We start from the raw sequence: 51,391 nt of genomic DNA, 5'->3' as shown, positions 1-51,391 counted from the left end.
ATCCTCTTTTAACCGTCGAAAAGGGTCTTTCTTTGCATCAAGTGATTGATAGATGTACAGGATGAGCATTGTCCATGTAAAACTACTTCAGGACCTTTTTTATATACATCAATTAATGGAAAAATATTCCATTTAAAAGATGCTCAATCTGTAAACCAATACAAATTTTTTTTTGAGATCTTTCATCTCAAATTCATCTTTCAAATAAGTTGCAGCTTTTATGAGCTCTTCAGGAGTAAAAACAAGATTTAAATCATCAACATATACTACAACAACAGCAAATCCGAATATGGTTTTCTTAATAAAAATGCATAGGTAAATCTCATTATTTTCAAACTCTTTTTCTAGGATATATTCACTAAGACGATTATACCATATTCGACCAGATTACTTCAACCCATATAAAAAAATTTTGTAGTTTAATAGAATAAACACTTCTGGGTTTATCATACAAGGCTTCAGGCATTTTAAATCCTTCAAGGATTTTCATATAGATATCTTTATCCAATGATCCATTTAGATATATTGTAACTATATCCATTAAATGCATGTTGTAACTACATCCATTAAATGCATATCTAGAGTTTCTAAAACTACTAAACCAATTAAAAATATGAAAGTGATTGCATCAATAACTAGATAATAAGTTTGCTCATAAAATATGCTAGGTCTTTGTGAGAAACCTTGTGCAACAAGTTATGCTTTATATCGAACAATTTCATTGCTCTCATTTCATTTTCTAATAAAAACCCACTTATTTAGTAAAGTCTGAATTACAATAGAGTTATGAAAGAAAGAATACAACTGGAATGTCCAGATATTGCAATAAGCTAAAGTCAGAAACAAAGCCTAAGTACAGTATAGTCTAAATTACAGTTAAGTCTAAATTACAGTAGAGTTGTGACAACAACAAAGTCAGTTTTCAACACAAATTCTTAGGGATCTAACCAACTTTAATGACAAGAGAAGGAAGAAGGAATTAAGTAACATTAAGGACTCCTAATTAAAAGAAGAATCCTAAAGAAAGACAATAGTTGATGGAGGGAATAAAGGAAGCAAATCACCGCAGAAACAACCTTCTTCTTCTTCTTCTTTTATAGCATTCTTTTCTCTCTATTTTTGTTAATTTTCCAGCAACTATGAACTAAAATTTGACTTTCAGTTTAAAGGCCTTTTTTTCCATTATTGTTTTAGATTGTGAGAAGAGATATTTCCAACTTTATTTATTGACATTCAAGTACTTATTTTGCCTAATTCGGTATATAATCTATTGTTTTCATTCAAGCTTAAAAAAAAATTAGTTTAACTACAATTACGGATTGAAAGAAACTAGAAAGCACATATATGCCATCTCAATACAATTCAATAAGCATGAACATAATTCCCATGCTTGTATAATGATGTATGATGCTCCATTAGTTCTACGACTTGGGTAAGACATTGTTTGGTTTACGACTTGTAATGCAGATTTATAATCAAAGAAAACATCCATTGGCTTAAAAGGGGTCTCAAAGGAAATATTTATCCAAATATGGATTGCTATAAGGTACATAACAAATAATGCCTTTAAAAATTTATTAGCCCATGTTCACATTATGATATTATAACTCGGTGAAAAACCTGTCATAAGAAGCAAGGTCCAAAACATAAAATGCAAAAATTCTTATCTTTTAATAATTAATTCAGAAAGTCTCGCGCGCGCGTGCTTTTATTCTTTTTACACTAAGCTTTTTAATATATTTTGAGCTTATTGGAAGTTATTTTTATGAGTTTGACATGCCTAAGAGACGAGCAAAATTTCAATTTTACTTTTTCAATGTAAAAAATGTAATGCCAACAACAAACAAAAATTAAACTCTTAAACCATTATAACATATCAAGAATGACATTTTTACAATAGTTCCAATTTCCAGGAAAACACATACAGGTAAATGGAAATTTCAAAAAATATTTTTTATACATATTCCACCAAAATTTCGGCAGTCTCCCCTATATCGGGACATCCCAAGTTATCGATAAAATCATATTACACTTCCAATTTCATTTCACAATCTAATCTAATCATCCTGGATCTCAACCTAACACAAGAGGATGAGAGAGATGAATAAATAATTAGTGTCGGCTAATGACATCCTAAATGGATGACCGTGATGAATAAACGATTAGCTTCGGCTAATAGCATCCTATATGAATAGTCGGATTTGGGAGTTATGAGTAGTTTCAAGAATTGATGTGTTTATGTGTACTATGTTTTGTATATAACAAGTATATGAATGAATTACGATTGATTATGCTTTAAACAGAGAACAATGTTAATGCTTTCATCAAACTACTCAATTGCTTATTTTATATTAAATTATAATTCTTGTAAATATTTGTACTGCAGCAGGGGCGTCACACCAACGAGGTGCCTAGGAACCTCGTTACACGGGAACCTACTTTTGCAAAGAATCATGTAGTCACATTTTAAATCACGGTGTATTTTATAGGAACAAAGTGTACTAGTTGTATAACTATTATTGGATACTTTTGTTTAAATGCATGATGTCTATTAGTAGTATAGGAATGCAAACTTGTGATTATGTATGTATATTATGATGTGGACTTGTAATCATGCAACCGTAATATGATGTGTATGTTTATGAACTGCTTTTAATGAAATGTTTATTGATGTTTTGAGTATGGATTGTACCTCGATGATGAATGGAAACTATCATCGAGGTAAAATCCATACGCATAACATCAATTAACATTTCATTAAAAGCAGTTCAAATATTTAAAAGCTGGGTTGTTACACTACCAAGTTCAAAGCACTAACATGCCAAAGAATTTAAAATAGCAAAAAATAGAAAGCGTAAGTGTTGGGCACCTACCTGTTGTAAAAGCTTGACTAGTAGTCTTAGGTTGTTGTTTAGGTCATGTGGCTCCCCCTGCATCAACAAGTATACCACATGATTACTCATGAGCGTTTATTTCTTACAAATCCAAAATCTATACAATGTTTTCTTTAATCATCCCATTCATTCTTACCCTTTTTTTATTAAATTTACATCTTATGTTCACATTACATCCTTTTCAATAGGTTCTTAAATAAGAATGCAAACTAACATCACAATCAATGGAATTACTTATTTAAACATTGTTTTGTGTTTCATCCATAACATTATATAGTTTAGTTTGAGGCATGAATTAATTCCTCCAAAATCTAAGACACAAGGCTATAAGTCCACTGAAGGGAGAAGAACCCAGTTCGAGAAGATGATCAACTGTATAGTAAGGTTTGTCCCAACCCCCTCTCGGTTATTAGCCCATAGCAAGAGTTCTAAAACTCTAACTTAAGCAAGGTCAGCTTCCTTGGATAGCTAATATCCAAGGCTACAATTTCTCTGTAGAGACCTAGTCTAAATTCCCTCATTTTCATGCTCGAATTCCCTCGGGAACATCAAGAGACGTAATATTCACACATTACCAATTTAACTTATCCTTATTCAAAATCAATTCCTTGTCATGCTATATACACTATAATATTACCAAAGACACCTTTTATGAACTAGTTTACCTAATTTATCATCATTTTGAAAGGATTTGTTAACACTAGTATCATTAATTCTCTTCTTTTCCTAGGTTTTCTCAAGGATTTTTCAAAAAAAAATGGAGTTTTCTCCTCTCTTACCTCTCAATCCTCCCCATGGCCACCTGCACCAAAACTTTTTATAGGAAACAATTATCAAATTCCCACTATGTCCTTTCAAATAATAACTTTTATAGTTATCGAATATTATTTCCCCTGTCCCTATATATTTTTATTATTGATTTTCAACATGCGATAACAAAATTCATTAATTTATACCCCAATACCTTTATTTCCTCATAAATCACTTTCATTAAAATTTAATTCACATTTTGAACCTTTTTTATTTTTTGGGCATTTTCGCACTTCTATATTTAAATTTGAACGCTAACCATTTTTCTGAATTTCAAAGGTCTATATCCATACTACAAGTATCAATTCCTTAATTTTTGTATTTTATTTGCTTAATTTTCTTATACACTTCTTTTAGATATTTTATAGAACTTCTGAGTTGTATCGGATTTACATTTCTTAATCAAACATTTACAAGGAATGATTTCGGATCAATTTTTGTATCCTTACCTTTTATATATACATATATTCATGTTCATTTATCAAAATTCACACATCATTCATTTTAAATCCTTTACTTATTTAAAACAATTTCTCCAATTTTGTGCCAAATTTATACCTAGGTTTTACATTCCAATCAAAACAATATTGCTAATCAAGCATTTTTGCTTCAAAATAAAATAACCAAATAGTAGACCTCACATGAATAATCACTCATTTCTCATGTGTTTGAAAGGTTAGTGTTTCACTCGAGTTCATTCCATTGGAAATATCTACCATAAGCATACAAGTCATCTCATTCTCCATCATTTAGATTACATGCATTTCACAAATCATAAGGTCTTTTTCAAGGGTTGTAATGTGGCTTGGTTTAAGGTAGGAAATCTTTGGTAAGATAGCTTAAAAGCTATCGAAACCAATGAAGGTTTTTTTTACTCTTCTAAAACTCCAAACCATCACTAGAAGTTTTTTTTTTATGAATTAAAAATATGAAAGTTAAAAACAATTCTTCAATATGCAATCATAATATCATGTGATTTACATTTTGTTTTTTTTTTAAAAAAAAGTAAAATCTTGTCCCCTGCACCTAACACTTATTTCATGTATTCCCATAGTTGTATAATAATGTATGATGCTCCATTAGTTCTACGGCTTGGGTAAGACATTATTTGGTTTCCAACTTGTAATACATGTTTATAATCAAAGAAAAAGTCTTTCAACTTAAAAGGGGTCTCAAGGGAAAATTTATCCAAAGGTGGGTTGTTAGGCTATATAAGATACATAAAAAAGAATGTCTTAATCATGTTCATATATGCATGTAAAAGTATGGTTGTAATTAGAATCTGAGCAAGTTTAAGAGAAATTAAACTAATGGAAGAAAATCACACATGAAAGAAAAATAGAAATTGAGCACAATTCAACCAATTCTCGGTCATTTCATGATTTTTAACCTTTTCATTTATTATTTTCATGTTAGTGAATATAAAGGTTAAAGTTTTAACAAATTCAAAAGTGTGGAAGAATAAAGAAATAAATGATGATATTTTCCTCTTTTCTTTCTCATGTCCAAAATAAAAACACGAAAACCTTCCATTTTCTCTCTCAAGTTCTTTTTTTCTCTTATCAAAATAAGTTAAAGCACAGATCCTCTCCCTCTTTGATACCATCTACTAAACATAATAAAAAACCCATCCCTAATGCCAATAGAAAGTGTTACAAAATCAAACAAAAAACCACACTTACACCCACTACAAAATCAATCATAAAAGAACACCCTTCCAAGACATTTTTCATGTTATAATTTTGTGTATCCTGCTACAAAAAATATATTGCCTTATATCTTATCTACAATGACATGATTAAAGAGTTGATTTCTTCTCTCAAGTGTAAGAGTGTCGAAGTAATAAATAATTCGGCAAGACCGGGGTCGAACCACAAGGAGGTTAACTATATAAACTACAAATAAAAAAATAGATAATAACAAAAAAGGAGTTGAAGAGACCTTTGAGATGTGATGTTCATATAAGGATTAAACAAGGATAAAATAATTGTCAAGATTAGAGGATCCACTAATGGTATTTCAAACAAGTATAGTATAAACTCTTTTTATTATTCAATTGGAAACCACACACAAAGGAGGTTCCAATCGGATTATAAATTGTTAACATGATTACATTAGTTATCTTATTCGAATAATGCTAATACTTGTAAATGTTATTAGGTATTTATGATTATAACTTATGTTAACAACAGATCAAGTTCTTTTAATAGCACAGGTGTCAGTTATACCATACGGTTGGGTTATGAAAGTGTCAAGTATTTGTTGTACCAAGGGTTATACAACATAAATCTAGATTAATCATTTAACAAGCAAAGTATTAAAAGTGAACAAGATAACAAATACAAAACATGTTAGAAACAAACATTAAAGTCCATGTTGAGTTTATACTATACTAAATTTTACACCATTAGTGTAACCTTTTCACCTTGACATAATAAACTTAGCTAAACATAATGAAAAAGAGAAACATAAATAAACAAGATAAGAACATAAATAAGATATAAGTTAACTAAGTAAAGAAAATGAAATGAAAAGCATAAACAAGATATTAACATAAACAAGACTTAAGCATTACAAAAATATAAAGAGAGAGAGCAAGAACATGATCTTGATCTGAAGACCAAGATGCCTAAATGCATGGAAAATGCCTCCTTTTATAGGCCAAAATTTGGAACAATTGATTTGATGACTATTTGTTGGGTGGCCACATCTTGATTTGGTGACAATCCTTATCTTCTTGTCTAAACAAAACATCATTGCTAACGTTAGAATTTGAATAGATAGTCTTCAAGAAAGTTCTAGAAAATTATCTCAGCTTTCCAACAAAAAAAGAATCGATGCATTTGGACTTCTAGAACTCAAGATATAGACTGAACATTAAACAATATCTGGGTTGCAGGACAGATTCTGACTTCTCTGTTGTTGCTACAATTTGAAATTGAAAACGACCTTTTTAAATCTTGGACTCTCATGAAAGTTTTAGGCCTATGACTTAGCTTTCCATCCATATAGACCAGACCTAAATCCAAGTTCTATAACTCCTGGTATGATCCAATAACCGAATAGTATTCTAGTGTGGACTGAACTAGCATCTCTTTTCTAAGCTTGCCCCTCTATTTGTCTTCTCAATTTTAGTAGTTAAACTCATCAATCAATCCTTTGATTTATGTGATAACCCTATATTTAAGATGAACGTTTACCATAAATTAAAGGTATCTTATAGTATCAGACTTTTTATTATAAAACATGCTTTAGTTAATGAGTTATTGATACTTCAAGTGCAAAATGATGATATAAAACCTTGATAAAAATGCATTTTAAGTACTAATCATACAACTACAAAATCAAGACAATCCCCCCCTTTAATCTCATGCAACTATTGTAAAACAGTGACAAAAGTATGCCTTTTTCCAACCTTCTTCATTGTTGTACATTTTACAAAATATACGTCTTACACCATTTTATTTTGTTTCAAAAACAAGTCAAAATATACCTTTGCAACCCTTTTACCTACTGCAAATCAATCACACAAAAAAGAAACATTTTTTTATCCCTTATTCTTTATTACATAGTAGCCACCAAAATAACAACAATCCTTGCTCCTCACTTACAGCTGCAAAGTGAAGCCAAGAAAACCTCATTCATCCTTTATACCAGCAACAACAAAACCATAAAATACACTCGTTTTAAGTCTTTAAATTTTGCTGCTAAGATAGGATAGAAACCACCTATTAGCATATAGTACGAGGAGATTTGAATGACCAATATTATTATTGAAGAATTAAGGGCTATGATCTTGTAAAGAGAGGAGATCTAGGTCTTTTAATGAAGCCTATAAAACGTAGGCATAATTGAGAGAGAAGGGATTAAAAAAAAAGATGATATACACCAATAAGGCTTAATTTAAAAGTGGTAGAAATTAAGTTAGGCCTAGTCAAAGTAGAGCATTGTTTGGTTTGTGGATAACTTAAGTTAAATACCTTGGTTTTGGGGGTTTTTTTTTTTTTTATCTTGGTGAAAAGATAAGATGTAGACCTCAAACTTTTATGGGCGTCCAAAATGCAGTTATTTTATTTTGAAGTTTAAAACATAGCAGAAATGGGGAAGTCTGAATCAGTCTAGAAGTTTACTACAGCCTAGGCTCTATTTTAGTTTTCAGCCTACATCTGGAGTTATAAAAGTTAGAATAAAGTGAACTTAGATGAGTTAGAAACATGAGAATGAGATACAAAACTATAATGAAAGGCCTAACTCCAAATTGTAGCATTTGATGTTCTAAATACAGCTAAAAGTTAATGAGCCAAGTTAGAAGGAGGAAGAAACACGAGAAAAAAGAAGATATGAAAAGAAATCAAGAAGGAGAGAATATGTTACAGCAGCATCACCAAGATTTGGAATAGTAGACCTTCATTCATGTATCAGTAGCAGTTGCATCAAGCTTAATCCATTTATTTTAGGAAAGAAGGCTTTGAGGTCTAGACCTTCATTCTCATGACAGAAATAACAGCATCCTTTTTTTATAGCAATAATAACCTCATCAACTTATAAACTCATGTTCTTTTTTGGAATAAATATATTTGTTTATGTTTAATCTTGTGTTTCAAAATATATCTATGCATTAGTATGCTTCATTTTATTTGTTTTCTTGATTTTTGATTTCTCTTGAAAACCCAAATGGTAGAGAGTTTAGTTGAGTGTTTATGTGTTGGATTTTTTTTTTCATTTAGTTGAAAAATGAGTTATGGATGAATTTTTCAGTTTAGTCCATTTTTAAAAAAGTTGTTTCATTTCATATTGTGCCTCGCATTTGATATGCATAAGATTTGAATTGCAATCTCTTACTTCAATGTCACGATTTGAATGATGTGAAGTTTGGTGAAACCAAAATTAGTTTCCCTTTATGGCCTGTGTATAGGTATTCTCTCAACAAGCTTTGATTAATTTTTTTTTACTTTTAGGTCAACACATCTATTTTTAGGGATTGACATAGATCTAATATGTTGTTTTCAACTTTAAAACCGGTTTGACGAGGTTTTATCAAGTTGACAATATTTTGGTTTAAGCTTGGTTTTTAACGACTAGGTCGACGAGTCTTTTAGTTTTAGGAACCAATGTAGGCCTAGCATGTTGTTTTTTTACTGAAAATAAAAATAAAATTTATGAGACTCTTGATTCAAAACCCAACTCTAACCCGAACAAACATCGACAAATAATAATTGACTTATGAATAAGCTTAGAAATAATTTAAACAATTAATAGCATGCATAAAATAAATTTAGTTTAAAACTCATAGCTAAGGTTACCTTTTCTCAAAAAATGATATAGTAAGGGTGATGTTTATCTTCTCTTAAACATAACCAACCACCTACTTAGATCTCCAGAACAAGTGCATAGTTTTTTATTCTTAGTCTCTAAAGTAATAGGTGGAGAATCTACATTTTCCAACTTTTCCTTTTTAATTTTGGTGGTCCTATTTATTAATGGAGCGATAGCATGTCAACTACACTAGGGACACCGGAGTTAAGCCTATATGTATGTGTTATCTCTTAATGCATTTACAATAATGTATTATTGAGCATGTGTTTTATTTAATTTTGTTTATTACTTATTTCATTTATTTTAATCTCCTAGATTGATTATGCATGCATGTTATTTCTTGAGTTTTCACACTATAAAATATAATAAAAGCTTTGGATCTGAGCTTATTCTTTTTTAGTATTAGGTAGGAAGATTCAGATGGTGAGTGTGATTTTTGTCTACTGATACTCAATTGGACTTCTGCTCAAATTAGAACGCACCATTTGCATGGGGTATCATGGAGTTACTCATTTACTCATATTACATAAGTTTAACAGGTTGAGTTACCCCATTGGTAATTTAGACAATCTAGGAACCTAAAAAAAGTCTATAAATAAATCAGTTAAGTCAAACCATACATGAGCTTGAACTTATCCACTAGGGTTGGCCCTCGATAAGACGTGAATCATATCATGAAATGAGATATTCATTAGTGCTTATGATGACCTTACTATTTCTCCATCGATTCTTATAGGAAATGTGAGATGTCGGGACATATTAAGATTACCATTGAGGACATGCGGACTAGGTTGAAAAAAGGCCATTATGATAAAGGGGATTGCATACCCAAAAGGTTGCTAAGCTCACTGATCTGATTGAGCGAGAACTGCAAGCCATATCATTAAGGGAAGGGACCTTTAACCAGGGGCAAACTCAAATAAAAATTCCACCTCACCGTAATATACAATCGGTACCACAAATGTTGTCATGGCCTTTTTTTACATTGCCAAACCAGAGGGCATCAAGAATTTCTGAGTCCCAATTCATAATGCATTTCTCATTCATAAGCATGGCGCGAGCACCATAAACCCAGGTTGCTCTAATTATTAACCTCACTACTAAAGAAACCTAAAGGGATAAGATGGAAAAAAAGCTTGATTATGAAAAGTTATCTGGAATTAAAAAAAAATGACTTCGAGTGGTAGAAGGAATCAACCTTTATGACCTAGTAAAAGGAGTTGAAATATGTCTCGTGCTTGATATTATAATACTTATAAAGTTTAAGATGCCTAATTTTATCTAATATGCAAGCACATGGTGTGTCATGTTACACTTACAGGTATATTATAGGAAAATGTTTGAAGTAGTCTATAATGAGAAGCTTTTGATCCACTTTTTATATAAGAGCTTAAGTAGTGTAAAGCTAAGTTGGTATATGCATCTAAACAATAACAAGATCTAAAGGTGGGGGAATTTGCTAGATGCTTTTATAAAGCAGTACAAGTTCAACATGGATGTGACTTCATAATGTTCTAGTTTGCAAAATATGGAAATGGGCGTAAATAATTCATTAGAAAGTATGCCTAAAACTGAAACGAAGCAATGCATAAATCTATCCTCCTCTAATAAAAAAAATGATCATGCCTTTCTCAAATATGTTTAAGGCTCTGTACTTTGAATATTTGGTCAGTAGTTTAGCATAGCATTTCATAGATATTGTTGTTATATGTGAGAGAATTAAGAAGGTGTTGAGGCCAGGAAAAATCTCAAGCACTTCCGAAGCTAACTAAAGGAAATAAGGGTTTTTTGACAAGAGAAAGGACAACGAAATGCTCCAAGTGAAAGCCAATCATTTTAACCTAGAGGTCATTGGAATAATCAAAGGAAGTTCAATCAAGAAGTTAATACCAGCAATACCAACCTTCAACCATTCATTTTGATAACATCCAATGTCACGTTCATTGCCAATCTAAGCTCATCTACATAATTCCTCACTTACCAATCAAATAATTTCCTATAAAATTAGCCATTGTTTAACTAGTCAACAACATATGGCAAGGTCAGACTGAGCAATCAGCCTAAAAATACCCAAAGAAATCATGAAATATTACCTCCTTTTCCACTACTCTTAAGAGAAATGTTCAAAAGGTTCATTAGCATTGAATAAATTGCTCTTTCCTCATAAAAAACCCCTTCAACCACCCTACCCTTTTGGTATAAACTTGACCATAAATGTGAATAGTGACATGACCAAAAGATTGATGTCTTCTCCCAAGTGTAGGAGTGTCGAAGTAATAAATAACCCGGTAAGACCGGGGTCGAACCACAAGGAGGTTAACTATATAAATTATAAAAATTAATAATAATAATAATAATAATAATAATAATAATAATAATAATAATAAGATGGTGATGGTGATGGTGATGGTGATGGTGATGGTGAGTTAAAGAGGACTTTGAGATGTAAGATTAATGTGAAGATTAAACAATGATAAACTCTTTTTATTACTCAACTAGAAACCACACATAAAGAAGGTTCCAATCGGATGATTTGTCATTAATATCTCATTATAAATTATTAACATGATCATATTAATTATCTTATTTAAGTAACACCAAACTTTTAAATATTGCCAGGAATTCATGATGCTAACTTATATTAACAACATATCAAGTTCCTTTCATAGCACAGGTGTAGGTTATACCATACGGTTGGCTATGAAAATGTCAAGTATTTGTTGTACCAAGTGTTAAACAACACAAATCTAGATTAACCATTTAACAAGTAAGGTATTAAAAATTAATAAGATAAAAATGATAAGACATGTTAATAGCAAGTTGTTAAGGATATAATCAATGAAGTCTATATTCAGTTTATATTATATTTATCCTAACACCATTAGTGAAACCTTTTTACCCTAACATAATAAACTTAGCTAAACATAATGAAGAAGAGAAACATAAATAAACAAGAGGAGAACATGATTATATAAGTATGGTAAAGGAAATGAAAGGCATAAACAAGAGATTAATTAAACTATAACATGAAATAAAACTAGAACATTAAAACTACAAAGAAAGAAAGCAAGTAAGGAAATGATTTTGATCTGAAAACCAAGATGCCTAAATGCATGGCAAATGCCTCCTTTTATAGGCCAAAATTCGGAACTATTGATTTGATGACTAATTGTTGAATGGGCGGCCACCTCTTGACTTGGTAACAATCATTATCTTCTTGTTTGCAGAAAACGTCATTACTAACATCAGCATTTGAGTAGATAGTCCTCGTGAAAATTCTGGGAAATTGTCTCAGCTTTCCAACAAAATAAGAATTGGTGCATTTGGACTTCTACAACTCGAGATATGGGTTAAATATTAAATAGTGTCTGGGCTGCAGGACAGATTCTGACTTCTCTGTTGTTGCTACAATTTGAATATGAAAACGGTTCTTTTAAATCTTGGACTCTTCATGAAAGTTTTAGGCCTATGTCATAGTTTTCCATACATATAAACCAAACCTAAATCCAAGTTCTACAGCTCCATTTATGATCCAATAACCGAATGGTGTTCCAGTTTGGACTGAACCAACATCTCTTTTCTAAGCTTAGCCATCTCTTTGTCTTCTCAATTTTAGTAGTTAAACTCATCAATCAATCCTTTGATTTATGTGATAGGCCTGCATTTAAGATGAACATTTACCATAAATTAAAGGTATCTTATATTATTAGACATGTTATTATAAAACATGCTCTAGTTAAGGAGATATTGATACTTCAAGTGCAAAATGATGATATAAAACCTTGATAAAAATACACTTTTAAGTACTAATCAAATGTTATATTGGTGTTGTTGGACATAGCATTGATAATTGTTATACCTTCAAAGATAATCTTTCAACTCGAGATCAAGGTAGGTTGGATAATATTTGATAGGAGTTAAAATGCCCTAAATAAGAATTCAAATCCCTTGCCAAATTGTATTGCTATAAAAAAAAATGGTGTAAGTATGATTTCCATCAACTCTAGGTATGATATGAAAAGGGTTGCCCTAAAGATAATAATGAGGCCCTAAAGATAACAATAAGTAGTTTGTTTGACAAGCTATCCTCGAAAAATAATCTCAAAACATCCTTTAAAAAACTAGTTGTTGAGAATTTTGATGAGTACTATAAGTTTCGTTGTGAGTCAAGGCACAATATCAATAATTATGATGAATTTTATAATAAAATTAAGACAATGATGATCTTAGGCTTAGTACTAGTTGATAATAATAAGGTTAAGAATGAGGTAAGAATGCTAGCCAACAGACAATGGACCTTTAAGAATGATTTTGTGTATGCCAACCTACACAACCACTAGTAACTATTGTGTTTTGCCTTAGAATTATGGATTTACCACTCATAATGAAGAGTCATACCCTATCATACATACTGAGGTTGGAGGTTTGATAAGAAGCAGAAGGTGTTTTACTCTATAATAGCTAGAAAGGTAGTAGAAAAGCTTGCAAATGATGACAAAGTTAATTGATTAGTACTTAAAAGTGCATTTTCATAAAGGTTTTATATCATCATATTACACTTAAAGTATCATTAAATTCCCTAACTTGAGCATGTTTTGTAATAACAAGTCTGATAACATAAGATATCTTTAATTTATGGTAAATGTTTATTTTGAATGTAGGCATATCTCACAATTTAAAAAATTGATTGATGTATTTAATTATTGAAATTGAGAAAACAAAGAGAGGCATAAGCTTAAAGAAGAAATACTGGTTCAATTCAAACTGGAACATCATTCAGTTATTGGATCATAACTGGAGCTATAGAACATGGATTTAGGTTTGGTTTATGTGGATGGAAAGCTAAGTCATAGGCCTAAAACTTTCATGAGGAGTTCAAGATTCAAAACGGTCGTTTTCAAGTTCAAATTGTAACAACAAAATAGAAGTCGGAATCTATCCTGCAGCCCAGACATTGTTCAGTATTCAGCCCATATCTTGAGTTCTAGAAGTCCAAATGAGCTCATTCTTGTTTTGTTGGCAAGCTGAGACAAATGTCCAAAACTTTCATGAAGACTATCTATTCAAATTCTGACATTAACAATGATGTTTTGTTCAGACAAGAAGATAATGGTTGTCACCAAGTCAAGAGGTGACCACTCACTCAATAATTAGTCATCAAATCAATAGTTCTAAATTTTAGCCTATAAAAGGAGGCATTTGCCATACATTTAGATATTTTGGTGTTCAGAATCAAGATCACTCTCTCTTTTTATATTTTAATGTTCAAGTTTTATTTTATGTTATATTAATCTCTTGTTTATGTTTTTCATTTCATTTCCTTTACTTAGTTAATGTATATCATTATTATGTTTTTATTTTGTTTATTTATATTTCTCTTCTTCATTATGTTTAGCTAAGTTAATTTTGTCAAGGTGAAAAGGGTACATTAATGGTATAATAATAAATATAATATAAACTCACCATGGACTTTAATGTTTGATACTAACATGTTTTATATTTGTTATCTTACTCACTCTTAATATCTTGCTTATTAAATGATTAATCTAGATTTATGTTGAACAACCCTTGGACAACAAAAACTTGACACTTTCATAACCTACTGTATGGTATAACCGACACTTGTGCTATGAAAGGAACTTGATTTGTTGTTAACATAAGTTATCACCATGAATACTTGATCACATTTACAAGTGTTGGCATTACTCAAATAAAATAATTAATATAATCATGTTAATAATTTATAATCCGATTGGAACCTTCTTTGTGTGTGGTTTCCAGTTGAGTAATAAAAAGAGTTTATATTATACTTATTTGAAGTACCATTAGTGGATCCTTTAACCTTGACAATTGTTTTATCCTTGTTTAATCCTTGCATCAATATCACATCTCAAAAGTTCTCTTCAATTCCTTTTCATTTATTGCTTATAATTTTATATAGTTCACCTCCCTGTGGTTCGACCTCGGACTTGCTGGGTTATTTATTACTTCGACACTCCTGCACTTGGGATAAGATATCAATTTTTTGATCATGTCATTAATAAACAATGAGGAAGCCACTAAGTTTCCTAAATTCATGAAATATAATGACTACAACGTGGTTGACTAGCTAAAGAAAATCCTAGCTTGGATATCCCTATTCTCTTTAATTTTGAGTTCGGAACTACATCGAAAGGCAGTTCAGAAGGTTTTAAATGAGGCACATGTCCCTTAGGATATCACATCTAATGTCATGAAGCATCTAGTGGGAATAATCCAGGACACTAACTACTTATTTTTCTCTGAATTTGAACTAGGTTTGGAAGGCACTAGACACAACAAATCATTTCATGTTAAGGTTAATACAAAGATTACATCACAACTAAGATATTGATATGACTCAACTTTTAATATGCTTCCAAGGCATATTTTGGATTGTTTACATCTTGATGTGCCATATATGTATGCAAGCAATGGCTTATGATGGTTCACCAATGCAAGTGATTGGTGACATTGATATAGACTTGGTCATTAGGACATAACACTTTCAAGTCACTCTACATGTGATTGATATTCAGCCTTCCTATAAGATATTATTAGAATGGCCCTAGATCTATGTTGTTAGAATTATGGCATTATCTTTTCATTAGAAGCTTAAATATATGGTAAATGGAAGGCTAGTGACCATAAAAACAAAAGGTATCATATATGATGAAAAATATATCAAGTCCTTACATAGAAGTTTAGGAAAGTCAAGATGGAGACCTTCATACCTTTCAGGTATGGATTTGATGCTTGAGAATACAATGCTCAGGAAAATAAAGATTTCAAATGTTGCAAAAATGGTTACTATGTACATAATGAAGTATGGGTTTCTAATGAGGTATGATCTAAACACAAGATTACCAGAGCAAATTAACTACATGAAGTTGAAACATGCTGATTAGTTAGTTGTTTTGATTTTTAAGCCAAATAGAAAGGATTACTTAGGGGTGACAAAAAAAAAATGAGATCAGGATGGATCGAATTGAGAGGTATAATCCTAATGATAAAGAAATCAGCATACCACTTATTTGTAGTACATTTTCTCGTCCATCATATGTAATACAACCTAATGATGAAGTAAGGAACCTGAATGAGGTGTGTGTTAGTCTCTCCATTCATGACTTGAAGGATAACTCTAAAAATTGTGTCATCTATTTGGAATTGGAGTTGAATAGTTCTTAGGTTGTGATCTTGTCACAATTAACTATCAACATCGTGAAGAGCTTGATAATTAAGAGGTAGAAAAAGTCTATGACATTTTAAATTTTGAAGATTGAAAATAGATAAAACTGATGGTGAGCAATAACAAAAAAAACGGCTCTATGATTTTTAAAGAGAATGAACTTTTAAGTTTTAATGTGTAGAAAGATTGTGAGATTTTATGAAGTTTTTTATTTTTAGATTTCACATAGATTATGAATTTTGGTTGATGAGAGAGAAAAGAAAATTGTTTATTGGATTGGGTTTTTAACGAAAAGGGTTTTTTTCATTTTTTTTATATGAATTTAAATCTTGTGTTAGCCCATATATAAAGTATAGTTTTTTAAAAAATAAAATAAAAAAGGAATAACATTACCGTACTTAGACCTCGAGAGAATCAATGTATTTTTTCCAACAAATAGTTATTTAAAATTAAATAATTTTTTTAATAAATAAAAAAAATAAATCAAACATAGTTGAAGGGGAAGTAGATACAAAACAAATGAACATGAAATTGAAGTAACATAAAAAAAAAAAAAAAAAAAAAAAAAAAAAAAAACTCCAAAATAAACACAAGCATGTATACTTGATTTTAAAAAGTAATTTTTTATTTTACAAATTAAGTAATTCTGTTTACCTGATTTTAAAAATGAAATTCATAATAATCTTTTTACTAAAACTTACATGTAGCAATGAATTTTAATTAATTTTATATGATTTTATATTTTTTTTGTTTATTTTTTTTTCTAAACCATACATGTGGCAAGATGTACACTCTTGTTTAGGCCTAATGAAAACAAAGGGTTAAGTGCTTGGTTAGTAGTGAGATTTAACTTATTTTTCATTAAAATTTTAATTTTTTGTACTTCAAAATAATTTTTTTTAGTTTTTATGAATAGTTTTGATATATATATATATATATATATATATATATATATATATATATATATATATATATCACAAATAAATTTTAAAAAAATAAAAAATATATATATTATTTTAATATATTTCTACATAAAAAACATTTTGAAAAGTAACATCTATCAAACTCCCAAAAACAACTACCAAAACTGCTAATAAAATGATTACTGTGAAGAAAACTCATAAGGGGATTAATATGACAAAATAAAACAAAACAAAATAAAATAAAATAAAACAAAACAAAATAAAATAAAATAAAACAAAACGTTCCAAGAAATACATGGAAAACCTGTTGATAAATTTTAAAGCTATATGAATCAATACAAAAACCTGTATGAAGTTTCTATAAGAAATAAGGTACTTTCCTATCAAAGGAATAAAAAAATCAAATTGCTTTTCTGTGGGTATTGGGGCCAAAAATTTATTGCAAAGCATTGAAAAGTAAAAGGAAACAGTTTCCACTTCTTTGAAGCGAAGTAGATCTTTTAAGATTGAAAGTTTCCCAGGAGCTGATGATATACTGACAATGATGAAGATGGTGCATTTAGATTATCCATGATGGACGAGCTAGCACCATAAAGGTTATCATCCTTTTGCTCTTGTTTAGGCCTGATCGACTGCTGTCCCTGGAGGAAAGTCTGAACTTGACCAACTGGTTTCCCATCACAACTAAAATCAACTCTAGCCTGAGAAAGATTTGCAGCTGTTTGAAGACATGGCGACAATGATCTTGGAAAATCTGGAACAAGCGAGGCAACAGATCCAGAGTGACTGGCAGCAAGCTGGTTGTTGCTGAACCCGAAAGGATCACAAGGCATGGCGTTTTGGATGGGAGGAAACCTCATCGGGTAAACAAAGGAAGACCCAAGATTCATTTCATTACTGAAATTTCCAGGGAAATTGGATCTCAAATAGTCATTGTTAAATACTGGTTTTCTATCAAAACTGGGTGCCAACTCTTGAATTTGTGCTTCAGGGTTTGGTGCATTGGTGTTTCTGGCCAATGCCAGGGCAAGCTGTGCATTGCCAGTAGTCTGGGAAAAGTTGCTACCAGTTGAGTTTCCGTGACTGCTGTTTCTGGCTGCAGGCACTTCATGATTGTGTTTCCCTTCGTAAGTTATAATTACATATTTCAGATCGTGGGAGGCTCTCTCCAAATGCTTCCTAACTGAACATCCAGCACTTGTGCATTTATAGTAGCTCCTGTGAAGTAAATGAGAAACAAGAATTTTGAATGCCTATACCTTGCCCATATTTAGGAAAAATAACAAGAAGCTGCCAACCGCACACATCATTCAGCATGAAGAAAAACAGAAATGAAAATATACGCAAGCTAGAAAACAAAGTCACTGAAAAACAGATAACCAGGATTCCAAGTGAGATGTGCCAAATATTTTAATCTTATCACAGATGGGTTGGGTTGGTTCGGGTGAAAATAGGTTGGATTATTCTCAGCTCCAACGAGCTTTGGGATTTTTCTTAATTTTGGTGGCACTCTGCTTTGAGGTTTTATCTTGATTACGGTACTGCATGTAAGACGTTATATTTTTAGTTGATTTGATAATCTCAACTAATATATTAATTATTATTTAATAATCTCTTAATTAATTGTATTCAAACTTCTAAATAGACTTAATAATCCAAACTGTCAAAAAATGAAGTGCACAGCAAAAGAAATAAAACAAATCATGATTGCAAGATATTAGTGTACAGGAAAACTGCAAGCATATCTACATGCATCTGTTCTTAATATATGATTGCAACAAGCATACCTGCTCTTATGTTTCTGTTACGCATATATATAGATCATATATACTAATTTGAAACTTTTCAAGATCCATTCAGATACCTTCCCAAGCTCTCCTTTCTTTGTGTTCCTTTTTTTTTTCCACTTATTCTTTCATATATATTTACATGAATCCTTCAAAGGCTTGATATAGGGCAGGGGTTCATGCCTTTCACCATTCAGGTATGTCCTCGACTTCTCCTTTTCTTTCCTCTTTTTTACAATAAAGTAGCTTAATGTTAAGTCGGGTTTAGATTGTGTTTTCAAAACAAAATAAAATTATATCAAAAATGCCTTTTCAATTAATTAAACAGTTATGCACGCCCATTCCAGCAATTCTACCCTTATCAATACCAACCTCAACCATTGAGCCATTTGACATACTAGTTATTTTCCAATCTGTGTACGGTTCTATAGAACTATAAATAATTATGCAGAAGCATACAGATAGATTGAAGAGAGTTAACTTTCCTCACTAATCAATTGGCTAATGGTAGACAAACCCTACATCCTTGTTTCATCAGCATCCATAGAATACAGGAGTGCTAGCCACTATAATGAGGATACCATGTTAATTTAGAACAAAAGCCATACGCACATAAAATGGTGTAAAATGCAATACCTAGGGTTTGGATTCCCCTTGACAACTTTTTGCCCATATTTCCTCCAGCGGTAACCATCATCTAGTATGTCCACTTCACTCTCAATTTGAACAACAACTCTTGGCTCACGGATAGCCCTGGATGCCATATTTGTTTCAACCAAGCAGCTCTCTATCTTCCTGAAAAGGGAAAAAAACTGTAAACTATCCATCATGTTTTCTGGACTGGAAGCAACGAATTCTAAACAGAGAGTACCTTCTTTTTGACTCAGACTCATCATCAGCATCAGCACCAAACGAGCTTCCCTGAGTAACCCCATCATCATCATGACTTGCAAGTGTGGAGGAAAGTTCCGGAGTTTTTGTTGATTCATATGTTTCTAAAGATTTTATTTGAGTGGTTGATGAGAGCTCAGTCACAGCAGAGGTTGAGGACGTCCTTTGTGGGCCATCAGTCCTCCAATCAGACTGAACTTTAATATCCTTGAACCCTGACTTTGTGTTTTTCTGAACTGATTCGCCTTCATCCATCTCTGGCATTCCATCTAATGAAGAAGCTGGTCCAGGTGGTGCTCCACAACTTGGCTGAGGTTTAGGGTGATTATGTGAACCTTTGTAAATGATTTCTGTTATATGGCCCTCATGGGCACACTCTATTTTTTTCTTTACCAGACAATTTGCATGGTTACACTTATAATAGCTTCTTGGATATTCACTACCTTTAACCTGTTTCTGCCCATACTTTCTCCAATTGTATCCATCTTCTGAAGACCTTCCAATTGTTGTTGCAGGTAATGTTTGTTTATTTTCTTCCATAAGGCGACATGACGCAACATTTTCTCCATGGATAGTTTCTCTTTGTACATAAATGGGATTGCTAGCTAAATCAGAAGAGCAAATTTGCATGTCACTAATGTTGGCATTTCCAATCACGCTATCTAAGACATTGACATCAGTATGTGAATCACTTGTGCATTTCTCTGGAGTAGCTTGCTTTGAAAATTCCACTGGAAGCTGAAAATCCATTGAGGGGTCCATCAAGAGAGTAGCTTCAAAGTCAAAATCATTACCCTGTGCAAGAAGAAAAAATAAAACTGACAAGTCTGAATCTGATTATGTGAATAACCCGCAAATTGAAAATACCAATACACGGCTCATCCCAACCAAACTCCACAAACATGGAACTATAGCTTTCTCGACACATGCTGTAAAGATTGGTTGCATGGAAAACAAAAAACAAAAGAGGTCGATAATTATAAACATACAGATGAATGGAGCAAGGGAGGGATACATGTAATTTGCTGATATTAAATTGATACTATAACAGAACAACAGTGGGAGCAACAATATGAAAGTACAAGTACCTGATTTTCTGAGAGTGGAAGAGAATTCCCAAGATGCTTGAATCTGAACCTGAAGGAGAGACCACCTGCATTACTCCCCCTCTCCCCATCACCACAGCGCAACAAACTTTCACTTTCATATTTGAGAGGGGATAATGGAAAAGTTCCAGTGGTCGGAGACGGCTGTGATTAATGTATGATAATCATCAAACCATAATTAATTTTCAATTAAAGAAAAAAAAAGAAAAAAAAATACCTGAACATGAGAATTGGATAGCATAATGGGCGAATCAAGCAAGGCAGTGGGGCTGATGCCAGAAGGAATGGTTATAAAGGGAGAGCGAAGCGGAGATGTCAAGGGGCTGGTGGTTCGAAAGCGGGCTGTATTGATCCCCTCCGCTTTCATTTTGAACCCGCACTTCGCTGCTCTTCTCTCTGCAATACTAATCCCTCTGCTATTATCACCACCGTTGCTGCTTTTGGTTTCAAGATTGGGAACCCACAGTAGGGTTTTGTACTCCGCTGCTGGGTTGTTGTCCATGACGATGATGATGATGATGATGATGAATTGGAGAGTGGTGAGTGGAGGAAGCGCAAGAGTTACACGTCCATTACTCTTCCAATGTTTTCATGGGCTTTGTTTGTTAGCGCTGAAGCTTTTAATCTCTCTCGTCTTCTACACAATAATGATACTAAATACTAAAAATGTTTTTATGTTTGTTTTTTTAGATATTCGAACAAAAGAGGCAGACACTCTATATATTACTATTAAGATGGAGTTTTGGTTATATTCCATTGAAACATAAAAAAGACAATAGAGACAACATAGAATAAGAGATCAAAATAGAATTATATTTAATAATAATATATAAAATAAAATATTTATTTTTGTTTGGTTATGTTAGATAAAATTAATAAAAATAATTAGATATTATTTTTTTATTTTATCGAAGGTTGAAATTAATAATATTATAATAATACTAGTTATAAAAATCAGACTGGTCTAATAGGTCAACAAGAACTTGGGACCTGGCTGACTTGGAGTCAATATCATTTTGAGATTAAGAAAAAATAGAAAAATGATTGATTCAACCTGATCTAATCAAAAACCTAGGTCGACCTTCAACTCGATCAACCCAAGATAAAACACGGGTCAAGATCTCATAAACTTTTTTTAAAAAATGTTTTTTGGGTCAAAATGAGGTTGGGTTGATTCTTTTTTTTCAAAAAAAATTCATATCAACTCGATTTGACCCTCTCAACTCGTGATTCAAAACTTGCCCCCGAGTCAACTCCCAAGTAAGATCTTAAAACTATAATAATAATTATTTTTATTCATATGTTGATTTGAATCAACTCAGGCTGACTCGGGTCAATCTGAAACCTAAGCCTTATATCGAATCAATTCTTAAATTGAGTTTTAAAATGATAATAATAACTTTTTTATCTTTACTTGTCTTAATTGGATAATTTTAGAATTGAGAGTTTTTTACCATTATATTTTAGAAATGAAAAATAATAAATATTGACTCTAAAAACAAGTCTCCTCTAGGTATATATCTATTTTTTTGTTTTTAACTCAGTTTTTTCAATTAAATATATTTATATTTTCATTATCTTTTTGAGTTTTTTTGTTCATAAAAAAAAACATTGAAATAAAGGTGAAGCACTCATTTGCGATTCACTCATGAATAAATAATTAAATTGGATTTTTTTAACATTAGTAATTATTATAAGAAAAAAAAAGGAACAATGCCTTCATATTTAAAAAGATAATTAAAAAAATCCAGGACTATAACATTTTTATAATAAGACTAATCAAATGCAGATATTTACATCTCTATAAAAACAAGTATTGTATTGAAATTCAGACCTCACATTGAATGAGTATTTGATTTATCATGCAAACTCACCCCTTAGATCATAAATGGAAATAATTTAAACTCAGTAAATTTAAACACTAAGGAAAAAAAAAATACGCACCATAAGTGACAACGTTATTCTCAAATACAAATCAGCTGCTTTATGTGGTAGGTACAAAAAAAAATCTGCATTTGATTATACGGCAACTCATATCTATTCTAAATATACTATTTGTAAATTATCTTTTTGGAATATTTTTAATGACTTTTGACTATAAACAACTATAATAAAATCACCAGCTTTTTACTATTATATCCTTAATATATTCCTAATATTATAACATAAATCAATACTAATATGTAATTGTCACCCATATCTATTTTTTTTTAATAACGTGGGTGTTCGGGTCAATAGTTAACGACCATGTAAGCCTCCAGTAGTTATCATATTAGCAACCATAGAACTTGAACTTGTGACCATAAGAAAAGCAAACTTCTTAATCTTAAATTTTTACTACTAGACCACCTATTAGATAGTTTTCCACATCTCATTTAAACAATTATCAGTTTGTATATTTGATTCTTTTATGTTCTTAAAGAAATGTGATGCTTGATGTTTCAAATTTCATCATTAATTTTGAATTCAGTAGTCTAGATTAGGTAAGAGAAATAAAATAGAAAGGATTTTAAGTTATTTTTATTTTTATCATGCCTTAAACCATGACCATTCAATTTAAATTTCAATAATTGAGTATAATGGTGGTGTTCTTTTAGAAACATGAGAGGGTCCAATTTCATTTGTATATTTCTGCTTACCCCTGCTACCTTTCTCTTAATCTTTCATCAGTGGAAAATATTGTTGTCGTGCTCAATATAAAAATAAGAACTTCAAAAATTTAAAAATATATAAAAAAAATTAGAGTTATTATCTAGTTTTAAATAAGACTAAAAATCTTAAAATATGCATTAGATCCAAAGATTTAAGTAAGGAATTTATTATACTTAAGTGAAGATAAAAATTATATTTATAATATTTCTTTATAAAAAGTTACCAAAGTATATGTTTTCTTCTAAATTTATTCTTGCACATGCCTTTAACTGTCCAAATTATTTTCTGAGTTTATTTACAAGTTATTTATTGTTGGTGGATATTTATTGAGTTAACATTAAACCCTAAACCAAGAGTCTTGTAATTCAAAAAAAATTAATTTTTTTATAAATTTTTGTCCTTTATCTATTGTTATTTATTTTTTAATGAAAGAACTTGTTATAACTCAATTTTTATCCATTTAATTTTAAGAAGATTAAAATTTAAAATTAAAAGATCAGGGGCTTGAATGTAAAATTTTAAAACTTTAAGGACCAAATTGAAAGTAGTCATTCCCAGACCAAAGTGATGTAGTTTTCATATGCACTGTTCTTCTTCTTATGGAGCTGGAAGTCCGCCTGCAAAGAAGGGAAGAAAAGTGGAAATAACGGCATCCCAGTCATACTAAAACACAAAGATCAATCCATTAAGTAAATCATATTTACAATATCTTTTTTTATAAAAGGTTACAGATGTATATGTTTTCTCCTAAATTTATCCTTACATATGCCTGTAACTGTCCAAATTATTTTAAGAGCTTATTTACAAGTTATTTATTGTTAGTGGGTGTTCATTGAGTTAACATTGAACCCTGAATCAAGAGTTTCGCAACTCAAAGATTTTTTTAATTCTTTTATAATTTTTTGCTCTTTTTCTATTGTTATTTATTTTTTTATAGAAAGAACTAAAACAATTAAAAAGAATATTATGCTCATCCTAAGTTAGTCCCTGCTCGGAGGAGATTTGTGGACTTATTATTGACCTTATTTTTATTTTATCAAAACTTGGTGTTAAGCTTACACTAGTTCCTAAAACTAGAAGACAAGTTGTTCTAACCATTAAAATCTAAGTTTTCAAAACATGACATTAACTTGATAAAAATGTGTTGACTCATTATTAAACTCGTTTTAGGTAAAAAGAAGAAAAAAAAATATTATGCTAGCTCTACGTTGATTCCTAAAAGCTAGGAGATGTATCAACCTAGATATTAAAACCCAAACTTAATAGTAAAACATGACGCTAACTTGATAACTCGTCGACATTGTTTTTGTTCTTTTTTCATAAATAAATATTTACACACACACATATATACATAAAATGACAAAAATATAGTTTTATGAAATGAAACTAATGCTAATAAGAAACCACTAAAAATAATATAAAATCAAAATAAAATAACAAAATGCATGGTTAAATGGTAACCTACTTCTAAAAATGAATTTCTACACACATATACATACGTAAAAAGGCAACAATGCAATTTTATAAAACAAAGCTAACATGAATGTGAAGTCAATAAATATAAAATAAATAAAATAAAAATACATGAATGAATAGTGTTCATGCATGAATAGTAACATGTTCATTATTTTTACACTTGAATAGTAAAAACATGTAAAAACCTTACTATAAAAAGAAAAGAGAAGGAAGAAGGTATTTGCTCATCTTGGGATTAGTTCCAGATAGTGGAGCTATTGTGGTGTCTACTAGTGGTAGAGACAATGATAGTGCTAGTGATGGAGGGTGTTTTTCCTCTTTATCGGTTGTTTCCCTTTACCTACGGGTTTTTTTTATTTCTTTTATTCTTCTCTTATTTATCTTTTTCTCTTTTTCTTTTTCTTTCTCCCCTCTTTTTTCTTGCCTTAATAAATTCCTGTTATCTCGGCTCAAGCTCATTTAGTTTCTCTCTTTTCTTTTTTCTTTATATTAGGTTCCCTTTTCTTTCTTTTTTCTTTCTCTTTTGAATCAAGCCTACTCACACCTCTAGGCTCAAATTCTATTTTTATTCTTTATATCTCGACATTATCTCTATCTAAAATAACTCCCCTTGTTTCATTTGCCCCTCTATTTATAGGCAAGGATGAAGCTACTAGAACTTTTCTTGGTGGAATAATTATGGTTATTAATTCTCTTGAGTTAATCTCAACAATCCACTATGATTTTACACTTTGGCCAAGTATGCTTATGTTGGCCTTTTTGTACCAGTTTTGCAAATGCTTCAAAGGGTCAAATGAAGTATTTTTAGGCGGGAATGTAGTACACATGCATGAGAAGGCAATGATGTTTTGTTATGTATTTTTTAAAGGCATGGAAAAGAGAAAAAAACATGTCAAAATATCGGAAAAACCATGCAAAAACAATTAAAAAGAAAACAAGTTGTGGAACCATGCAAGGAAGAAGGACTATTTTAAACTTATGCTCAAAACGATGTCATTTTAAGCATCTATTTTTTTTAATTAATTCAGAATGAAATGTTACATTAAAGGAAACATCATTGTTTTTGCATTTAAATTTTTCTCTTTTTTCCAAAGAGATCCCTTAATTTTGTTACCTTATTGAGTTTGGTCCTTGCAATTTTTATTTTTCTATTTTATTCCAATTTAAACCTTTTCTCAATATCTATTTTCAATTTTATCCGTTATTGCATTTTAAAATAGTCCTAACATATTTAATGCCTTTTCCAATTCAATTCTTGGCTTTTTAATTTTCAATTATTTAACTAATTTTAACATTTTTCTCTCATTTTCATCTAAATTTTATCCTTAATTGCATTAAAATAGTTCTTACATTTTGCCTCCTCTTCTAATTTAATCATTAGCTTTTCTATATTCAATTATTTAGAAAGAAAAACACGCAGATTTAACATGGTTCGGTAGTAGACCTACATCCACAGGTGTGAAGAGTTGAATTTTCACTATGCATCATGTTAGGGTTACATCATATGAATTTATAATAAACCTTAACTGTACAAGAGGTATTAGAAAATTCTCTATATATATGTTCCACTCGATTTCAGCAACATGCTACAACAATCTCCACTTGGTGAATATTCACCCTTTAAGAGAAAAAGAGAAAAAAAAACATAACCTGAAACTCCACCTAAGACATTAAATAAGGCAGTCTCTCATTTAACACCTAGATACATTAATCAAGTATAAGCAATGCTTGAACTTACTTATAGTAACATGCTTTGTCGACATGTTTGCTGCATTATCTGCATTATCAAAAGTTTAACTTTTCTCAAACAATAGATCACTAGAAGAAACAAATTCCCTGGTTCTGTGAAACATCACATTTATATGCTTGTTCCTTGTATGATACACCTTATTCTTTTCCAAGTAAATGGCACTCTCATTGTCATAATACAATTAAACTCCATCTTATTAAATAGTCAACTCCTTGATTAACCCTGTAAGCCACAAGGCTTTCTTAGTAGCATAAACCACTACCATTTATTCTAACTCAATAGTAGATAGTACAACTAGAAACTAAACCATGGACCTTCAACAAATAGGCCCCTATAAAAGTGAGTAAATAACCTATGGTAGATCTTATATTATCCAAGTCTCCTATATAGTCTGCATCCACTTATCCTACAACTGAAAGATCATTTTGTTGTTTGATAAACATAGTGTCATAATCAGTAGTACCCCTCAAGCATTTAAAAACCCATTTGACTGCAACTACATCCCAATACAGTCATCTTGGATTTGATAGAAACTTTCTCACCAAACTAACTATTTATGCCAAATTTGGTCTTGTACAAACCATAATATACATTAAGCACCCCACTGCACAAGCATATAAGAACTTTGACATGTTTTGCACTGCATCATTTGTTTTCAGATACTAATCGATAAATAATATAAAATTATTCATCAAAGGTGTACATATTGGTTTTGCATTATCCATTTTAAACCTTTCCAACACTATCTCAACATAGTTATGCTAAGATAACCATAATCTCTTGGAAATTATATCCCTATGAATCTTCATCCTAAGAATCTTTTTAGTTACACCCAAATGCTTTATGTCAAATTCTCTACTTAACAAAGTCTTCAACTTGTTGACCTCACAAATACTTTTTGCAACAATTAACATACCATCCATATAAAAGCAACAAAAAAATAAATGAATCATCATTAATGCACTTTACAAAAGCAAAACATTCATGCTAGTATTTTTTATAACAAATTTAGATCATGTAGAAGTTAAATCATTTATACCACCTTAGAGACTACTTTATCCTATAAAGTGATTTCCTTAACTTATAGAATACGTGTTCCTGTTTAGGTGGACTAAACCCTTTTGGTTGTACCATATAAATATGCTCCTCCAAATCACTATGGAGAAAAATTATCTTGACATCCATTAGCTCCAACTACATATCAAAAGGTGTTACCAAACCTAACACTACCCTGATGGAAGTGTGTTTGATCTCAAGGGAAAATATTTCATCATAGTCGACTCATTTCCCTTAAGAGTAACCATTTTCTACTAGATGAGCCTTGAACTTCCCACCCTTTTTATGTTGTTTCTTTCTTTTTATACACCCATTTATATGATATCACCCTCTTCTTCTTTAGAAGCCCTACCAACTCTCATATTCGGTTCTTACGTAAAGACTATATTTTGTCCTCCATAGTACCGATTTATTTACTTTTCTCTTGGTTGTATTATGCCTCCTCAAAAGTAGTAAGATCCTTGTTACTAGTAATAAGTGCAAAAGAAACCAAATCTTCAAAACTATACTTGGGAAGTGGATTGATAGTACGTTTGGGCCTTTTTATAAATTGGCATGCTTATGATCTTTTGAATTAGAACTGATGTAATCATATTATTCGATAGTTTCACCCATATCTACCTAATGTTTTGTCCATGTTTTATATATAAAATACCTTGATATTCTTTGTTTTATGTTTTGAAGGCATTTTTGGATGAAAGATGCAAAAAGGAGTAAATTGGAGGTAATTGGCAGATTTGACGTTCAGTCGATGTTTTGTCCAAAGCGTGAGTTCTAGAGATCGAAATGAAGTGATTCCACTGGCACTAAAAAGCTAACATCCATACCTTTTTGGAAATGTAATGCAAGAAAAATAAAAGAAAAAATATCATGGAAATCACATCCTGCAAAGTCAAATCTCGCATTCTGCCAATGTTGACCTTTGGCCATTCAAAATTTAATATCTAGAGCTAAAGAAGTCTAACTGATGCAAATTCAATTTTCTTGGATTCCTAATTCAAAGAATTATCCACGCTCCAAATTTCAGCCAAAAAAAATGTCATATGAGGGAGATATGATTTTCTAAAGATGACAACTGAATTCTGCCAGCAAACAGGTTTCGTGAAGAAACGAGTCCAAATTACATTCTGAAGCATCTAAACCGACATCCAAGTTTTTATATCAACAATTTAGCTCCTCTAAGTCAAAGTTTGAAGATTTTGTGCAAGGCTATTTCTCTTTTTTAGGAAAAATAGTTATTGAAGTACTTAAATATAAAATGTCAACTTAAGAAACGACTTTTTGGTAAAATAGAGATTAGGGTTTCTTAGCATATAAAAAGAAAGAGAGAAGGGGCAGTAGCCAGCAGAAAAGAGGGAGAGCAGAAGGAGGCAGCAGCCAATAAATAATAAACACAAATTCTCTCCTCTTCAAACCCTAAAATCATGCTCTTTTCATTCTTTAGAAGTAGTTGTTCAATAGTTATGCAAGGCTAAGCTCTTTTCTTGGTTGCAAGGACACAACAAACCTTCGGATTTCAAGAACCGTGAGATTTATTCTTCCTTTTATTTTCAGTTTATGTTATGAATGAGTATGATTGTTTTTCTATGCATATTTCCTATGACTGTTGTTGATGATTGCTAGAGCGGACTCTAAGTTATTGTTGTGAACAATCTATTACTAAGTTTAATATCAAAACCGAAGTTGTGATATATGAACTTGTGAAGCAACTAAGCTTGATAATTGTGGCGGAACTACGTTATTGAACTTAGGGAGAACATTTGAACAAATTGACACAAGCTGCGGACAGCTTGTATGTTAATCTTGATGAAATTATCTAGTTCTTAAAGCTACCATTAAATTGAATCATTAGTGCGGACACTTTGATTGTTTATTGGTTAGGATTAGTTATACGGCGGATCTGTTAATTAATCAACGTTAAGAAAAGATAAAATTTCAGAACATAAACTGCAATTTTCGTTTCAAGGATCGGTTCTAATTTTCGTTGGTGGATGTGTGCTTGCGACCAAGGTTTGTTTTCTTGATAAGTTTTGGTTTTAATTGATTTTGTTTGCTAGTTTAATTGCTGCCATAGTTTAGATAATCACAAATCAAATCCCCCCAATTACATAACGTACAACATAAAAATCTGACTTGAAACTTCCTCATGGGATCGACCCCTTGCTTGCTCTATACTATCTTGTGTGTTTTAAGTTAGGGTAATTAATTTGTGCGACCGCGACATCGCAACAAGAACTCCCTACATTCTAGTTATTTTCTTATCTATCATGAGTCTTTAGCTCCACCTAAACCTCAAGCTCATTGTTGCTATAATTTTTTGGCACATGTTTCTTTTCTTCTTAAGTACACTATAACACGACTTTTATATATATATATATATATATATATATATATATATATATATATATAAACAATATCTCTACTCATCACCATCTTATTTGCCTTCAAATCCTAGATCTTGAAGCATTTTCATCTTTTTATGATACCCTATAAAAATACATTGTCTAGATTTCGCATTAAGCTTCGACCTCTCTTCATTAGAAACATGCATATAGGCTGAAAGTCTAAACATTCTTATACCATACTAGTCTATTGTACTGCTTGTCCATACCGCTTCTTCTATTTTCATATCTAATGCTACTATAGATAATCTTTTAATCAAGAAACATGTCATATTTGTTGCTTCTACCTAGAAAGTCTTGGCAAGCCTTACATTCATCCTAGGACACTTTGCTTTTAAAACTATTGTTTTGTTCATCCTTTTTGCTATAATGTTTTGTTGTGGTGTCTGACGTACTGTGAAATATCTCTTGATTTCATGCCGCTCACACAACTCCATGAACTTTGAATCTATGTACTCAGTACAATGTCTGACTTTAGGCATTTGGTTTTCTACTTTAACTTTACACGCCTTGAACTTGACAAATGTTTATGACTGGCATCGCATGAAGTAAACCCAAACCTTTCGTGAGTAGTCATCAACGAAAATCATGAAATACATATGTCCTCCTCATGATGCTACCTTTATTGAACCTTGAACATCTATATTAACATAGTCAAGAATCTCCTTTGTCTTATGTGTGGCTATCTTAAACTGCATCTTATTTTATTTTCTAAGAACACAATACCTGTAAAAACTAAGCTTAATTGCATGTTTTAACACCTTTCAATAGATTCTTCTTATGAAGCTCCATCATCTTATGCTCATCCATATAGTTTAATCACATATGCAACAAGATTGTGCTATCTGACTCAGATTATGCAGCTATAACTCCACCTATAAATGTGATACCTATCAGTCTATAAATATTTCATGCTAATTTTTACCCTTTCATCATTGTTATAATACTTTTATTACTCTACTTTCAAACTTAAAGCTAAAACCATTACGATCTAAATTGCCTAATAAAATAATATTCTTCCTCAAATATGATGTATGTCTAACATCACACAACATTCTAATAACATCATCAAATATTTTAATTTTTATATTCCCCATTCCAACAACTTTGCATGAAGCATCGTTACCCATCATAATAGAACTAGAATTTACTGCTCTGAAGGTGTCAAATCAATATTTTTGGGTGTCATGTGATAAAAGCATGCCAAATCCAATATCCAAGAATATGTGAGATGATCTAAATTGGATGAAACATAAATTATATCTCCATCATCGCTTTTTAAGTCATCTTCTTACATATTTTGATAAACCCTATTTATTCTCTGTATCCCTTTTTTCTCTGAAAATTCTTGTTTTATGTGCTTGTTTTTCCACACTTATAACATTGTATGTCCTTCCTCTTCTGAAATTTAGATCGAGCTTTGTTATTACTTGATCCATTTCGGGACTTATTTCTCCCAAATTCATGATTACTCCTCATTATAAGACCTTCACCTTATGAATTCTCATTATAAACCCATGATAAAAGTTTATAAAATTAATAAGGGAAAAATTATATTAACTAAATAAGGTGAATATTTAAATTAAGGGGAAGATGATAGAGGTGGAAAAAAATAAAATAAGTTATGAAAAATACCTAAAAAATCAAACAAATAGAATCACGAATTAAAACATATGAAAATAATACATGATGAAAGACATATAAGGAAATGTAGTTTAATAAAATTCGATATGACCTGGTTTAAATTTGATGGAAATAGGTCTCTTAATTAGGTAAAAACTTACTAAGGAAAATAAAAGGTATAAAGGAGGGACATGAAAGGAATTAATCAAATTATTGACAATATATACTTGGTCTATCTTTACTTCTTTCCTTTTTATAATTCTCCAATCAATAGGAATTGTCTGAGGATATTTTTAGATCATTGATGAGACTTTGATTCCTTTGCTTATGTAGTGGCTCTATTATTATCATATTACAAGGCTACTGGATCAACAATGCTATGAACCACAACTAGTTTAGTGATGAACTTCTTGATCCAAACATCCTCTTTTATTCCCTCAAACATAAAGGTGTACTTAACTTTAGTTATAAAATCCATTTTGGTATTTATTTGGAACTCTTCCAACTTAGAAGGAAATGATTTATAGTAAAATATAACCGATTAGATTTTCTATTTTCAATATCTTATTGAAAACTAGCATCCAAATAACTATGAACTACTAGTTCATCCCCTCTATAGACCAAAAAAAATTATTAATTCTTTTTAAGTATTTAAGAATACTCTTCCAGTGACTCTCACCAGAATTAAATTGGTATCTACCCGTTATGCTCAAAGTATAAAATACATCTGGTCTTGTACATAGCATCACATATATTATGGATCTTATATCTATAGTATATGGAATCATTTCCTTCTTATCTCTCTCAATATAAGAGATGTATCATTTATGAAATAGGTAAATATCCTTCCATGCTAAACAGTTTTAGCATTTTGTCTATGTACATGGATTTTGTCAATACAAATATTATTTTTAGATCTATCTTTATAGATCTTTATTCCAAGTTTTTAACTAGTTTCTCTTATATTCTTCATTAAGAAATCCATGCTAAACAGTTTTAGCATTTTGTCTATGTACATGGATTTGGACAATACAAACAATATTTTTAGATCTATCTATATAGATCTTTATTCCAAGTTTTCAACTAGTTTCTCTTATATTCTTTATTAAGAAATTAATGCTAAACAATTTTAGCATTTTGTCTACGTACATGGATTTGGATAATACAAACAATATTTTTAGATCTATCTTTATAGATCTTTATTCCAAGTTTTCAACTAGTTTCTCTTATATTCTTCATTAAGAAATTCGTGGACTACCATATATTTACTAACTAGAGTATAGAAACGTCATTTCCTATTAATAATATGTCTTTTACATATAATATTAGAAAAACAACTCCATATCAACTAACCCTTTTATAAACATAAGCCTCATTCGTGTTTTTGATAAAATCAAACTATTTAATTATCTTATCAAAATGGAGATTTTAACTCCTTGAAGCTTGCTTGAGTCCATAAATGAGTTTTGATAGCTTACATACTTTATTGACAAATTTCTTAGATTCAAAACTTTCAAGTTGTATCATATACACATCTTCTTAAAGATTCCTATTAAGGAATATAATTTTGACATTCATTTTTCAAATCTCATAATCATTGTATGTAGCTATAGTAAGTAAAATCTTTATGGATTTTAACATAGTTACCAGCAAGAGGTTTCATTAAAGTCAACTTATTTATCTTTAGTTGTAACCTTTGGCAACTAATATTGCTTTGTACATTTGTACATTGCCTTTCATGCTAGTCTTTCTCTTAAAGACCAGCTAATATCCAATAGGTTTTATTCTTTAAAATGGATCAACCAAGGTCCATACCTAGTTAGTATACATGAAATCCATTTTAGATTTCATGGCCTTAACCTATTTCTTAGATTTAATATCAAATATTGGTTCCATGTAATTGGCAAACTCATCAAGTATAAGAAACTTGTCATTTTTAACTTTCATGAATTTCCATATCTCATTAGTGTGCTTGACATTTCCTATCATATCTACAAAGTTCTTATGTTTATTAAGGTTTAAGTTGTACATCCAATATTATAGCCTCGAGTTTAGGTTCCATTTGACTGGTAGTTTGTGATTCTTGAACTTTTTCAAGTTCTATTTTCTTCTTATTGCTCCTTTAAAGAACAAATTTTTTTTCTAGAAAGGTAGCATGTTTTGAGACAAGTATTTTTAATTAATGGGATGATATAAATAATATCTAATAGTTTCTTTTGGATATTCCACAAATTTATATTTATCTGACTTAACTCATAGCTTTTCAAATATAATACATTTCACGTAAGCGTCACATATCAAATCTTTTAAGTATGATAAGATTGATCTCTTACCATTCTATATCTCATATAGAGTCTTATCAACAGATTGTGATGGAACCCTTTTTTAAAAAAAATAAGTAGTATTTTATAAGGTGTGGCCCTAAAAAGAAGAGAAAGGTTTGTATGGTTCATCATAGACTGCACTATATCTAATAAGGTGTAATTTGTCCTTTCAAAAGGTATTCATCATGAGAGAATCTCATTCTATTTTATATTCCATTATGAGAGAATTTCATTCTATTTTAGATAATCTTGAAAATCCTGGTTGAAGTATTCACCACCTTGATCCGATTGAAGTATCTTAATACTCTTTTCAATTTGTATTTCAACTTCATTTCTGAGTTCTTTGAACCTTTCAAATAATTCAAACTTTCATCAAATACACATGACTATATCCAATATAGTCATCAATGATAAAACATGTATATTCATTTATGGCGTGAATTGTTATTGATCCATATACATATGTACATATTAGACCTAATAATTCTTTAGATCATTCACTCTTTCAATAAATGATGTTTTGGTTATCTTACATAATAAAAAAGATTTATAAGTTTCATACGATTCATAATCAAGAGAATTAAATATTCTTCTTTATGTATCTTGGTGATCCTTTTTTCAATAATATGACCTAGTTTATAATGCCATAAATAATATGGATATTAATTATCTATTTTGTTCTTCTTCAAATTTATATTGAACTTAAGCATTTCAAGATCAGGATTTGTACAAGTACTAGATCTATAAAAATCATTATTATATAAGGGACAACATTTGCTTTTAATAACAATTTTAAATCCATTCAAAAATGGATATGAAGTTTCTAGAAAGTACTATAATAAAATAATAATTATCAAGTTCTAATATCAGCTCACTTGGTAAAGTTAACACAACAACTCTTGATTCATTACCAACTCGTAGGTTCACTTTACCTTTATTCATTCAAAAACTCACATAAAGCAGAAGCTTTAATAAACTTTTTAACCTTCATGGTTGTAAGATAGTCTTTGTAGTTCGTCCTATAGTGGCTTTACTTGCCATAATTATTATAAGTTTTTTTGTCATTCTTGATGCCTCAAATAGACTTTTATGCTTAGATTGCAAGACCAATTCAACACTTGACTAATGGTCCATGAAAAATTCTAATTGGTCTAATTTTTTAAAATAGTCAATCATCCTCAATACATGGGTGTTCATCGAGGAATTCATTGTCATCTTGCAATGGAACAATTTCTTAATTAGAGATCTATTATCTCTCAATTATATTAGTTGCATCAAACAACTTTTTGAGATATATAATTATTAAAATAGTTGATAATTTCTCAAACATAATAAAATTTATTTAATAGATTTTTTTCTTAAAAACAATTTTGAAATTTTAATAAGAAAATTAATCATATTAAAGTTCTTATTAACATCTTAAACTATTTTAGAATCTATTAAATAAAAATTTTCCAGCTTAAAAACTCCTTTTATTTTATAAAAAATATTTTTTTCTAAACATTATTTAACTAAACATTTTAATTAAATCCTAACCCAATTAGGATATTACAAAACACAAAGAAATTTTGAAGTAAACATTTTTAATTCAATCCTAATCCTATTAAGAAAATTAATTCTACAATTAATATCATTTGTATTTCAATTTTAAAATATAAAATTAATATTTTATATAACGAGAGGCAAGATTGTAATTCTATCCCAAAAGCCAAAATATAATAAGGAACGAAAGGCACCAGTATATACATGAATTACACCCCAGAATCTTTTTGTAATAAATTATAAGTAACAGGGGTATAATAGTAATAATACCCTAAAAATCTAAGACAACACTAGGAGTTATGCGTCTCTTCATCTTGAATTCTCTATTGTCAGAAGTTGGCTCTCTGCCCGCCACCAGCAGCGTGAGGAACAACCCTTTGCAGTTTGCACCATGCAGCCTCCAGCGTGAGGCTTCTGCCGCGCACTGGAAGGCCAGCGACGCCAGCAACAGCAACTGAAGAGTCAACAACATGAGCTCTCTTATAATTATAAATTGTTATTAACATTAAAACAAAACATTTAATATAAATATTATACGTGACAAGACATTATATATGTTTATCTAGTTATAATTATTGATTTAATTTATTTAAGTACTGACGCATTGAATTTTCGTTTCAAAATTAACTTCTGATATGATCCACCGAGAAATGTGGATAAGATGATTAGTAATTTTCTAAAGAGAATTATGGTCTTTAATTTCACCGAAACAAAAAAAGGGAAACAAGTCATGTATGACTCATACCAACACACGTCGATGTTTTGCTCTTCCTTGCCTCCACGTTTCAGTTTCTTTGCATGCAAAGCAGGGGGGGCTCAAAAGCCTGCGATACTCTCTGATTGATTCTCCTCCTCCTCCACCACTACTGTACGAGAGCTATTAGCTATGAAAAACGAAGAATACTGCAACCTAATACCCAAAGCCGATTGGTTCACACAAATAATCTATTTCTATTCAGATACAATCTACAGCTGTATCATGGCTCTCTTGTCACCTTTCATAGCAATTTTCTCCATAGCGTCAGGCTCCTACCACCGTGCCGAGGAGGCTGCAGACGCCGTGGAATCAGTGTTTCTCAAGGTTCCCTCTAAAGTCATCCATGGTACCACCACGCTGTTGAGAAAGATAGGTTTTGGGATTGTTGGTGCTGTATACGTGTGCATGGTTATGATTGTGGTGATGTTATTGGCTGCAATGTTGGGAGTTGGATTAGTTCAACTGTGGATAGAGGAGCCTGTGTTTATGCGAGAGAGTTTATTCTTTGATTACACAGATGCGAACCCTAAGGCGGTGTTTACTTTTGGTGGGTTTGTCGACGATGGGAGCATCAAGAAAGGGCCTATGGGAGTTCCACCTGGGCACACATTCCATGTTTCCGTGGCTCTCTTGATGCCTGAATCTGATCACAATAGGCAAATTGGGATGTTTCAGGTACGTATGCCATATTGTTCAGTATGTATGTGTTTTGGATTTTAGTTAATTAACTTAGTTTTTGAAACCTTAGTTTTCTAAACAATAAGTTGACATATTTTTTGAGTTTTTAGCTTTTTGTAAAATAGTACAATGAAGTATTTTTCGCTCTTTAACATTAAAAATAACTTTTTATTTTTGTAATAAAATTTATATGATCTAATATGTATATTTATTGTTTATTGTAATATACTGTGTATTAATATATATAATGTCAAGTAATAGTATATAAATTAATAAATTGCTAACAATAAATCATATGCACTATAATATATTAATTAATTTAGTTCTTTTATATCATATCTTGATAAATCCTAGTTTATCATTTTCTAAGAATACAAATATATATATATATATATATGTGTGTGTGTGTGTGTGTGTGTGTGTGTGTGTGTGTGTGTGTGTGTGTGTGTTAGTAATTTATTCATTTCCATTAATATTATATATTTTAAAATATTTTTATTAATATTTATATATAAGAATAATGAAATCCATCTCAGATATTGAGTTCTTCACGCAAATTATTTTTTGTACTAAAACCCTAAAGAAATCATAGCAAAGCTGTCAGAAAAAAAAATCAAATAACTCGATTTTTATTTATCTTTTTTTTTTTTTTTGCAAAAGGCTAATATTACTATACTTGAAATAGGAAATTAGGAAACCCTGAATAAATATACATTCCCGGAACTATTTCTAATTTCTTAATAAAACAGTTTCCTAATTAAATAAATGTAACAAAATCGAAAAACCAAAGGAACATTACAGTAAAAATATTGAAGTAAAAAATCACCTCATACAAGTAGGCTCTAAAAACTCAACCATCAAGTTCAGAATTAAAAATTAAACTTTTTCGTGTCATTCTAATAGATTGGTTTTTTTAAAATTCTAATCAATTTTTTTTATAGTTTAATTCTTTTTAATTCTTTTTAGTTTTCTTGATTTAATTAATTTTTTTATTTTTTTTCTTACCTCTATAATATTAAAAATAAATCTCTCCCTTACATGGACCTTTTTCCACCACAAAATAGCTTCCCTTTAATCTAATTCCATTACTTTGATCAATTCTCCAATACTTGGATCTTCATTGAAAATTGTGACATCAAATCTTTCGCGATTATGACTAGCGCAACATCTATTGATATATTTTGGAAACTAACATCAGGATATTCCTAATTTAAGCAAAAAAAACTCTAATAAGAAAAAAATAAAATAAAAATATAATTATGGAGCTATTACTAATTTTCTAATAAAACACTTGCCTAATTAAATAAAGGTAACGAATTCTAGAACATCTTAAAATTAAAGGGAGGTTAAAGGATATTGTAATATCCTTCGATGAATAAAAATTAGGGTATTAGAGTTTTCTTCCATAGTTTTTCCTTGTTTCTTTTTTTTTTAGATTTTTTGAGTATTAGCAAATCACGTAAGCTTAATTTGTTGTATGCTACATAAATTGATAGACTAGAAAAAAGTGGTTGATCCATCTCAATGATATTAGTTAAGGGATATGCAGGCAAACTAGGACTTTGTGATGGTCTAGGAGGTGGGTGGTGTTGATGCGAAGGCATGATTGTCACTTTGAACGGCTCAGTTGGAATTTTTACAAGGATTGGAGAAGAATATGATATTTTGTGTTAGATGCTAACATGGATCATGAATAAAAGAGGCTTGCAATAAACCTAGTTATAGTCATGTTTTTAATTAGTTTCAATTGAAGATTATCATCAGATCAATGAGTATATATGATAGATTTAGAAACCGTTTGGGAACGTGGTGCAAACCGTGTTCCCAAACAATTTATTTTTTTTATTAAAATTTAATATGGTTTGTATGTTTTGGATCGTTTTGATGTGTTGATATCAAAAATAATTTTAAAAAAATAAAAAAAACATCATTGACATGCATTTCGACATGAAAAGTTATTTGAAAAACAACCGCTACCACTCTGCCAAACATACTTTTAATATCACAACTTTTAATGGATATCCTACCTTATTGATTGTAATAAATTGATGAAATATCTGAGGTGTTGCTTGGGATTTTCTTTTTTTCTTGGTCTTAGAAGTGGATGACTTCCTTTTTTATTATTAAGCAGCCAATAGGTTGCTTGCTGGAAGGTTGCTTGTTGTGCTAAGAATTTGGCAATAAGTGTGGTGGCTGAGAAATCACGAGATTACTCTAAAAAATTATTTTTATTTAAAAGTATATTAAAAATTTAAAAATTTTCAATAAATAAAATTTTCAACTTGAAACATTCTTAAATCGGTTCAAAAACACAAAATCAAAAGAGAAAGAAATTCACTTTTGAGCCCGATCTACTTCTTAGGCAATATGAAAATAAAAACACTACTATCAAACTTCTCTCATTGAATTGAACCCTTTAACACCATGCTTGACTGTTTGGTTGTCGAAAATGTGACAACCGACAACTTTCTCTTTTCTATCTTTTTTGGTAAGTTACTCTCAACTAAAAAATAAACAAAATGAATTTTAAAATCAAAATAAAAATTGTCATGAATTTGATATTGGCTATGTCTTTCTTTATGTTTTACATGCCCTATTGTTTTAGTCTATTAATAATAGTGGAAAAAATAAATGACCATGTCAAAAAAGATCAAGGAATTTATGAATAATAATTTAAACCAACCATGTGCTATATGTGTAAATAAAGAGATCAAAGAACTTCATGAAGTTATATTTATGTGATTACCAAGTAGAGGACAAAGAACTATGATGTGAGTTTTACTACTTAGAATAGCTTATTGTGGACTTGAGAGAAGTGTAACACGCTATTATTTAATTTTAAGATTTTATAGAATTTACTACCTAAATTTAATTTGGAAAGTGGTTTATTAGAAAATTAATAATAGTTCTAGGATTTTATTTTGTTTTTTGTGTTCATTATTATTAGGGTTACTTTTGTTCTCTATTTATATTGTTTATTAGCTTTTTGAAAAAAAATCAAGGAATAAAATTTTAAGAGCTTAGATGATTAATAAACTCGTTATCCTTCTCGCTAACCACCGCATCATTAATTTGCTTTATATATTAATTCTTGTTTTAACCAATAAGATAAGCATATATGATAATATTTTTTCTATTTCGACATTAAATATCGAGAAGGTAGCGCAAGATAAAATAGTTTTAAAAAGTTAAAGTGTGTTAAACCCCTTAACTATTAAACAAGTTATTTAGAGGTAGAGTTGTTCCTTAACAAAGTTGAATATTTAATCAAGTCGTTTTGTTAACTAAACCTAGGTTTTAAGTAGAAAAGTGTAATAAATTTATTGAATTAAAATGTCAATTATATGTTTTTGAAGAAGAAAATGAACCTCCAAATCTTTTATTAAAGGTTAACTAAGACAACAATCAATGCTTGTTTCATATGTAACATAGGGTCAAAGGGTTGATACTACACATTTAACTTGTATGTTTAAGTTATCACCGAATAGATTAAGGCTCCTTGTGCTTATAAATTAAATAGTTTTTTGTATTTTGTCCAACTTTTAGAAGTAAAGCATGTAAAAGCTGAATATAAAAAAAAACATCGCACGTCCAAATAGACTCTTATTTTATAATTTTATTTAAGGAAAAGGATGTGCTAACATTGAATAATTTTGATCTAACCATTGGATCATGTTAAAAAAATTTATAAGATTCTAGAGATCTTGGATTAAAATTTTGAAGCAATTAAAGATTGGGAAGGCTTTATGATAAAGCCTAGAAGTTACTATTTTAAATTTGTTATATTTTTCTAGTTGATTTAGAATTTTTTTTCTATTTAGTTTAAAAATCTTTTATTATTTTTCAATTTTATTTAGGAATTTTACTAGTATATAAGCAGCCTAGAAGAGCTATAATGAGTTTTGATTAGAATATTTATATAGTAAAATATTCAGTAATAAAATTTTGAATTAGAATTTGTGATGTGATCCTATTAGGTAAAATTTTATATTGTTTGTTCTTCTATCTTGATTAAAGCACAACAATCATAGGTTATTACTTGTTATATAGTGTGATTCTGTGTATATTTGTTTGCTTGCTGTATGGTGTGATTCCATGGATATTTGTTTACTTGATATGTACTGCTAACAACCATGGTAGAGGTCATAGAGCAGGGCATAGTCAAGGAAAGGATGAGGAGGTTTCTCTTCAAAAGAGAAATGTCAAGGAGCTTATAATAGATGACATACAAAGAAAAATCATTGAATTGACTTATCAGATGGATTAGAGAGACCTATAGAAACAGGGTCAAAGGGAGAGTGACCATAGATCTTTAAACAGTAACATAAACTAGTTGCAAAGACATGAGTGAAAGAGGCAACCTCTTTATCAAAAAGAAAATAAGACTAGAGACTTTAGATTTCATATTAAAAATCCTTAAATTTATAAGAACTTTACAAGCATAGGAGTTCATTGATTGAATGAATGAGGTGAGATGATTTTTTTTAGTACAAGGAGGTTTCCAAACATATACGAGTAAAGTTGATTGTGATTAGTTTGAAGGGTCAAGCTTCTGTCTGATGAGAATAGTTAAAGAGGACACGAGAGAGGTAAGGAAAGCAAAGAATCAGTGGTTGGGAGAAGATAAAGAAAAGGGTAAAGGAAAACTTTCTTTCATTCAGGTATACCCAAACTTTGTACCAATGACTCGATATATTGAGACAAGATGGGAGAATTATTGATGAATACACTAATGATTTCTACCAACTGGTGGGAGAATCAGCGGCTAGGAATGATTTGTTAGAAACTGAAGAGTAGTTGGTTGCCATGCACCTAAGTGGATTATGTCGGTCCATCTAAAACATGTTGTGTTTGTATTTTTTATGCATAGTCTAAGCCTATTAACATATTGCCAAGGTAACTAACAAGTTGGTTTGACTAGAACAATAGAGAGGTGTGAACTAATGAAAAAAAACATCAATTCAACTTGAATCGGAAGATAAATAAACCATAAGTTAGAGTTCTAGTTTTGGATCTGATTTTAAATTTTTACATTTCAGATGTGGTGAGCTGGGGCATCAAATTGCAAAGTGTTATAAGTTAAAGGGTTTCTAAGTAAAAATTTGTTGGCAAAAGAACCTAATCAGAAGGTAAGTGATATCTTGTTTATGATGATTTAGATGATCATAGCAAAAGGAGTTTTACAAGGTGATATCTTATTTATAATGATTCAGATGATAGCAAGGGGAGTTTTACAAAGTGATAATGGTGCTAACTTAGTCATCTAAGAGAATTTGCTTGCTTTAAAGGTGATTTGATTGGAGATTGGTAAACACTAGTCTAATTCATTCAACTTGTACCATTAAGGACAAAGCATATAATGTGATCATTAACAATGATAGTTAAGAGAACATGGTGTCTAAGGAGGTAGTATAGAAGTTATAGCTCAAGACAAAAAAACACCCTAAGCCTTATAAATTAAAATGGCTAAATCGAGATAGCAATAACAAGGTAATCATGGATGAACATTGTCTTGTTTTATTTTGATAATGTTTGATGTGATATGATTTGATGTCTATAGATGCATGTTTATAAAGAGGGGGTAGTTGTTGAGGATAAGGGTAGAAATATATTGTTTTATTTTAGTTTATGAATTAGAAAGAGAAGCAAAAAATAAACGAGATTGTGAAGAATCAAAATGATATGAGAAAGGGCACAATGTGGACAAACCATTGACTAGTAATGATTCTGTAAAGATTCAAAGTGTTTTGTGTATTGATTTTTGTCCTACTTTATTTTAAGTTGGGTAGCTCTAAAGTGTCAACACACCAAAGGAGTATAAAGGTATTATTTTTAATGGTAAAAAATGAGTTTTTTCCAACCCTTAGAGATAGATATAGGAGGTTTTTTTTCTAACACGTAATTTTATATTAATGGACATAAATTTAATTCAGTTACTGATATTTTGCTAGAAGATTTTGAAGAATTTTTTTTAGGATTAAAATTTCATAGTAATTAAGGAATTTTTATGAAATTTATTTTGCAGAATTTTTTATTGCTTGTTTTTCCGTTTTTCTTATGTTATTTCTAGTTATACAAGAAGGAAAATAAAACAAAAGAAGTGGCTGTCGCTGGTGAAGCAATTAAGAAATATTGTTTTTAAGAAGGTGGCTTGGAGATTTATTCTTATTTCCTGCGTGAACTGAATTGTTATCAATGAATCTTCTATCACTTCGTTTATATATATATATATATATATATATATATATATATATATATATATATATATATATATATATATATATATATATATATATATATATAATGGTTGCTTAGACTTGAATCCACAATCCAAGACTACCTTGGCTAAAATATGAAGGTTAGACTTGAATATATATTCTTCCAATTCATTACTGAGTCAAGGTTTGAATTTCTAATTATTCTGAGGTTACAATTTCAATACAGTCTGTCGTTCCAGAAATTTCTTTTGCTAAATCCACCAATATGTAGCCGCCAATACAATTTCATTACTGAGTCAAGGCATTCATGATATATGTCTCCTCTCACTAACTCGATGCATGAACTTACAGCTCTTTCTCACCTATATATATGTCTTGCTCAATTTCTCATTCGTTGCCCTACTTCAGTTGACTGCAGAGGTTTTATCAGCTGATGGAAACGTGAAGGCAAAATCTAGCCAGCCATGCATGTTGCGGTTCAGAAGCCCGCCAATTCGGCTTCTACGAACATTTCTCATGGGTGCACCCTTACTATTAGGAATTTCTGAAGAAACTCAGAAGTTCTCCATTAAAATGCTACAGCTCAAGGAAAGGCATCCACGAAGCAAAGTGATCAGAGTGACTTTAATACCAAGGGCTGGAACAGTATGCCTCCCACAGTTATATGAAGCGGAGATCCTCCTGATTTCTAAGCTGCCATGGACAAAAGAAGTGGTGCGCAATTGGAAATGGACATTTTATGTCTGGGCATCCATATATATTTACATCACGATGCTTATAATTATTCTAGGTTGCTGCAGACCACTTGTTTCCCCAATTACAGCAGTAGATCCCAGTTACTGCCCCGATAGTGCTGAGACAGAGTATACTGGAGAATCAAAAGAGGCACGAGCCGAAGGAAGGGATGAAAAGGGAATTTCAGAGGTCTTGAGAAGATGGCAGCAAAGGAGGAGGAAGAGAAAGGCGATCGTTTTGCATGGAGAGATGGCGGACAGTACGGAATGCTCATCGGCAAGCATTACCAGGGAAGACACAAGTTTGGCCGTTGATGAACAGGACATTGTAGATTCAGAATCAGTTTGTTAAGTGAATTGCATTTCCTGGTGTGTGGACAACCTTTTCCCAGCCGCAATATCAGCTTAAATTGCATTTTACAGTATTATTAACCAAATAAGCCGTGTGGTGATTTCATTTTAGCATTGCTGAATTGTTTTTTTAAGAAATTAAAAATAGATTAAAAAAAAAGCCAAATCACGGTTTTTCCGCCAACTCTAGTCGTTGAATTCTATAAAAAGTATATCATTTACTATCTTAAAAAAAATATTAGAACTTGTTTATCCTTTTAAAAAATAAAATAAATAAAAATAGAATCCAGAGGACACATATCTAGGTTGTTTCTTTTTCAAAAATTATTTGGGAATGCGGTGCAAACTATATTCTTAAAAAATTTATTTTTTTATTAAAATTTAATATGATTTGTATGTTTTGAATCATTTTGATCTGCTTATATCAAAAATAATTTTTAAAAAATAAAAAAAATCACTGACATGCATTTCAGCACAAAAAGTTATTTAAAAATTCTTAAAAAATTTATTTTTTTATTAAAATTTAATATGGTTTGTATGTTTTGAATCATTTTGATCTGCTAATATCAAAAATAATTTTTAAAAAATAAAAAAAATCACTAACATGCGTTTTGGCACGAAAAGTTATTTGAAAAGTTAATATCAAGGCAAGTTGCGTCATCATGCCCTCACACTTGGTTCTTTTTTGGGTTCTTTTTTTACTTTTGTTTTTATTTTTCACTTTATATTTAAGATTAAAAAAAATTATTAAATCCAATTGAGTTAATGATTTGGGTCGCAGGTTTAACGGGTTAATTTACAGCATCCAGGCTATTATTTGTTTTTATTTTTTTAGTTTAATGCTTTTTTGTATCTTAATTTTAAAAAAAAAATATTATTTCACCCTTTATTATCGATGATCTATTTTTTATTCAACTCAAACCTAAAAGTGCAATTTCATCATTTGTTTTCAATTATCTATTTTTGTTATCTCAACTCCAGACACCTACCATGGTTTTTGTTTTTCATTTTTTAAAACAAAAAAAATCATACAAGAAATTATAATGTAGTTTATTATCGTATAATTAAATGAAAAATAATCTATTTGATAAAAAAAATTATTGAATCCATTAACATCCATGAATTGCATCACGAGTTTACTTTGTTAACTTAACTTCACTCAGTTTTCTTAAAAAAAATAAAATGTTATTTTATCAATTTAATTTTTCAATATTAATTTAATTCAAGATTAAACTTTTTAATTTATTATTTTCTAAATTATCCCACCAAGTTTTCTAAGTTAGCACAAGATCAAATATTTTGCTATCTTGAAATAAAAATATTGATCAAAATCTTAAAAAAAAAAAAAACAAATTACGGATACTTGGCATGCTTAATAAATCTTTTACTCTGAGTCGAGTGTAACGAGGCTCAATGGGCTAGTGTTTGCTATACCCTGTGGGCTTGATATGTTATATTATCGCCTCGGTTGCAAGAAACAAACAAGAGAAGCGTCTTACCCACCCAAATGTGGGTTGGTTTACTTGTCTGGATTTCATTTTTCTTCACGCTCCAAAGCTCTATAGAACGATTTTGCTGGAAATGAGAAACTCTCAAATGTATAGGTTCAGAACAAATTCCAATCAAAGTCCGAGTTCAATTGAGAAGGCCAGCAAGAGCAACATTATTTAGATGTTGAAGCCTTTTCAGTTTCATTTTGTGGTTCCCATTGTTGCAATGAATGATTGACGACAATGCTTTGCTCATTTTCTGGGACTCGTGCATGACAGCACTCCGATGTCACATGCTCCAGGATGGTGGAAGTTCTTACAAGCTGGGAGTCCTCCCCAAGTCGGCAAAAAACAAAACACGAGGCCAGCATTGGACTAGGGGCAGCATATGGAAGTCGCCAGTCAAGCACTAACAATGTCTTCCATCTATGAGCAGTGAAACGCACTGGGAAAAAGTCTTTTCATATATGTGAGATTCAATGTACCGATTGGAAATTAGAGGCCTCATAATGGATGGAGTTTTGAAAAATAAAAGGCTAAGTGTTACATACCCTACTATGGCTATGTAAGCCCCGCCGGGAATGTGGAATAGCTAGCGTTTATCATTGAGAACACTTCTTGAACACGTCCGATCAGTATACTTTCTTTTCCTGGGTGACAAATCTTCCCAGAGGGTCTGTTTGTGCAGCAGTTATGATCTGGAAGTCAGATTCAGGGAAAGTGTCCGGGTCTAGCTAAGGCATTATGCATATATGATGGAGATAGTATTCCCTGATACTCTCTGGGGAAAGAGACAACTTTGATTAACTGATTCTTTTATAATTAAAAAGAGATAAAGAGTCAATAATAAATGATAAGCAAGAAAGCATTAATCCATGACAGTCCAACCTGGTGATCATTCTCTCAAGTCTCAGCTTTCCCTGGAAAAATCCTATCAATAACATAATGTTGTTGTCCTCATGGTGAAAAAGGAGAACCGTGTGAAGCACAATAGGAAAGCAGCCAGAACTTCAAATGTTGCAGAGTTCAATACCGAATAACCAAAACATGACACATTCAATTCCAGGAAGAAACAACAAGAAAACAACGGTCCTAAAACGATCAACTAGCTAGGGAGTATAGTAATAAACCATTGGTCACCAAATCACCACTCAACGCAATCTTGCTTGTTTTCCCTGGAATCGCTTTTGGGGGGTCATCAAACCTCCTTTCCCCGCTTTTTGATACGCAAAATGCAAAATAACGATGCGAAGAGAATTTATTTTCCCAGCAGGAAAATGATATTTGAACCCAACATAAATAGAAACTCAGAGAAAAGAAAGACAAGAGCAGAGACAAATATGAAATAACGTAGCACGAGTTTTATTATAGATAAAATCCCAAAGAGGTTGAAGTATTCTGCAACCCCATTAACTATTTTTCTGACACAATACCTGACAGCAAGAAACAGCTCACCGTTCTAATCTAGAAATCACGAATAGACCAGCAAATTTTCACCCTCACATTCATATTACAGGGTTGTCTAGAAGTAAAAGTGAGCACCAAAGACAAGTTTACAACTAAAGCAACATTAGAAAAATTACTTGCCAGTACTAGCGATTCTGAAGAACTATCTTTAAAGGAAAAGGTGGCTCAGACACATAACTCTGCTCGAGAAATCAAGATCCCGTCAGTATCTGCATAAAGCCATTCTCCATCACTGATTCTGGTGCCACCTATGGTAATAGGAACATGTTTCTCTCCGATACCCTTCTTGTTGGCTTTCATCGGATGGGAGCCCAGGGCTCTCACTCCAATATCACAACCATTAATCTCGTCAACATCACGTATGCAGCCATTAACCACTATACCAGCCCATCCATTATTCTGAGCTTGTACCACAGGATTACCTCCAAGTATTGCACAGCGCAAACTGCCACCACCATCTACAACAAGAACTCTACCACTACCTCTCTCCTCAAGAAACTCACGAATTAAAACATTGTCTTCAAATGCCTTAAGAGTCACTACTGGACCGGAGAAGACTTGGCGCCGACCATAAATCTGAAAGATTGGCTGGAGTGCTCGAAGCTCACCACTGACAATTTGCTGTGGATTTGTGTCACAAACTTCAGCAGTTGTAACCAACGCCATTTAATGCAAGTGCCTTCATGATACAAAGCATGCCATGCGTTAGACCAATAACAGAGAAGTCAAAAAAGATTATCATATGAGCTTTGCAGTTCTATTAGTCAGGGTAAAAGACCCAACACATGAAACACCATCAAAAGTCTGCGTTCAGAACTCCTAAAATGAGAAATCAAAAGTTGAAACAATTTAGGAATTTCTATTTCAACCTTGAGCACACTTGGCTGATAAGAAACCCACAATCAAATAGATAATAATGGAAAAGTTTCAATACTGAAACATGTCACCTGTAACAATTCACGAATCCCTAATAATAAATAAATAAGCACTCTTAGCAACACCAAAATCAATACATACTGCAAAATTCCAACATCAATATAAATTTGTTTGTGTGAACAAGATTTGAGAGTTAAATATAAATTTAGCAACATCAAATCAACCTTTACCTGCCTGCTATTGGGCCCCTTGAAAGATGATTCAAGAATATGCACTCACTCGGTCACTGCAATGGCAACCGCGAGAGAATCCAACATATGAGAGGGAGAGAAAGAGAGAATCTTTGTTAACTGTAAAGCGCGTAGCCTGTACCTTTCTTTTTCTTGTTGCGTTTGAGAATGGAGGTCGTCAGTGGGCTGTGGATGGATTACCAGCCATCTGATTTGATTTGTTTAAAATCTAAATGATTCCCACGCGCTTTCCCGAGCGTCTAATTAAATGCCATTGCCGCCGTATATTCGACTTCTTTACTCGGGGACCCAATTGATATCTTTTTTTTAATACCAAATCAAAGTATAGTATCTGGTTTTTGTTTCCCTCCCTGTAGAATTACGTTTAACTTCTGTCAAGCATACCCCTGCATGCTTCACATCATCTACGCTGTTGATGCAGCAGCATGTCAGCAGATCCATGTCGTTATGTTTTTTTATGATCTTGCTAGGGTGAGAAAATTACCGAAAACTAAGAAAATAATAAAAAAATCGATTAAAAACACCTTTATACTTCTAAAACCGGTTTGGTTTGACCCCTCATTGACCGTTTGGTAACATGGTTGTGCGTAAGGTTCACCCGTAATCACATCAAATGTTGTTTAGTTAAGAAGAAAAAATTGCTTTCTGATTGTAGGACCCACCAAAATCTCAGCCGGACTGCATGTTTTGGAGAAGCAGCATTTTGTTACTTCTCGTATGGGAAAAAGCAGAACAGTGGAGCATGGCTCCATCGTTCAGTGAATAGTGGAGCCATGCTCCACTGTTCACTAAAGTGAACAGTGCGGGTGAATTAATTCACTCACACTGTTCACGTGAACAGTTTTTTAAAACAGTTTGAAAATTTTAGTTTTTTTTTCCTTGAAAAAACAGTGCAGTTAATTGATTTCACTCTCATTGTTCACGTAAACATGAACGATATTGTTGTTTTGTTTTTTTAAAAATAATAGTTTAAGGTGAATTAATTTACTCGTACTGTAATCTCAATTTTATTCCTGATAATATTTTACCTAATTTTATTGCACGCTCAAAAAAATATGGATGAAACTGTAGTTCTTGTCGAATGACTTTTGTACATAATGAAATTGTAAATTTTTTAAAAAAAATTGTGTTTTACTCGAAAAACTAGTATTTAATATTATTTAATAATACTACATAAATTAGAAAGATATCACATGATGACGTAACATTTGTGGAATTTGATTACAATTCCAATTATGTTCTTGTCGGGTCCGACCCAGTTAAAAAGAAATTCAGTTTTTATTTTTATTTTAATTGTGTTTTATTCAAAAAATTAAAAGGAGATCGCTTGATGACGTAACAAAAAATTCAGTTTTTGTTGTTGTGTGCTTAAAAAATCATGGAAAATATAGTCATTGTTGGATAGATTTTGTATGTGATGACATTGCACATAGTTTAATGGAATAATAAAAAATATTTGATATCAATATTATTTATTTCATGATGTAATAACAGTAGTTAAATCTATAATATTTAAATTAAAAATCATTAATATATATATATATATATATTATTTTATAACCTCAATTTGAAAAGCATTTTTTTAACCAAACACATTAAACTACTTTTTATTTAACTTCAATTTCAATCACAGTTTTAACCAAACATATATTTTTCCAAACCAACCTCAACTAAAAGTACTTGTTATAAAACAACTTTTTTAAAATCACAACCACAACAACAACCTCAATACCAAACACACTCTAATTCCTAAACCAAATCGACAAACCAAGTCTAAAATATCTTTCTTTTTTTCTTCTGAAACCCTAATTCTTTAGCTTGTCATCTCTTTCAGCCACCCAAAACTTGGAAATTGCAAAGCTATTATAATTATAAGATTTTTAATATATAAAAGTATTATTTCTATATATTCTTGGTCAATGCTCTATTAAAATTAAATATTAATTAGAGTCATTGAGACGGATATATTTTATATTCTTTCTATCATAAAAGAAAACAATTATTTCTATAAATTAAGGTACGAGGGATACCAGAAACTAATATGTAGGTTTTTGTCAGGTGACATGTACACTGAATTGACTTATATAAGGATTTCATATAAAGAGATCACTTATATATATACTGAAAAGCTTATATAACAGTTGTTAAGTGATTTTTAAATATAATATCATTATATTATCTTACATAGATACCCAATTTTATCCAAGAAATTTTTTTTAACATGCCCACTTGTCTAAATTTTTGGCTTAAAACAACACCAGTAATAAAATGCACGCTTTACATTTTCCTTTTGTATAATCTAAAAGTTGATGGTCTAATTTCAAGAAGAAAAACAAGTAAATTAATTAAGCTAGCCTCAAACTGATTCTTGTGTGACTCAAACTGGTTCTTGTGTAAAATTGGTTCTTGTTTCACACAAGAACCAGTTTGTGCCGCCCAAATCAACCAATGGGAAAAAACTTATTATTTTTTTAAAGAAAAGGAGAATTTTCAAGCGGCACCTCATTAATGAAATGGTGGTAGACGTCAATATAAATAAGCACAGTTTTTAAACCCGGCACGGCCTGGCAGGTTAACCCGGGACCCGACTGACCTGGGCCTGAGATCGGTCCGGGTATAGGTAAAAACTCGCTTAGGAGATGGCCTGGTGAAACTCGGTTGACCCGGCGGGTCAACCCGGGACTAGGGTCACCTAATCAACCTGACTGAGACTCGATCTCTTTTTTTATTATTATTAATAGACGTAAAACGATGTTGTTCTGTCCTTTTAAAAGGCCAAAACGATGAAGAACAACGGTGCAGAATTGGGG

General features: G+C 31.0%; 3 protein-coding genes across 4 annotated transcripts; 1 reads left to right on the top strand and 2 right to left on the bottom strand.

Annotated features, from left to right (window-relative positions):
- Positions 1-17,401: 17,401 nt before the first annotated feature.
- On the bottom strand, positions 17,402-21,585 carry LOC133669316 (probable WRKY transcription factor 4). Its single transcript, XM_062089407.1, has 5 exons — positions 21,152-21,585; positions 20,917-21,078; positions 19,809-20,623; positions 19,574-19,732; positions 17,402-18,368 (listed from the first exon to the last, which is right to left on the bottom strand). Exons 1-5 carry the CDS (start codon positions 21,434-21,436, stop codon positions 17,651-17,653), a joined length of 2,139 nt encoding a protein of 712 aa, XP_061945391.1. The 5' UTR covers positions 21,437-21,585; the 3' UTR covers positions 17,402-17,650.
- Positions 21,586-36,738: 15,153 nt separating this feature from the next.
- On the top strand, positions 36,739-44,498 carry LOC133669927 (seipin-1). Its single transcript, XM_062090258.1, has 2 exons — positions 36,739-37,191; positions 43,821-44,498. The coding sequence occupies exons 1-2, from the start codon at positions 36,739-36,741 to the stop codon at positions 44,496-44,498; spliced, it is 1,131 nt and encodes a 376-aa protein (XP_061946242.1).
- Positions 44,499-47,328: 2,830 nt separating this feature from the next.
- Positions 47,329-48,746, bottom strand: LOC133669418 (putative 4-hydroxy-4-methyl-2-oxoglutarate aldolase 2). 2 transcript variants are annotated; one of them, XM_062089542.1, is made up of 2 exons: positions 48,565-48,746; positions 47,329-48,133 (listed from the first exon to the last, which is right to left on the bottom strand). In XM_062089542.1, exon 2 carries the CDS (start codon positions 48,118-48,120, stop codon positions 47,620-47,622), a length of 501 nt encoding a protein of 166 aa, XP_061945526.1. In that variant the 5' UTR covers positions 48,121-48,133; positions 48,565-48,746; the 3' UTR covers positions 47,329-47,619. The 2 variants fall into 2 exon arrangements, with proteins under 2 accessions (XP_061945526.1, XP_061945525.1); XM_062089541.1 differs by having other exon boundaries at positions 48,561-48,744.
- Between the last annotated feature and the right edge of the window lie 2,645 nt (positions 48,747-51,391).

This window comes from Populus nigra, chromosome 12, assembly GCF_951802175.1.
Source record: "Populus nigra chromosome 12, ddPopNigr1.1, whole genome shotgun sequence".
Taxonomy (NCBI): Eukaryota; Viridiplantae; Streptophyta; class Magnoliopsida; order Malpighiales; family Salicaceae; genus Populus; species Populus nigra.
Note: the sequence above shows the minus strand (reverse complement) of the source record. Positions and strands in the feature narration are given on the sequence as shown.

Excerpts from the sequence above, each read along its gene's own strand:
- LOC133669316 (XM_062089407.1), bottom strand. The coding sequence starts at position 21,436 with ATGGACAACAACCCAGCAGCGGAGTACAAAACCCTACTGTGGGTTCCC. Across the intron at positions 19,733-19,808 it reads GAGTCTGAGTCAAAAAGAAG|GAAGATAGAGAGCTGCTTGG; the intron begins GTACTCTCTGTT and ends TTCCCTTTTCAG. Across the intron at positions 18,369-19,573 it reads AAGGGGAATCCAAACCCTAG|GAGCTACTATAAATGCACAA; the intron begins GTATTGCATTTT and ends TTTACTTCACAG.
- LOC133669927 (XM_062090258.1), top strand. The coding sequence starts at position 36,739 with ATGGCTCTCTTGTCACCTTTCATAGCAATTTTCTCCATAGCGTCAGGC. Across the intron at positions 37,192-43,820 it reads GGCAAATTGGGATGTTTCAG|TTGACTGCAGAGGTTTTATC; the intron begins GTACGTATGCCA and ends GCCCTACTTCAG.
- LOC133669418 (XM_062089542.1), bottom strand. The coding sequence starts at position 48,120 with ATGGCGTTGGTTACAACTGCTGAAGTTTGTGACACAAATCCACAGCAA.